The sequence below is a fragment of the Molothrus aeneus genome, chromosome 25 (genome assembly GCF_037042795.1).
Source record: "Molothrus aeneus isolate 106 chromosome 25, BPBGC_Maene_1.0, whole genome shotgun sequence".
Taxonomy (NCBI): Eukaryota; Metazoa; Chordata; class Aves; order Passeriformes; family Icteridae; genus Molothrus; species Molothrus aeneus.
Window position 1 is genome coordinate 5,587,351 of NC_089670.1, and position 59,333 is coordinate 5,646,683.

Below are 59,333 nucleotides of genomic sequence, written 5' to 3' on the forward strand. Positions count from 1 at the left end.
CAAGGAATCGCCCAGAACCTTTGGATGATTCTCCATCAGCCTTGGAGCACACCCCTTTGCACAGTAACTGACTATGAGCTGATACCTTCTAGTATCCTTGAGCACACAAGAGGGTTTACAGCAGAGTTTTCTTAGGGTTTAGATTTTTAGGCTTCTTTTTTTTCTTCTAAGCATTTGTGCTCGCTTTCCCTCTGGCTATATATATACCCCCCTATATTTATATACCCCTTTTTTTTGTGTATATAGCTGGGGTTCACTAGCTCTTTCCCATTCTACTGCTTTTCCCAAGATACATGTTTGTGGCTGGAGGGCAGAAGAAGAATTCAGCCCTTGGCTGGAAGCCCCTGTCATCCCTGTGCTTGCAGCCTGGAGATACCTCAGATTAGCCAGGGATCCTTGTGGAGCCTCTACCATCCCCAGAGTGTTTTGGTTTATCCCAAGAGGACTGTGGTTGAATGTTGTGGGGTTCCAGCTGACGCACCCTGGAGAAGTTGATTTGGGATTATTGCATGTATCAGAGCTGCTTGAGTTGTTGGGGGATTCTCCTCACATCGTCCTGAATCTATTTGGCCCCAGAAGTGCCCCTACAACAGCTGTCCAGAAGAAAAGAGCAGTTCCAAGTTTGCCCTGCTTGACCCAGGGCACCCATTCCTGGGAACCTGGGAGCAGGAACCAGCAAGAGCATGTAGGAGGAAACCTGGTGTGCCCCCTGGGAATAGATTGGGTGATTAAAAGTGTTTTCTGCCCCTGTGTGTGCTCAGCAGCTTGGGCTCAAACAATGTGTGGAGCTGTAAGTAGGACTGACGTCTGCACTGTTTGCGTCTCTTCTCTGACTTAATTTCAACTGCAGGAGTCACAGACTAATGAGGCTTTTGTTTTAGGAAAGGTAAGGTTTCTAGAGGAAGATTTTATCTTTACCAGATCAACAGTAAAAATAGAACCAGGCCTTTGGAGGGTCACTTGGGCTTGGGAAGACTCCCAGGCTGGTGAGGGAAAGGATCGACCCAAGTGGAGATGCTGGATCAGTGCAGCCCTCTGAGGCAGGGGAAGTTGGGCTTTCCCCCATGTTCTACCCAGTTCAGAGAAAGGCTGCTGGCACACAGGAACACTGGTGTCAGACCAGCCAGAAGCACTGGTCCTTGCTGGTTTGGTGATCTGGACTTGGAGGGGAAGGTGGCTGGAAACACGTCAGCCTGGTCTGTAGGGTGGAAAATTGCATCACTCCATTTCAAGTCCCGTGATTTCCATTTATTATTTTTTCCTTGGTGGATGTGCAAACGTCCATAGGAAAAGGCTTGATGGTTTCTTCCACCTCTGCAGTGTTTTTTATGGGAATGATAAACCCTGATGGAACAATAAAGCTTTTATTAGAATGGTTTAAACCCTGATTTCTCAGGATGCAAACAGAGCTCAGCTGTGCCAGTTTGACATGCACCTTCCTGTCCTGGCAGAGGGGGCTTTCTGAGGCTCTGCTTGGATGCTGGGTACAGCAGAGAGGCCTATTTCTACTCCTTCAGCCCAGGACTTGTGCTCTGAAAGCCCCCTCAATCATTTAGTGGTTCGTGGAGAGCTGCAGGCACCCAGAAACCTGAGTCAGGACCACAGGGTCTGGGTGCAGGGCTGTACTCTAAGCCTCAAAGCACACACAGGCTTGAGGATGCAGGACCAGCATCCCTTCAGGGTGCTGGAGATCAAACTGGCCACAGCATTGCATTGATTTCTGTGTCATAGGGCCCTTCAGTTCAGTTACAGTGAAAATCAATAAATAACTTTGCATACAAAAATGTTCATATATTTTTTAAAAAAATCATTATGTATTTTAAAAAAGAAAAAAAAAGAAAAAAGAAAAGAAAAAAGAAAAGAAAAAAGAAAAATCTCTTTATTATCCCCCAGACTGTATTGCCCACATCATCTTTATGATTCTTGAGCCCTGATTCAGGAAAGCTGAGAAAAAAGTGTGCTAGAGCAATCCCATATCAGGGCTAGCCCAGGACCACAGGCACAGCTCTCCCTCCTTGGGAAGAGGAGGCTGCAGTGAAGCTTCCCGGAGAGGAAGGCATGGGCTGGCACAGGGAAGTGTTGAGAGGGCCCATACACATGGGCAATACAGAGAGGAAAGATTAAAATGTTTCCCAAAGCCTTTGGTGGTCACCAGTTTGTTTTTCACATCTCTGCAGGGGAGTGATTTCTGACTGGCCATACGAGGAGGTGAAGTGGTTTCCCTTTCTGTCCTTCCAGGCCTTTGTCAGCCCCTTGCACTCTCCAGCTCTCTGTGTGCAGGGAGGCTCTGACTGCCCAAGGGTGCTGAGAACACTCTGGAGAGTCCATCAGTGGCATGGAGTGAACAGGCTTTACAAGGAAGGTGAGTCTCTGTGTGAACCAAGGGTAATCACCATGATCCCACCCTAGATAACTTCCTTTCTTTTATCTGTTCTCTTTTAAGCTTTAAGAACTTCAGACACACACAGGCACATCCACACACAAGTAGCAAAAATAAAATCTGGACTATGTTTGGATCATCTTCACTGACAGTTCATAAATGCCCCAACACTGCAAGGGGACATGATTCAGGCAGTGTTGGAGACCCCTGAGGACATCTGGGCAGCTCCCAGCCCTGGGGTAGGAAGAAGGTGGATTGCTTGAGGAGGATCTCATCTTCCTTGCAAGGGAGCTCTTTAGGACATGATGTAGACCTCCAGCAAGCTGGCCACGGCATGCATTCGGTAGAAGATGCCAAAGGGCAGGCAAATGTCCACAATGGCCGGCCACATGGAATCACCATAGAAGTTCAGTTCTGTGTCATTGTCAAACTGGGGCCGGGCACCGAACGCTGGCATGATCCAGAGCTGTGGGAGGAAATGGGAGACAGCACTGTGTGAGAAAGGTGTGTGCTACATCAGGGGCCTGCAGTCACAGCTTCCCAGGAAAGGAGCAACCTCCTAGGCCATGGGTTTCGAGAAGAGATGTGCTGCCATGTCTCAAGAAAATCCAGACTTCACCCCCAGATATTTGTCACTTTACATCCTTCTTTGGGGGGTGAAGGGAATGGTTTAATGTAATTTATTAACGTAATCTATCCCACACATCCACTAATACACAATAAAAATACTGAAACCGATTATTCTCTTGCATCCACCTCCTGTGTCTGATACTCTGGTGGTAAGTGATGGGTCTGTTGATGTAGCCTGAAATGTCTTAATTTCAGGGCAGTCACTTTGTTATTTTAGGGGACAAGGGAATCAGAATTCTGCATTTATAAATATAACTAATGTACTTTCTGTACAGCAGAGGCACAGAAAAGACTGCTTTTTCATTGGCCACACCTTTTCCTTCACAGACCCTTCTCCCTTGTGCTTCTAGCCCTCTTCTTCCCCACAAACTCTTCTCCCTGCATGTACTCACTATGATATTGCTCAGCAGCAGGAACATGGAGATCTCCCTCAAGAACTTCCTCCTCCAGTTCATCTTCTTGGGGGCAGTGAGGGACCTGACGAGGTCAGAAGTGTGCATGGCTTCCGTGCTGGATGCCGCACTGGCGGCCAAGGTGCTCCCAGTGTCGGGCACCCGCAGGGACACGGCATTGATGTTCACAAAGGTGAGCCCGTAGAGGTCCTTCTGGTGAGATTCGTGCTTGCAGTCCTCCTTGGGGGGCTGCCGGTGGAGGCCCTCGATGATGAAGACGTTCTGGAAGGTGTGCTGGGCGATCATTAGGAGGGCATAGGTGAGGTTGAGTGCGCTGATAGTGTCCCTTGGCGTGCTGGCCACGATGGCCACAATGGAGTAGTAGGAAATGGCATATTGCCCCAAGGCTGCCCCCATTAGCAGGGCCACGTCCAGGGTCCTGGTGGGGTTCTTGTGCCGGTCCATGTCCCTCTTGTCAAACCGGTAGATGATGGAGCCACCGATGCAGACAAGAGACATCAGGCTCAGACAAACAATGTTGAAGATGTAGTACATGGTGAGTGCTTGGCTCTTCTTGCTGGATTCAGTGCTGGAATTTACCTGCACCTCGTACAGGATGAGGACTCCCAAACCACTCACAAGGATGATGAGGCCCAACATGATGCCTACAAAGAAGGTCCTTCGGAAGAGCTTGAACTTCAGGTGCTGAATGTGGTGGGAGTGGTGGTCTATGAAGCGTCCAACATTCTTCCACATGACATAGACCATGGCAGAGGCAAAGAGACTGTACTCAATGTTAAAGGGGTACAGCCAAAAGTAGCCATTTTTGAAGATCTGGCAGATTTGGCTGTTGCAATTGCATTCTTCAACTGAGCTGCTTCTCATTCCCACTGAAACAAGACAAAACCGGACAGGTGCCATGGTATTAAAATAAGGAACAACACTCCTCCCTGAAGACCTGGATGTTTGGGGTCAGTGAAAATCAAAACAAAGAACAAAAGAATATGTGACCACTTTAAAAACAAGGACACTTCACCATCAGCTTTCTTGTGCCCAGGTTACTTCTTAAAACGTTAACTGTTAGGTTAAATCTTTCTTTTTCCTTCCCTTCTTCAATCCCATCCCATTTGTACAGAGTCTTCCTCCTCTCTGACTCCTCTCTGACAGAGGTTTGGAAATGAACATCCAAACTTGGGTTTTAACAAACCAGCCCTGACAAATGTACCTCCAGCTCTAAACAGACATTCTGAAAAGGGATAAAATCTGACTTGCTGGGGAACAATTTCTACCTGGTGGGATCTCTCCCTGGACCAGATGGCTTCGCAAAGAGGCAGATTACCTTTCAGGAGCCACCTGAAGATTTCCTCTGTCATGTTTTTCTTCAGCTTTGAATGTGCCTTGTGGACAGACTCATCTGTCACTGCTGACATCCACACAGCCAGGTTTGTAGTCAGTGTCAGCATCAAGCCACATCTGCAGGAGGAGGAGAAGATTTGTGACATTAAAGCAGTGGCTCTAGCCCATGTTTCTCCCATCCATGATTTGGGACTGTGGCATCTGCCTGAAGTGGTGCGAGGACTCCAATGGCCCAGGTTAGAAATCTTGATCCTTTCTTTGCTGCCCTTACTCTCTTCCTGTTTTTTTGTCTGTGCTCATGAGAATTAGCAAGGCTTGATTCCTAATGTTGCTTTTGAAAGAGCTTCTCAATAGTGAATAAATTAAAAGATCTGAACTGGTCTCCAGCAGATCCAGTCTTGCAAAAGTGGACAAGATCTCATTATAGCCTGAGGCTTGCCCACTGCATAGTTATCTTCCCCAGGGAAGAAAAAGTCAACTATGAATCATTATTTAATGATAATTATTTATTTAATACTATCTGCTTTGAGTAATGCTTGTATTCTTTAATTGAATCCCAACCCTGATAGATCTACAGGTCATTAACCACAGCTGTTTGAGCTGGGATCTAAGTTTAGCTGGAGATTGAGCAGGTTTCGTTTTGGGCAGCATTAAGGGATTATCCCCTGGTTACATCTTAGCTGTGTGAGAGAGTACAGAATGCCCAGGTCTGCTGGGCCAGTGCGACTCAAGTAGCAGCAGTGCTCACCTGGTAACATTCAGGTGCACGTGGATGCAGTCTTTGGCAGAGACCCACAGGAAATATGTCTGCAGGGAAAAGAAAAGGAGTTGTTATTCCCAGCAAAACAAGAAAGCAAAGGACCCCTCTGAAGGAGGGATCTCCCTGCAGAGCAGAGAGCAAGCTGGAGCCTCTTTTGCTGGGTCCATCTGGGCTCAGCCTAGTTCATGATGCTGGCCCTCTGCTGGATGTTCTTTGCTCCCACTGCCATTGCTCTGCCCATGGCCAATCCTTGTTCTGTCTAAATTGTCCCTCTCTGATCTCTTCCCTCCTTGGCATTGTCCCAGAGCAGGGGGTCCTCTGTGTGGCCCCTCAAACTGCAAGGTAGCCCCTGCCTTGATTGTCCTTCTCCCCCTCTGTTCTTCATGGGCAAGGAGGCCTGGCTGGCTGGGGGCTTTTCAGAGTTTGTGACAAAAATGCCAACAAGTTTAATCACTGCCTTAGAGTGAGTTGAGTTGCCATAGATGGAAGCTGTTGTGGTTGGAGGGAGAAGATGTGGGCTGGGTGGGGGCTGAGTTAAGCCCTTGCATTTGCTGTGGGAGCAGTTGAACTAAATCCAAGAGATCAGAGCTCCTTCCACTGGTGCCTGTGTCTCTCTACCACTCCCCAAGACAGAGCACAACCATCTCACCTGGACCACCACAAATATTGCCTGCACAATGGGGTAGATGATTTTGATTGCAGACAGGCAGCTGTAGAAGCTCGAGTAATATCCTATTTTGAACACATCCATGACAAGGCTGAAAATGGCAAATAGGATCAAGCCTCCTGTTGGAGAACAAAAATATGCGTGGTTGGACAGATGTGTGCACACATGGGCTAATGCAGAAGGATGAGAGGAAGAAGAGGAAATGTTGTCATGAAGAGGCTTTGCTTCTACTGATGTTTTTCCTCTCCCAGCACCCAAATTATCTGGGCAGCAAAAAATCATACAATAATTTTGGCTGGAAGTGATTTTCAATCAGCCTGGTATGCTGGGGCTAACAGCTCTTGCAAAAGCAGCAGAAGAGATCCTGGTGTAAGTTGCCAAGAGCCTTTGTGGATTCAGGGAGACCTGGCAGTGAATCCAGTGCAGGGACCAGGAGCTGACCTGAAGCAGGGCATGATGCCATGCCCCAGTCTATCAGCAGGAAGAGGCTGTGCCCAGATCTTTGCTGCTTCCCTTGTAATAACAGATGCTCCCATTAACTGTCCATCTCTAGCACTAGAGAAGGGCAGGATTTAGGAACTGGAATTTGTATCTCCCCTCCAGCCCCAGCACCTACCTCTCAGCCAGATGGGCCCGGCGTGGGAGTCCTTGCCCAGGATGGCCCCAGGGCACCGGGAGGTGCCAGCGAGGTAGAAGATGATCCAGATGATGACAATCAGCATCATGACTGTCAGCAGGAAGAAGACGTCATAGTCGTGCACGGCGATCTTCTCGAAAGCCCCGCTGCTCACCAGCGTGCAGGCCAGCAGGGCCAAGTGCACAGCCAGCAGGATGGAGAACATGCGGCCACCCTTCTTCCACACTTCCTTGGAGGCAGGAGTGGAGGGGGGCTGGTGGCTGAAAGATGCTATCTGGCTTGAAGCCAGGCCGGCTTTGTCGTCCTTGTGCCCGCAGCCCATGCTGCAGGGGGGGTGTCCGAGCTTGCTGTCCTTCCGCCCAGGCTCCTCGGTCATGGTTCAGCCAAGGCTCTGCCTGAGGGTCAGAGCTGTTAAGAAGAGAGGCCCGTAAGTGAGAGGTGCATTTGGAACAGCCCAGGACACGTGATGAGGAGCACAGGATATTGCAGAGACAGGGACTGCAAGAAGAAGAGTGAGCTCATTTTCAAACTTTCCCTTTCCTGGTTCCCTGACGACTTTTTTTACTTAAGATGCTCTTGCTCAGGAAAATCCCAGGTCAGTTTAATGACGTGTGTTTAATTGGTCACACCACATTTACGTGTTTATTGATGCGAGAATTGGAAAAGCACCAAAAAGCACTCACAGGATAAAATATCCTGGGGCAAACAGCCAGTGTGGTTTAAATTCTAAATGTCAAACACTAAATATTCTGAGAAATTGTTATACTTCCTTGCTGAAGAACAGGCCACCAAAAGGTAAGAAACCCCTGAGAATCTTTGGACTATCACATTGTAATTTGTAGCAGTTTCTGCAGGAAGAGTGTGAACTACTTGAGTTGTCACGCCCTCTAAAGCCCCTTGCCTATGCCAAGTTTGGCATTTCATTCATTCTCAGGGAAAAGCCTGAAATAAAATGAATTAACCATTCAAACAAAGCCATTCCACCAACCTGTTTTGCTGCCTGGGATCCAAATCTCTGCTCCTGCCAGGCTGAGAAGTTTCCCTGTTGCTGCAGCTTGGTCAGTTGAAGAATTTATACCTGTTGAGACGTCTCTGTGATTTATACCATATCTGGAGCTGACAGCAGGGCTTTGTGGGCTTCTCAGAGAAACTCATGTGATCCATTTTGTGCAATAGCTGATTTTGGGGAAGCTGGAAAGAGATGAGGAGATAAGGGTTATTTACCTAGCAAGAGCATGAGTTGACAACACCGGTAAGCATGGCATGGACTGCTCGGTCACAGGGTCATGGCCACCACAGAGCAAGGCCACCCCACCAAATCCATCTCCCTACATGCATGAGGTCTCTTCCCTTGAGAGGAGATGGTTTAGGTGATGAACTTGTCTTTGGTGATGATTTTGTGCTTGGCTTTCTGCTTACTGGAGCAGAATAAACACTGTGCCCCACCCTGTGCTATTCAAATCAGTCGACTCCATGTCTGGAAGGTTCTTGAGGAAAAGGAAGAAATTTGCATTTGTACCTGTTCAGTGCCACAGTAACTTAATCCTTTCTCACCCATGCTGTCATCAACGAGGAAGGTTTAGCACTAGAGAAGGGCAAGATTTGGGGACTGGAATTTGTGGTCTCCTTTGCTGACGCAGTGCCTTTGATTTTTCAGGGTAGGATCACCTTTCTCTGGACCTTAACTCCTCTCCTTCTAAGGAGTAACCATGTCACAAACCACAGGGCAGGTATGATTCAAACGTTTGTCTGGTAAGGGAACAGTTTATGCTCAAGGTCCCTTTCACCCAGCTATGTTTTGTGGGGGAGCTATAGAAGTCCCGTGGCAGTTCTGGGTGGATGGGGACAAGTTTTAGTCCTTGAGATGCCTATTTGGAGATGTCTCTGCTGCTTTCCCCCTTCAGGGCAAGCACAGAGCTGGGGCCATTTGCTCTGTGTTTTCTCAGTCCCATTCCTGCCCGCTTGTGTCCTTCTTGCCCCACTGCAGGACAGCAAACTGAATTGTGTGTGATGGGGAAGGAGAGCTCAGGATGCACCACCCAGCCCAGGGACAGCCCCTGTGTCTCTGCCGTGCTGCCACCAGCTGCACCAGGTCTATCCTGCCTGGCCTCTGCTGAGCCACGGGGATTCCTTTTGGGGTGAGTGGTTGATCTCTTCTCAGTCTGCAGCCTTTCCCAGGGGAAGCCCAGGCCTCCCAGAAGTAAATCCGAGCTGATCATGATGTTTTGCAGAGACCAAAGGTTCAGAGGCCCCTCGGGGTAAACGCGCTGGTTTACCGTGCTTCTTTTGTCCTTCCCAGCCAGCAATAGAGGAAAGAGTGTTCACTGCCTCGGGCAATGCTCCCAGTCCTCCTGGCAGCCACCGTAGGGTGCAACAAATTTAATTAGTAACAATACAAGAATCATTAAATAACGTCAGTAATGAATTGCAGACGTTACTGTGCTGCTTTTTACCCGCAAGGATCCCAGCATCAAAAGCCTCAGTGGCTACTACATCCCATTGCCCAGGGAGGCTGAGCTGGTGCAAATGAACCTGTTGAGGTGAGCAAACCCCGCAGGGAGCAGACTCTGGCTCTGATGCACTTCCAGGTGTCCCCGGGCAGCCGGGGACGCAGATGCTGTGTCAGCCACCCAGGGATTAATCACTGCAGCTTGCGTGGGTGCACCTGGCACTGCTTTAGGGCCACCCTCCTGTCTTGGGGCATTTTTTTCCTTACAAAAATAAGCTGCCTTTCTCATTTACTTCCTCTTTGCTCATTGCCTCCAAGCTCCCCTGATGCTGTCTTACAGTCTTTCCCAATTTTCCACTCTCCTCCCATTTCTCACCCATCTGATGGCTCTGTCCACCCTCTCCAAACCCTGTGCCTGTCCTAGGGCCATGGTGACACACACAGAGTCCTGCCCTGGAGATCTCCATTCCCAGGGTCAGAATATTACAGGTAAAATGAACAAGAGAGTAGCAGGAAATTCCTCCACCACATCAGCATGTCCCAGGGGATACAATCGACCGATTCACCCTTGGGTGTAATGCATTGGGACAGCTTCGTGCTTCGGTCAACACCCAGGCTTGACTCCATCTTTCCGACAGCAGAGGGTGCCCGGGAACCGGGAACGCTGCGCCGGAGACGTTTCCTGGGGCTGGGCAATTCCCCGAGGGTTCGCGCAGCCGGGAATTCTGTGTCAGCATAAAAGACACCAGAGGCCAGACACTGCACCCACTGCACATCGCAGTGAAGTACCGAGTTACACACAGGGTTTTTCAAGTCTCCAGAGAGGGAAAAGAGATGAGAAAGGGAATGTTTCCAGCCCTTACGAGTTTCCTTGATTTATCAGATTCCTGTTGCACAGTTTGTTATGCAGTTCCTTGGGAAGCAGAATTCTGTGGGTATAGGCAGGGGGGTATAGATGGGGGATAGGGATGGTGACTGGGTCTGCTGTTGTCGTCCTAGTGATACTAGGGAGAGATATAAATAAATAAATAAACGTTTGGGTTTTGTTTTGTTTTGTTTTTTGGTTTGTTGTTGTTGTTGTTTGGTTGGGGGTTTTTTGTTTTGTTTTGTTTTTGTTTTTTTGTTTTAAGTGAGAAAAAACTGAGCTGTGAACACCCCTGGTATTACTTTGAAATCAGTCACCAAACTGCTCTCAGCCAACTCCACACAGAGCAGGATTATCCATCCAGGTCCCTGCTCTCACAGTGCTGTGAGTGGAGGCCGTGGGGGTTTGTGCTCCTCTGACCCACTCTTCCTCCTCTGGCTACTGCTGCCCCTTGCTTGAGATGGAGTAGCTATGGAATAAGGGCATATTGGGCAGGATAAACCCAGCAGCCTGTCTGACAGCCTGCTCTGCTCTGGGGACACATAAACCTGGTGAATTGCTGCTCTGTGACCCCGTGCTGAGCCCAACAGAGCGATGCTGCTTAATTGGAGCTTTTAATGTGCCGTGGAGCTGGTGCGTGTTCCAAGGAGCCGCCGGGGCCGGAGGATGCTTAGGACCCAGGGGAAGCGCTGTGGAGCCTGCCTGGCTGGGCTTGGAACCGCTCCTGCCTCCCCGGCCAGGACTTCTCAGGTGTCCCGGTACGCGGAGCTGTGCGAGGCCAGTGGGGCCCTCCCGGCAGCTGCCCCTGCCCCGCGTCCGTGCCCATGCTCCGGGCCCCCTGGGCACCCATGTGCTGGCCCGGGGACGCCTTGGCACCATGAATGACCAGTACCACCGAGCCGCCCGGGACGGCTACCTGGACCTGCTGAAGGAAGCCACCAAGAAGGACCTGAACTCGCCCGATGAGGATGGCATGACCCCGACCCTCTGGGCCGCCTACCACGGCAACCTGGACGCCCTGCGCCTTATTGTCAGCAGAGGGTGAGTGCTGGCCAGGGCACGGGGCTGCTCTGAGGAGCAGAGTAGCTGGGACCCCCTTCTTCCCCCTTCTCTGCTTACAGGTCAGTGTGCCTCACAAAATTATGGCTTCTTTCTATAAGACCCCTACTCCTGTCCTCCCTGCTGTTACTTTTCTTTGTTTGTGGTGCTTTGAATCTAATCCAACACTCCTCATAACTGCTCTGTGTTTTCCCAGCTCCTCTGACCCTTTAAGTGCTCCTGCCCCCAGCCTGCTTGCAGCACCCTGGGTAGGGATGAGTTCACCTTTCCAAGTGCTTTGTAATCTTTTACAGGTCCTGTAAGGATAAACACATTGTGTTGCTGATGTGAAAAAAGCCCTTTTAAGTGAGGAGGTAGAGAAAATTACTGCTCCCTCTGTCCCAAGAATGCTCGCAGAGGGATGTATGCAGTGCCAGCTGGCAGTGGCTGGCACTTGTCTGTTTTACCCAAAGCAAGGTCTCAGTATGTGACCCCTGGGCAGCTTGTTGTATACTTGGAGCCCAGGAAATACAGGTTTTCCAAGAGCAGATTTCTTTAAGCCCAGTCTCCCCCACAGGGCCTGCTCCATACTGGTCTGTGTCTCTGTACCTCACCCTGGGCTGCCAAATCTTAAGAGTTTTTGGCTTCCTAAAGGTGGATATGGTGGAGAGGTGGGAGTGGTATTAAGGGGACTTGTCAGACTGGAGGGGATTTACACCTTGGTGTTGGGGGAACCACACAAGGTTTGTGCTAAAGCAAGACCTGCCATTCCTAGCTCCCTCTGGGGCAGTCTGTGACACTCCAGTTCTTATTAACCCCCCAAAGACATGGCCCAGTGCTTCCTTCTGCTCCAATAGCTCTTCTGAGCACCTCTTTTAAAGCCATCCAAGCTGGAGTGGTTTCTGCCTTGTGTTGAGAGATTGGTGGTGCTGATTTTGATTTTTGTATTTCTAATATTATGGGATGGTACTGAAGTCAGCAGCCTGGATGGACGTCACACCTCCTTGGAAGGGCTTTACTTCTCCATGTTGGGCTTGGTGGGCCTGTCAGTTCCCATGCAGGGATTTGTTGTCCACCCTGGGCTGTGTTAGAGCTCTTGTACCTGACCAGCCACATCTCCACTGCACCTGTTCCTGGGCTTTTGCCATTTCCTGATATTCTGGTTTGCTTGTGCAAAACATTCAGCCAGCTGTGCTCACAGGCAGAGCTCCTCCATCCATTCTTGTCCTTTCACTATAAATAATTTCCTTTCGGATCCTGAACTGAAGGCTGTGTACAGAGTGGCTTTGAGAAATCCTGATGGAGTAGGAGTGTGTTCAGGAAAAGATTATTTCTGAGTGTGGAAGGGAGTGAGCAAGACAGTGCTCCAAGTGGAGCATCCTGAGAGGGTCCTGGGCTGAGAGCCCTGGGATGCTTCCCTGGGTGGGGTTCTGTGACTCCCTGTGTACTTCAGGAAAGACTCTGCTCAGCAAAAACCTGTCCAGAGCTCCTGTCAGGACAGAAATTGCGAGCCAGGGCCAGAGAGACATGGGAGGAATGCTCAGGGGATGAGAGCCTGAAGTTAAAAATTGTTCCAATTACTCTTTGATGGCCAAAAAGTCAACCTGGAAGGCTCAAGTGATGGATGAATGCCCCTCCAGAAAGGCAAAGCCTTTTGGACTGACTTTATAATCTCTTTATATCACTGTACCTCCTCATATTGCTCATCTCCATCACAGGACACCCTGCAGCACCACTGCCTGCCCTGCCAACCCCCATCTAAGCCAGCAGTTTCTGCCTCTCCACAAAGCCCAAGGGCTGCTTTTGTAAACTCACATTGGATTAAAAGGTCCTTGTAGGCTCAAATCGTGTTTGAGTGCAGCTTGGCTGCTGTTTAATTAACAACCTAATATACATTTGTTCCTGACAAGGAAAATAGCCTGGCAAAAGCCCAGTGCCCTTTACATGATGGATGGTGGAGCAAGGTGTGTGGCTGTGGGACTGCAGGATGTGTTTGCATTTGTGCATTCATCTCCATGTTTCAGATCCTTGCCCAGGGCCACAGAGAGACCAGTAAAGTGCTTGGCATGGAGGCAGGCACACCCCTGCTCCTTGGAGCTGGCTTTGGGTCTGCCAAAGGCAGGAAAGCCCCAGCCTGGGGACAAGGGTGCCAGAGAGGTGGAATTGTGCAAGACCCAGGAGAGCCTGAGGGTAGACCCTGTAATTTTCTGCCAGTGCCCAGGATGATGTGCCATGGTATTTAAGCTTTGTTCAGAGATGATACTTAATGCTGTGTTATATATGTTACTATTACACCTGCACTATAACCACTCTGAGGCAAGAGGGAGGACCCCAGAGCATCCCAAAATGTCAGAGAATTGCTCTCTGGCCTCTGCTGCCAAAATATTCCTCCTTTGGTTCAGAGAGCCCTGCACTACGAGGTGGGAGTGTGGGACTATGGGATGGAGCAGTGTCTCGGGGCGTGGAGGCTTTGGGGCTGGACTGGCTCCTTGCAGGGCCTGAGGGGGCTGGTGAGCCTCCATCTGGGTTGCACAGGGATGTCAAAGCACACAGGATGATGGGGAGTCCTGGGACAGCAAGAAACATCAAAATCTCTTTGCCAGTGCTGGGCAGTGGCACCAGTGCCCAAACAAGATGGGACATTGAGTGCTATGAAAGCCCTTTGAGGGTGGCCAGAGGAACCCTGAGAAAGCAGGGCTGTGGGAGGGGGTTCCTGGGAGCCAAAATCATGGCTCTAATGGTTGTGTCAGGCTGATGGACACATGTAGGCTCTATCATCAGTGAAGGAGCCTCATCCACATGTGTTCAGCAGATTGTGGTGTGAGGCTGGAACAAGGAGGGGGAAAGAAATCATTTGGTAGATCCTTGAGGGAAGCTTGTTGCCCCAACCGACATGGAAGGGGTAATGAAATAGGCTTACTGTGCTGCCCCTACCAGCTGGTGATGTGTCTGTGCCTCTGTGCACCCTTTGCAACAGACAGAGAGAGGGTTTGGGATGGAGGGATCAGCAGTGGCTCATCCTTCTTGTTTGCCACACAAAAAGCCTTTTTCTTCCTCCTGGCTGGGCTCCAGTGAGGAAAACAAACTCAATTAACATGATGGCTGGGCAGAGGCAGGCAAGCTGGCATTTAGCATTGCAGCTTTTCAGACACAGTAATTCTTCAGTGTGTTTCATTAGGCACTGCTGTGGCAGTGGCAGGCACCAGTCCAGCTCCAGTTATAGCCAGGTCTGGGGGCCTTGGCTGGGATCAGCCAGGACTTGCTTGCAGTGGACAGCAGGAGAAGTGAGGATGTGTCTGCAGGTCCTCGCTCAGCAGAGCTGGTCCTCATTTTCCCTTCTTACAAAAACAGGGGGCACAGATACTTTGGATGTCAGTGGCAGAGGGGACGGGTGGCTCAGCCATGGTTTGGGGCTGAGGGTGGCTCCTGACATCAGCCAGGCTGCTCGAGGGCATCACATCAGCCCAGCTGGGCAGGGCTGCAGGGGAGGTTGCAGCAAAGGCACGGGAAGGTGATGTGAGGGTGATGTGAGGGTGATGTGCACCCTCTGCACCCACAGGGCTGGAGGCCACGTGGGAGCTGGGGCAGCCTGGCTGTGTTGGTGGGGACCTTCCCAGGGTGACAACCTGCCGGGAAGGCAAAGGAGCAGGGTGGGGCTCTGTTGCAGCTTCGTGGCTTCCGGCACCTGAGCTGGCTGCTGGCAGCGAGGGTGAGCCCTGGGCACGTTGAGGTGCTGAACCAGGAGACATGGCCCTGGACACTGCCCCAGCATGAGCAGCCACCTGGACAGGAACTGCCAGCCTGGCTTTCTGCTGGGACAAGAGGCAGAGAGCCCTGACATGACCCTCATCTACAGCATCTCTGCTGGATTTTTGGGGATTTGAGCCTGGAGGACAATTGAATTCTCAGGCTACCACTATCTGGGGAAAATTTGATGTACAGGACCCAAAGCTCTGCTCTGAGCCCAAAACCTCATCTTTTCTGCTCTTTTCTAGGCTTTGCTTGGGTCATTGCCCTGACTGACTATGCTGAAGGTAGTGAGGGATTGTTTCTCAAGCCATAAATTATTTTTTTCATTCTTCCTTTATCCAAAACCATTTTATGGGAGCAGAGACACTGCACCCATTTGGTTCCTCATCTGAGGGCCCGATACCTCACACACACCCATGAGCCAAGGGTGAGCCAGCCCTTTGCTATCAGAGGAACTTCACACATGTGGCCAGGGAAGAGCATATGTAAGTGCCACTGAATTCCCCAGCTAATTGGAATCCTATGGGAGAAGCAGAGGGCAAAAACCAGCAGGAAGGGAGTGAGCATGCATGTCATGGTGCAAACACAGTGACTCAAGAGATGCACATGTCCACATAAGGGGCCCAATTAACAGTGTTTTAATAATGATTATTACAGGAGTTGACTAAGTGCTCAAAAATGCTTTGAAGTTGAGAAGTGCTGCACTTTACACCTGTTATTAAAATATGTTCCCACTTAGTGGAACCTGCAGTCAGCATCTCCTCATGTGCAGCACCCTGGAGGTGAAGTTTTGCTCAGACAGACACCTGCCAGAGGGAGGGCCTCATGTTTATTATCTGAGTTGAATCAAACGTCTCTACTTTGCAAGTCACCATTCTTCTTTCCTTCTGATGCATTTTTAGCGCCTGAGGCAGACATTTACAGGGCAGAGGGCCTGGGATATCTAATTTTGCTCTAATACTCTTCTTTCTAGACAGTGGAAATGACCAGGAAAAGCTGGTTTTGATGTTCTTTCCCCTCACTCTCTGAGGAAAGTAGACTTTCACATATGAAACCACCAAGAGCTCCCTGATTTGCCCTGTGCACCCTGAACCAGACAGACCTGAGAATAGGCTCCAAAAGGTACTTGATGGATTGAGCATCCACACACTTAGTTTAGGGGGCAAGACTGTTTCCAGTGAGTCCACTGCTTAGTCACTGTCCACATCATGAGTCCACATACACACTGGGACCCTTGGGGTGCCCTGGCTCACCTGCCCACACATGCCAGGCACACAAGTGCCCTTTCAGAGCACACAAAACAAACCAACAGCCCTTCATGCACTGGAGTCTCTCCACCAGTACCAACAGTTCCATGTGGAACAGGTTCACTGGCTCTTTAAATCCAGCTCCATCAATTATTTACTCCTCTCTTGCAATTCATCAAATATTTATCCTCCCCATGCATTTCCCAGCCTGGACATGTCACTACGAGGGTAGAAGCAAGGGCTGGGGAATTACTGCTCCTGGAAACTCGGCATTGCCAGAGTACTATCAGATCCCTTCTCTCCTTTTCTTGGCTTCATGGCTCCTCAACCCTGTGATCTCCTGCCTTCCCCCTCTTCATCACCCATCTTTGAAACCTTTTTCTCCTTCTATAAGAGATGTCAAAGGCTCTGGCTCAAAAGTCCTGAAGGGTTTGTGGGTTTTTTGGCCTTACAGAGTTTCAAACCTATTGATTAACTTGCTGAATTTGCCAATGAGCTCAAGGTTGTACTTACTATGTTTCTGTAAATTTAGTGAAAACTTGTTTATGATGGAGTTTGCTGTTCATGCTCCCACAGAGAAAGCTGAGTGCACCTCATAGCAGCTTTCAGAGAGTGAAGTTAGGAAGTTCATGCTCTGGGTGCAAATAATCTCGTTTAACCTCTGGACAGGCTTTATTGCTTTTCTAAAGCCTAAGGATTGCAAACTTAGCATTACACTGACTGGGCAGTTCCTCTCTGCTGTCTCTGCTGCCCCTTGGACAGTGTTCCAAGCAGGCAGTGGTGTCCCTGTGTGGGGATGAATGTGCTGGATGAGGCTGTTTCTGGGGTTTGGGCATTTGCATAAAGTGATGAAGGTGCAAAGCAGCAGGATAAAGAAGTCCCTCTGTTCCTGTGGTCTCCTGTTCCTTCTCCGGAGAAGTTTTTGGACTCTTTGAAGTCAGACAAGCCATAGCTCAGAGCTCATGGGATTTGGGAGAGGGTTCTGGGCTCTGCTGCTCCCAGTTCTTGTCAACACAGACCCTAAAGCAGTGAGGAGTTAAGTAACCTTTGATGAAGGTCTCAAGTGTGCATTTAAGGAGTTGGACCTGAAGATCCTTGATAGGTCACTTTCAACTCTATGATTTGCCTTCTGCACTCCTTGTGTCACCATGGACTGGAGCTGAGGTTTGTGTGGAGGAGGAACAGTGCTGGGTTCCTCTGGAGCTCACTGAAAGGGTGGTGTGGGAACAGGCAGGAGCTGTGCTGAGCCAGAGCTCTGCCAGAGCCCTGCTGCCCACGAGGACTTGCTCCTGAGGGTGGTGGAGTTGCCCAGCCTTAATAAAAGGCTTTGCCATATCCATGTGCACGGAGGGAGAGTGCTCTGTTGACAGATACTGCTGCTGGCTGCATATCATTAGCACACAGCTCGGGAGAGGGCTGGTGCCAGCAGGGGTGTGAAGTCTCTCTCGTTTCACCTGAGCACAAATACAGAGGAATGTCAGGAGGACAGACTTCCCTTGAATCCCAGGTTTGTGTTTGTTCTGGCACAGGAGGCAGGAGATGCAGGCAAGTGGTTGTGTCCTGCCAGCAGCTTGCTGGGGCAGGGCCTGGCACAGTGTGAATGGAGATGCCACTGGCAGTGTCCAGTTCCTGAGGAGTGCAGAAACCTAATCTGCACTTTCTCTGAAACTGGATTCTCTGGATGTGCTAATACCAGCGTGCTTCCAGCTGTGCTATCGACACCAAGTATGGTACAGCAAAATCTCCCTCAAAACCCCAATGCAAAAGCCAATGACAGCAAAATCACTCTTATCCTCTCTTGCCAACATTCCTCTTTGTGCCACAGATTTCCTCAGGTGCCAAGGAACAGCTGGGTGGGAAGGTATGGCAGCTGGGGGGTTTCAGAACCATTGCTGAGGATGGATGGGATCCCAAGGTGTCCTACCCAGGACGTGGCAGACAAAGAGGCATTTTGGCATACGCCCCCACAGAGTCTGAATGAAGCCAAGTTCTGAAGGCAGACTCTGACTAGAATTTAATGGCATATTTGAGATTTGAAATTTTACAACAAGCTTAAGGTCAGAGGTGGAATTAGACCCTTTATCTCAGTTCTGGGCTATTCAGAACCTGACTTGCCTTTCTCCAGAAGTTGGTTTGATGTGGGAACACATTTTTCTTGAGACCTAAATCCAAGTCACATTGCCACAGCCTTGCATGTGGGACATGTGATTCCATGTCAGTAGTACACCCCTCCAGAAAATCCCTTTAAAATTAAGTTGCAGGAACCTTAGGTGCATAACTTGATATTTCAAGCAAGGAGGCAACAGTTCATGGTGCTGATTTGTCCCTGCACAGCTGGGAATGTCTCAGTGAAGTCTGTTATCAATCCCTGCATGCTAAACAGTTGATTTTCTTGCTGCCTAGGGGTGATCCAGACAAATGTGACATCTGGGGGAACACCCCCCTCCACCTGGCAGCAGCCAACGGCCACCTGAACTGCCTCTCCTTCCTCATCTCCTTTGGGGCCAACATCTGGTGCCTGGACAATGACTATCACACCCCACTGGACATGGCAGCCATGAAGGGGCACATGGAGTGTGTGCGGTACCTGGACTCGATTGCTGCCAAGCAGAGCAACCTCAACCCCAAGCTGGTGAGCAAACTGAAGGACAAGGCCTTTCGGGATGCAGAGAGGAGGATTAAGGACTGTGTGAAGCTGCAGAAGAAGCACCACGAAAGGATGGAGAAACGGTACAGAAAGGAGATGTCAGATAATTCAGATACCATGAGCTTTTCCAGCTATTCCAGCAGCACCTTAAGCAAGAAGTTCCAGCACATGTCTATGGTAACTTCCCTGCCATATTCACAAGCCACCATCCATGGCACAGCCAAGGGAAAGACAAAAATACAAAAGAAATTAGAGAAGAAGAAGCAGGTGGATGGGACATTCAAGATCTACGAGGATGGCAGGAAAAGCGTGCGGTCTCTGTCTGGTCTGCAGCTGGGCAATGATGTCATGTTTGTGAAGCAGGGCACGTACGCCAGCCCGAAGGAGTGGACACGCCGCAATATCCGTGACATGTTCCTCACGGATGAAGACACCGTCTCCCGTGCCATAAGCGACCCAGGTTTGCACATGGACTCGGCCCACTCCGAGGTCAGCACTGACTCCGGACATGACTCCTTGTTCAACCGCCCCGGGCTGGGCACCATGGTGTTCCGGCGCAACTACGTGAGCAGCGGGCTCTTCGGGATCGGCCGTGAGGACGGGGCCGCGCTGGGGGAGGACGGCGCCGACGGGATGGGCGTCAGACTGCGGAGCCGCCTGCAGCGCTCGCCAAGTCTCAACGACAGCATTGGCAGTGCCAACAGCCTGCAGGAGAGGAACGCCGAGGAGCTGCCCTGGGATGAGGTGGAGCTGGGCTTAGATGATGACGATGAACCAGACACCAGCCCCTTGGAAACTTTTCTGGCTTCCCTGCACATGTTTGAATTCATCTCCATCCTGAAGAAGGAAAAGATTGACTTGGAGGCCCTCATGCTGTGTTCAGACCATGACCTGAAGAGCATCAATATCCCTTTGGGCCCCAGGAAAAAGATTGTGGATGCCATCCAGAGGAGACGACAAACACTGGAGAAGCCAGATGTCATTGTAGACACTGAACTGTAAGTGGGAGATGGGGTGCCTGAGGGGTTAAACCCTTCAGCAGGTGCAGATGTGGATAATGTAAGGTCTTTTTTTCAACCTGCTTTGGAAGAGTAGGAGTCCAGGTAACCTCAGCACTTCTGTGTGTGGGCAAATTCCTGCTCATGTGGAAAGGATGAGAGTTTGGAGAGGTGGCAATAGCATTAGTTCATTACTCAACAACCTTAATGTAACTGGGCAGAACGTGAAGCCCTTGTTTTGTTTCATAACCCATTTGAATGCAGACTGCTTTGTGGTCTGATGCTTCTCAGTCCATGTAGCTGAGATTTTTAACCACGCTTAGGCTTGTATTGACTCTTCACCTTTTGAAGACATTAGGAAATCAACCGCAATTCCTGGTGGGACCAGGCTGATGGCAGTGCCAGGTGACTTTGGGAATCCTTCCCCAAATGCTTGAGATCTTACTCAGGCCTCTGAAGATTGCATATGTGGGTTGGAGTTGTTGCTGTTTTATGGTGTTTCCAGGGTTTGGTTGTAGGGTTAAAGGACTGTACCTGTCAGAGAGGAGAAGGGAAGGCCACATGCACTGACACTCCAATTCACTGTGTTGTTTGGGCTTCTCAACCTTCAGATATCTGTGTGCTGCTTTTGCAGCCTTTCAGTGCAGTTTGTTCTTGGATCCTCATGGTGCTGATAGATTTTTCTCTTTTCCTTTGCAGATAGCAGCAGCATCTTTTTTTTTTTTTTTTTTAATGCTCAAGAAACAAACCCAGTTCTAAGTTGCCAGAAAACACAAGCCAGAGACTCCCTTTCTGGGGCAGCTGAAAGCTACAGCCATCCCCACCAGTCCCACAGGACTACTCGCTCACTTTGCTCCCTGTCTGTGCGATGCTCTCGGGTGGTACCTGGCACAGAGGGATGACAGCTGAGAGTGGACCAGGCAGCTCCAACCTGCCAGCCTTCAAGGGACCATGGTCTCCCACTCACTGGAGGAAGGAGTGAGCTGCACAGATGGCTGGGACACTGCTGTCACAGGCTGTGAGACCACACCAAGCCATGAACGGAAGGAGATAACGTGATATTTTTAAAGGGACACAAAATAAATAATTACAACCTATTCTTCCCTGAGCAAGTGGTTGTTTTGGGGTTTGGGCTTGAGGAGCAGAGGGTTTAGGAATTCTGCTCTCTCTTCTGGTTCTCCTTTGGTGAGAAGCATCATCCTGTCTGGTGCTATATTTTTGGAAGGGAGTTCTGATGGCCATGGTCTCAGTCTGAGATGTGCCAGCCATGACTTTAGCCAGCTGGTGCCCAACAGGTCTGTGAGTCTGGTCAGTGCTGTCTTGAGGGCAAAATCAAGAATGAAGATGTTGCTTCGGACATGTTGGTAGTTGCCTTCCAGTGGTCAAATGGTTATTTCACAGACCAATGTTTCTGTCCCATCTCTCCAGAGCACTGAGCTGTGTCAGCAGTTTGTGTGCAAAGGACCTTGTCTCTGAAATCCAGCAATCTCCCAGTACTGAGCAGAGCACCAGGCTGCTGCCCAGAGCCTCTTCTGAGCATCCCTGATGCATCAGTGCTCCAAGCACAGCTCTGAACCACAGTGTCAGGTGTTTCCACAGACCTATCCCACTCACCAGTGCACTCCCAGCCCTGCTGTGCTATTTTACATGTGATCTATGAATGGCTCCTGGGTTGCAGGAGTTTCTGTGGTGCGGCAGCAGGATGGGCAGTGACATATCCTACTGAGGGAGAGTCAGCAGCCTGTGACATGGGGTATTGGCAAAGTGCCTGTTCAGGCTGTGATGCAGACTGTCAGATCAGAAAAATGCTGCACACGTTACTGGCATTGCTTATCCACTTCATCTCAGGGATGCAAATGATAAGGAATGACTTGTGTGTGCTCATCCCAGGCCAGGCTGGGATTTGGACCACACTTAGTCCCTTTAGAACTGCAGAGGCCGTGGTTATGCTGGTTGGAAGATGGGGATTTGTTTGGTGTGAAGCAGCTGTGTTGCTCCCTGTCTGTGCTTGCCCTGGGTGTGTGGGTGTAGGGGAGGAAAATTACTCTTTGCAAGTTAGAAATACTCAGGTGTTTCTCTGCCCTGCTGCTCCCCAATGCCTGAATCCCCACCAGTAGAGTGTGGGGTCCCAGCCTCAAGCCACTGCACACAGAGATGCTCTGGCATCCCCTAAACACCATCACTGCACTGAGGGTCTGAGATCTTTCTGCACAGATGTAAACTGGTTCCATTTTTCTAAAGCATTTTTTAGGACCTAACAGTGCATTTATATGTGGAATTACAAGTTCTGAATAACTCTTGGCTCAATGTACAGGCAAAAGGGTGAGCAATCAGATGTGCTGAGTCAGTGAGTTCTCCAAGAAGGCTGCACTACCCCGGCCCCAGCACTGTTTTCTTTGGTCCCTTCCCAAAGCCCAGGGCTGGTGGCCCAGCAGGGAGAGCGATGGCTTGGCTGATGTCACAGCTCCCTCTGCCGGGACCAGGTCTGGGAGAGCATGATAGGGCCCACAGCCCGCTGGGATCCACTGCTGCCCGCAGGACCTGCACCCTCGGGACAGTTTTCACATGAGGCTGTGATCACTAAATTCACCCTGTTCCTCATGCACATGTGAACCTCATCCAAGCCCTCTGCCCCTTCTCTGGGTAACTGCCAGCGCATCAGCTGCCCACCATGAACCAGTCTCCAGCCCCAGTTTCCCTGGGGATGGATTGTGCCTTTGGGTCTGTGCAGGGTGCAGGAGGGGAGTGATTTGCCATGGCTCACTCCATTACCACTCCCATGCAATGGGAACCAGTTTATCTGAGCAGATGACAAAGAGAAGTGGATCTATTGGCTTGGCACCCACTGGAGACTTTAGCAGGCCAGGCACTGGGATAGGGAGGGTATTTCAGAGGTCTAGGCACCTGGGGTGTGCACACTCCCTGACTTTTGCTGTTTTGCTTCGGAGCACCCAACCAGTTGCTGATGTTGAGCTGATGTGGGCAGAGATCCTTTCTCCCAACTTGTCTTTCCTTCAAAGAGCCAGTGAAAGGTTTGGTGACATGACAGTACCTAAGTGCCATGGGACATGTCCTTGCATAGCTAAGACCAAGCCCAGAAATGCCACTTGGGATCACCAAGCCCTGAGATCAATGTGGTCACCTCCATGACACAAGGAGAGAGCAAAACTGTGCTGTGACATCAATGCAGTGTGGCAGAGCCCAAGAGATGGGCTCTGTGGGATGAGGAGGATGGTCTGTGGACATGGGGGGGCTGTCATTGGCCCCAAAATCTCCAGAACAAGCACCTGCATTTGGATCTCATGCGTGTTCTTTGTCTCAAGGTTGGGTCCATGGTTTCCAGCCAAGTTTGTCCCACAAGGTGTGGGGCCACAGCCCTTGCAGGACACAACATCCAAAGCCCTGGCCAAAGAGATGTTTCCTGCATTCCAAGCCCCCCATCCAGCTGGGTTGCACCATCACACTGGGCTCATGATGGAGCATGAGATGGGAACGTGGCTGTCCCCAGGTTCTCAGAGCTCAACTGCCCTATGGCTGCTCTGCCCATCAGAGCTTCCACGGGGAACCTCACGGTGCTCATTACACTCCATGACCGAGAATAACAAGCTCCTTTTGGAGAGGGCGCTTGTGAAAGCAGGGTGGAGGCCAGGGCTGGCACACCCTGGAGAACACCCTTAAATACCCTCCCAAACAGAAACCCAGCCAGGCAGCAGGTTTCCCCGACCCACTGCTGCCAAGGAGCAAACACTGTCCCTGCCTGTGGCACCAGAGCAGTCAGACACAGGGCAGGTCCTGCAGTGGATGGCAGCAAGTCCCCATAAGGGAACCAGTGATCCTGGGGATGGTTGTCCTGTAACACCCCAAGCCACAAACCCCAAACCACCCTGTGTCTGTGTTAAATGGGGCTTCCCAGCAAAACCAGTCCCCTGGGTTTAGCTTGGACACATGTTTCCTTGTCCCTGACAGTGTTGGAGGTGGTGTGTAGGGAGTGGAGAAAGGCCAATGGGCCATGCCCGTGGCCCAGGCATGGCATGGACACTTCATCCTTGAACTGGACAGCCACAGCTCCTCCACTGAAGGACCATTGCTCACGAAAGTGATGCTGATTCCCAGGCCCTGCCTTTATCCCCAGGCAGCTGCTGCAAGGGGAGTTATGTTTGCACTCATTAGCACTCAGACCCACACCAGGGTCTGGAGTGGAGATAGAGCAGGGGAGGTTTTTGGGCAAGACTGAGCTCATACAGTGGTGTTGTTGGAGATGTGGGCTTGCAGGCAGCATTGCAGCATTTCTGCTTGGCTGCTGGGTCTGGCCTGTGGGGACATGGCTGCTTCTCCAGGCTTCTGGCAGCACCTGGTTATGGCTGCTGCCCTCGGATGGCACATGTGCTCGGCCTCGCCATGTGGGACTGCTATGGGAATTGAGAAAGGACATCAACCACAGGATACCAGGTAGAACCCACAGGACACCAGACAGCTCCTACAGGCAGAGAGGCCCAGGGGGAGGCATTTTACTTGGGCTGGAGCATCTTGCCCTCAGCCCTGCCCAGTGCTCCTCTTCCCCAGGCTCACCCGGAGTTGGTGACAGCCATGGTGTCCACACCGGAGGGTGACTCTGGGGTCTAGGGCCTGCCAGGCCAGCATGGGCCATTTCACCCCACTTGCTTAACTATTTCCTGCCCATCCCACCAGGGATTCACTTCCTGGCCCAGCAGCTGAGTAATGCATGGCTACAGGAAGGTGCATGGCCAGGACAGAGGCAAGGGGATTGTTGCAGAGCACCTCCTGCATGCTCTGGATTTGCTGAGCCTTGCATGGTGATCTCTGGCAGCCCAGCACAGGGATGGATTTGGCACTGATATGGCCTGGGTTGGATGCAGCACCTCACAGGGGCCTTGCAACTGCTCTTGGGAGTCTCCATGGCTATTCCCAAAACCAAAGTGCCCCAAAAGGCAGGATTATGGACACAGCTCAGCATGTCTTCCCAGTGACAGTTGCTGAGTGAACTGGGAAAGTGGGAGAAGCTGAGGGACATTTTATTTAAATTCTGACTTAAGAATTTACAGAATTTATTCTGAATTCAGAATTAACAGGGAAAGTAATTTTCTACATTTGCAGTTCATAATTTTTCTACTTAATGCAATTTATAAGTACTAGCAAAATATCAAGCAATACCATGGATTCTGACACCAGTTTTTTCAGGGCTGGTGTGAACTCCCTGGTACCCATTGTCCTTGTACCCATCATCCTGGCTTGCTCCCAAGAAGGAGCACAGAGCCACACTTGCAGATAGCACTGAGCATCCCAGGCGGGAGCCAGGGCAGAGAAAGGTGTGAGGCATCACCCACCAGAGTGCCCTGGGCCCACTCTGGATCCATCCCAATGGGCACTGACAGTACTGCTGGGAGAAAGTATGCTTGGAGCACAGACACCACCTGAGCATTCCAGCTGATCACCCAGGACATCACCCCAGCTGCTGAACATGCCTGGCCCTCTGTGACACCCAGGCTCTGGCACAGCCCTGAAACCAGCACTGAGGATGGGCTCACAGAAACACTGCTCCAGGGAAACTGAAACTGGGGAACTATTTTAGGAAGACTTGACTTGAGCCCAGTGATGGAGCTGGCTCTGTGCCACTCCACGTGCTGGGGTGAGAACTCTGAGCAGTCAGGCACAGCCCCAGCACCACAACATCCTCTGTGTGAACAAAGGGTCAGTTCAGCAGGGACACGTGGGTCCCAGGGGTGATGGCAGGTGGGGAACCCTCAGAAGCTGAGACAACACCAGCAGTGACTCCTGAGCAGTGCTGGTAGCTGTGACCATGCTGTACCTGGGGCAAACACCTGCACTGCAGGACTGATGCTCTGGATGGCCTATACATGCTGCTCTGCACACTCTGCTGGGGGCAAAGGCACTGAGGGGGCTGTGGGACCCTTGGCTGGTGTGGGGCCAGGCCAATGACTGTCTCTGCATGTACTGTGGCACTGCCTGCCCAGGCACCAGGGATCCCTGCTCACAGAACCTGAGCTCCAGGGTGGCTCTGAGGGCTGTGGTGACCCCAGCTTTCATCATTATCCCTCACTTTCTTGGAGTGACAGAGATAACCTTCCTGCTGCTCCTGATCTCCAAGCTTTAACATTTCAGACTGTACTTTAACAACAACTATATCTTCCTGTTGCAGGACACCAAGCTCTAACACATCAGCACTCTACACAGCCAACCGAGGCACCCAGCCCAGAAAGTCCAGGTGGGACCAGGAGCAGCCATCACCAAAGGAGACACCTGGGTGAAGGCTGGGCCACCCAGTTCCCCATGGAACTGCACTGGCTGGAGCAGCAAGGGCAGGGCTGCCAGGGTGGCATCCAGCCCAGAAACCACCTAAACCCAGACAGTAAGCAAGCATGGATGGAATTTCCAAGGGTCCCATCTCCTCTCTGTTGAGGCTGCAGCCACCGCTGCCTGGGCAGAGGCAGCAGCAGGCTCAGCACGACGCTGCTCTGGTCCAAGGACGGGCTCTGCCCTCGCAGGAGGCGCCAGCGACAGATCTGTCTGCCACAACATCCCTTTGTTCCCATCCATTATCTCTACCCCAGGAAACAGCAAAACTGAGCAGGCATGACCATGTCCAAGCAGAGCCTGGGACTGTCACCAATGCTCACCCCCCCCAGGACACTGCCCTGGGCTCTCTGGCTGTTTTGGAAATGCATCCATGTCTGGGATGGCTGGACTTGACACATCCCCATCCCTGGAGCACAGTGCCATCAGCTGTGGGCAGTGCTGGTGACCATTGTAGAGGAATGTGCAGGAATTTCAGAATGCCAAAAGGCCTGAACAGGGCAGAAGGCGGATTCTGGAAGACAGCCTGGTGCTGCCTTTTATGTCTGAAAACCCATAGCCTGGTACTTCTCCACAGCCACAAACAACCCCTGAGTGTGGCACTGAGGCTCGGCTGACCCGGGGTGGCTGCAGCTCACAGCACCAGAGTCAGATGGGGATGCCACCCCCAAACCTTTCTACATCCCTGGCGCTGCAGACCTCCCATACCAACACCCCTTATTTCAGCACCTTGACCCCACCAGTGTTGTGGAGTAGACTTCCCGGGGCAGGGGGATCCCCTGGGGTCCCACGAGGCCAGGGAAAGCTGAGCAGCACGGCTGCCCACTTGGAGAGGGACGGGGAGCTGCACAGGGCATCCATGACCCCATCGGAGCCGCTACCTGCGGAGGAGCAGGGAGCCCAGCCCTCGGCCCCGCTCAATAACCGAGCTAACGAGAGCCGCTGTCAACAACTCCGCAGCTCCCCAGCCGGCGCAGGAAGGACGCCTGCTCCAGGGATCCGGGAGGAGAAACCTGTTTCACTGACCTTGCTCCATCACCGCCTTCTGGCTGCGCCGTGGGCGTTTGGGGCTGCGGCGGGGGGCGAGCGGCCCCTCAGGGGCACGGCGAGGAGGAGGAGGAGGAGGAGGAGGAGGAGGAGGAGCGGGGCTGGGGCCGCATCGCCGGCGGGCCGGGGCGCGGGGACCGCGTCGGGCGGGAGGAGGGCGACCCCCGCTCCGTCGGTGCCGGAGCTCGGCGCTGCTCGCCTGCCTGCGGAGCCTCGCTCCACCCCTCACCGCTAATAAAGGCTCCGCCGGTCCCTCCTTTGCCACTGACTCACGAGCTGACCCAGCCCAGTCCCCGAACTGCCCCGCACTTCCATTTTCCGACCTACAAAGCCCAGCTCATCCCCGCCACTCTCGTGCTGCTTTACATAACAGCGCCCGGCTCCGAACCCAACCCTGCGGCATCGGGACGCTCTCAAGGGATGCCCGAGGGGCGGTGTCCGGGCTCGGTGGGTGCTCGGTGGCGGTGTTCGAGCTCGGCCACCCCTGCCCAGGGAAGTGGGCCCGGCTGTGATTTCATGGGTGCTGCACAGCCCTCGAGGGCACTCGCTGACACGCACCGACAGCATCTCCCCAGGGGCTTTGCTCGCGTTTCGGGGGCTGGGAAGGGGAGGTGAACAGCAGGTGCTGTTCTTGGCATGGTGTCCCGCCTGCTTTAGTGCCAGAGAATGCCTTCACCCCACTGTCCTGGTGCTTTGGCACCCCTCCAGCACCCTGAAACCCGGACAGTCGGGTTTGGAAAGCAGGCCAGAGATGGCTGAGGAGGTGGAGGCTTTATGGGCACCTGTCAGACTGTGATGGGATGTGCTGGACTCATCTCCACTGCTGGTCAGGGATCAGCTCTGACCACATCCTGCCCCTTCTCCTCTCCTCTCACCTGGGAAAAGCAAAAAAGCAAGCTTTTTTTTTTCCCTTTTTTTTCCCCTTTTCTTTTTTTTTCCTTTCTGCCCCCACCCCCCAGTTGCTTTCACAAACAATGACAAGTGCTGCTTTGTGTTCCCCAAAAGGTCCTGAGGTGGAGGATGAGCATCCTTGAGTGACAGTGAGGATCAGGTGACAGCACGTGCTAGCATCCCTGAGGGAGGGCTGCAGGATGGAGGGCCCCAGGGTACTCAGAAGATGCAGGGATCCCCAGGGAGTGGGACCCCGGAGCTTTGTGTCCCAGGACTGGAGGCAGTGCCGGGCCAGGATATGCTGGGACAGGAGCTGGCCCAGCACTGCCTGATGTAAGAGGTAATACAATGCCGGGCAGGCAGGGAGCTGGGAGCAACATCGGCGTGTCTGTGACCAGAGCCCTGCTCCGGCTCCAGAACAACACCTACGGGAACAGGGACAGCCCTGCCTGTGCTGGGCATCCCTCACAAAACCCGGGGAGGCAGTGAGGGCTCCCTGGCCCTCCCCAGAAGGCATTTTGGAGGTGCCAAGGTAGGATCCCCGGTGCCAGAGGAGCACCGTGGCTCCTCCCAGCCGGCACCAGGTGAGAGATCAGCCCCCGGTATTCGAGGCAGCAGCTGAAGGTGTTACTCACCTGGCCCGGGGCTGCTCTGCTCGGCCGGGCAGGGATGCCACGTGCTCACACCGCCTTTCCCAAGGGAAGATCAGCCAGTGCAGCCTGGGTGGCTTTCCATGCCAGGGGTATGAGCAGGTCCCCAGCCCGCCCCAGGATCCCACAGACACCAGGGGCTGGAGGAGGTGACATGGAATAGGTGTCTTCTTCTCTGAAGGGTACCACAACCTCGCTTTCTCACCACCCCAGGGACAGGTGATGCCAAGGACTGTGCCAGCCCTGACAGCAAGATAAGACTGTGATGGGGCTGAAGGCTAAAAGAATTACCTTTTTACACTGTTCCTTCCCAAAATTATGATGTATGTAAAGAAGGGGTGGGAGCTGGCAGACCTGACTCTCTCTCCTCAGATGTCCTCCCCACCCTGGATCCCCACCAGCCCTGCCACCAGAAGAGCCTTCCCAAGGGACTGAGGGCAATCTGCCCTGCACTCCCATGGGACAGGGAATGGGCACGGGAACCCACTCAAAACATCACTGTGGGCTTGTCTTTTGGAAAGGTTAATTTTGTTGCCCAGAGGACTTTTTACTATGGGAAAGGGAGACCTACTGCTAGGGGAAAGCAGAGCTTATAGGGCTATTTTTTCTATGGTTGACAGAAAGTTTTCTCCCACTGGAGCAGATGGAGTGCATTCCTAGGTGACAAGTTGTCCTGTGGGATTGGGAAAAGCCATCAATCCATGCTCAGGCTGAACCTGAGATTTCCCATGAACTTCAAGGAGGCTGGTTCCACCTCTTTTTCCAACAAAACATGAGTCTTAGTCACCTTTCTTCCAGCGAATTTCCCAGTTTTCTGAGGATATCACCTTTGCCACGTGCTAGAAAGAAACATCCTTCTTGGAAGCGGGCTCAGGCTGGGCAGCAGGGCTATTCCCAGAACTGCCTCTGGCCTCTCTTGGTAAATTTTGCTATCAGCTCCCTGCCTGCCTCCAGCTGGCCATGGCCCAGCCAGGGATGTGACTACAAGATGCCTTCTGTGTTTTCCAGTGGATCCAGCTGCCCTTGGGCCTCCTGGGCTGGCAGGTGCCAGGATGGTGCTGGGCACCTTGTGAGCCCTGTGTGTGTTTCAGAGGAACCCTCTGGGCTGTGCCAAGGGCCCCGTGACGCTCATGGTGCCACCGTAGGCACTGCAGGAGGCCAGCCTTATCTTGCCTTGTGCCAAGCTTGGCTCATTGTTGATTGTTCTCTTCCCAATAGGGAAGAAAGGTAAAAACAAACCCTACTTTTGCTGCAGAAGTGCTCTCTAAGTCACCATTCCTGATGTGTCACTGTCCAGGTCTGACACTTCTGGGGCAGCAAGGACCCTCTGGAGCCACATGGCCATCTGATGGACCAGAAGAGCCCTTGCAGGATGAAGTGATGGCTTTAGGACTGAGCTCTTGTTCATTTTGCACCCTGCCTCATCCCTGTAGTCCTGCTCTCCCTAAGTCCTCCAGCACAGCAACTCCCAGAACCAGAGGATGGAAAACCCTGGAAATCTGGTGAGGATGCTGAGGATGGCTTGGAGGCCCTCTGGTCCCCATGGCTGGCAGAGCAGCTCTACCAGCCACAACAGCCTCTACACCCACAGTTTAGCCCTAACCTGGTTTCTATTCCCTACTTTTTCTTTTTTTTTTTTTTTTTTTTTTTTGTGGGCCTCCTCCCTCTTTTGCTGTGCCCCACTTTGCCCTCCCTCCAGTGAGCTCTGGCTGCTGCTGACCCTGATCCCAGCAAGACCTGGCTGAAGTCAGTAATAAAATGCACCAGTGAGGTAGGTTGCTTAGGTCAGGGTGGCTCCTGCTTCCCCAGGCTGGGATTAAGGAGCAGCACATTGGATTTACCTGCAATGGCTTACAGTGGGAGGGGAAAAGCAGGAGGAATGGGGCCAGGGAGACTTTTCTTTCATGGGAAAACCAGCTGGAGGATTAGCAGCTTTCCTGGTGCTTGTGTTTTCTTAGTGGGCTGAAGAATGCTGTTTTTAAGGCACTGGGGATGGAAGGCAGCTTCTTCACCCAGTGCTGCTGGCAGGACTGGGTTTGAAGCCATGTGCCAGCCAGAGCTGCCCCACAACCTCCTCAGGGCTCCTCCAGATATTCCCTTGGTCGACTGGGATCCAGAGCACCACTTCTCCAAAGGTATCATTAGAAGAATCGTGTTTTTCCAAGCTAACTGGTTGTATGGGTCTGGCTGTGCTGATGAAATAGCTGCCAGGTAGCATGTGAGTTATCCCTCTGGATGGCAGGGAGCATTGGGCACTCGCTTGGAAGAAGAAACAAAAACTGCCCTTGGTGAGTGCCTAGTTCAGCAGGGCTCTGGTGGGCTGCCTGTGCCAACTGGGAAGGATGTAATGGACAAAGTGGACACACTGGGTGCTGGCTGGATGTCTCCCTAGGCCTGGCAGCAGGATGGAGCTGAGACAGACCCTCTCCTCATCCCCTCAGCTCAACTATAATCTCTCTGCAGCAGCCAAAAGTGGGAAATAGGTTACAGCCACGCGAGACCGGCGAGGTGGGGATGCATTCTTGGAGTCCAGCTGGATTTGGGCAGCCCTTTGGCTCCCAACCAACTTTCCAGCCTGCAGGAGTGACGCAGCACTCTGGATTGCCAGCCCGGGCGGGCGTTCGCTCCCTTCCAGCGCTGCCTCCCGGGCACGGCGGTTACATCACGGCCTGGCTGCCCTCACCTGCCCTGCGGCCGGAGCAGCGTGGGACCGGGCACCTGCCTGGGCACCAGGGCACCTAATTGCTGTTTGCACCCAGGCTGGCACCACCCTGCCATGCTGGGGAGAAGCATGGGCACATGCCCAGAGGAGGGCAGTGCCCATCTCAGGTGCAAGGGCTGCATCATGCAATCTCTCCTCTTGCCAGTTAAAGCTGTACTTGGGCTTCTTAATGAGCAGGGAGCTTTCTGTCTTGCAGGAATTCCTGGTTTCCATGAATTTAAGGTATGCTGATACTACAAAGAACAGGAACAGAGTAAAGACACAGCTACTGGTCAGTACCCACCTTAGCTCTGGTTTCTTAAACTGGGCAAATGCAACAGCCCCAGCAGAGCCTGTTCAAAAACACCTGGGGGAGAAAGGAAGAGGCGCTCGGCCTTGAGCCCTGCACTCCCTCCCCGCTCCTTTCCCTTCTGGCATGTGAAGCCAGCAGTGGAAGCTGGCAGGGAGAACTGTCCCCCAAAAGCAGCTGCAGGTAGTAACACTCAGCCACCCTGGCAAACCACCCTTGCTCAGTCACAGATCAGCCCAAGGTGGCAAGTGATGGCTAATGCCATCCTGGGGTCCACATCCTCTTTCTGCACACTGAGGAGGCTGGAAATGTCCCTCTTTCCTCGAGAGGGCAGAGGATGGAGCCTGGAGTTACGCTGCCTGCACTGAGTGGTAAAAATGCTGTGTGGGTGTCTGATAGGGAACTGCTGGCCCGGGTGCCTGCCTGCGGGGACTTGTGTGTGGCCAGCCCCAGTGGCTCTGGTTGGGACCAGAAGGGCACCTGGGAACTGGGAAGGCTGGGGTTGGGTAGTGCCATGTTTACAAGGAGAAACATATTTAATTTTTGAGGACTGAAAGTGTAGGGTTGTGTCCAGGAGCATAATTCCAATCACTGGCTGCTGACTGGAACTGGAGCCATGGCTGGTTCCCTCCTCAGGGCTGATCCTTGCCAGGACAGGACCCCACAGAACTTCAGCATTACAGAAGACCTGGCAGGCTGGCAGGAGAGAAGACTCAGCCATCCCTTGGTGACACTGTTAGTGGCAGGCTCAGCATTATGGCAGTGGAGAGGGAGGGAGCCCCTGGCATCTCCACTGTGCACCTGCGTTGGGTAACACCCGGCCAGGCGGTGACGCCAGGGACACGGGTGGGGGCAAGCAGTTTCGGTCGGGGCAAGAGCAGAGGCATCCAAACCAATGATTACCTTGGCCCTGAGCTGCTAAGTGGAGGAAGTCTGTGATTAGTTGACACCTCCAGCCAGGCTTTGGATTTTAAACTGGGCTGGAGCAGGGGTGGATGACAACTGCTTTATTCACTGCTGATACAGTGAATAAAGCAGTTGTGAATAAAACTACAGTGAATAAAGCAGTGATAAAACTGAAAACACAGCCTAGGTATGGTATCAGGATATGCTGGTGATGGATAAGCAGTGAGCCCCAGAGGCTTTGGGGGTGCTCATGGGGAAAGGTGGGTTTTGGTGCTGTGGCTTTGAGCCCTGGGCTGCGATGTCCAAGGGCTCAGGGCAGGACTTTGTGTTGGGTTTGGTTTTCATGTGCTTTGAATAAACCTCCCTTCACCAGCCACTGCTGTGAGTCTCATGCAGCCTTGGGAAGTAAAGAAATTACTTCCCAAGGGTAAGCTTATCCCTGAGCTTTGGGATTCTTGTATTTGCAGGTGACTACTAGAAAGGGAAGAGGGGAGGTGGTTGTGTTTGGACATGTAGCACAGCTGATACCAGGCCTGCGTTCAACTCCATGCAGGGAAGAATCTCCCACTCTGTCAGTCTGTCCCAAGGGTCTGTCCCCACTCTGCAAATGCAGCGTTATTCATGGTCTATCCCTGCAGCACAGCAGCACTCTGGCCTAGCCAGGACACAGAGGACCATTGTCCCAACCCCAGAGCCAGGAGGATTCAGGCTCTACAATGCCATGTGGCCCCCAAAGCTTGCCAGAGTGAGGAGTTAGGTTGATGTCTCCATACCTAGCTGCTCCTGGCAGGTAAATCCCAGGTGTTCTCACCCCGGGTGAACATCACAGGTTTAGCAGAGCAATTCCCCACCTACAACCCCTCCAGCACCCATCTTAGGGTCAAATGGACGAGAAAAATATAGCAGCAATGAAAAAGATGGTGAGAATGACACTGAGGGTGTGGAGCCTCCAACCCCTTTCTGTTTGTCCTTTGTGGGGTTTTGCCATTCAGCTACTTCCATGCGGAGGTGTCGGGGCAGTGCAGGGCAGCACTGGACCAACACAGAGCCTGGATAAGACCAGCACAGAGCCTGGATAAGACCAAGCATTGTCCACAATGCCTCCCCCGCAGTCGGTGCATGACCCAGGGCTCTGCCTTCCCCGTCTCGCCGTCGTCCGGCCTGTGCCATGCAAACAGATCAGCCAGATTAACCAGACGGGATCCAGCCTCTTCCCGGAGCTGTTCAGCACGAGGGGGAAGTGTTCTGGGGCCTGAAGTGGCCATTTGGGCCGTGCAAACAGTGAGATATCCTGGAAAGGGTATTTATTTAAGGTTAAAAGCATGACCTTGCCAAGGCTCACAGGGCTGGGAGGATGTGGACTGAAAAACAGCCCTTGATAGACCTGGCATCTCAGCCCCCGCCAGCTCCGTCCCAGCCTGGCACCACCAGAGCTCTCAGAGAGGCTGCGGCTGCACCCAAGGTCTTGATCCCCAGGAGAGGACTAAGCTACCCATGGGATGGGGCTCAGTAGCTTTTTCCCCCCAGCATCCAAGGTTTTGGTCCCTGGAAGGAGACTTTGCATCCCATGGGCGAGGGCTTGGTGGCTGTGCCAGCTCTGGTGTCCACTGACAGCTTCTTTCCCTGGCACAAAAATCAGGCTGGGTCTCACGTTTTGGAAGCCCAGGAGCTCAGGACTAAGTGTCCCTTGGGAGCCCACCAGCTCAGTCCCCTGCACTTTGGCCATACGACAGGCTGAGCAGGCGCTGCACAGAGCTGTGACTCCCCCTGGTGCCTGCCCCGTGGTCCCGAGCTCGTCCTTCTCTCTTTCCTCATTCCCCTGCTGGCCTCGGGGCATCACCTTGGATGGGTGAGCGGGGAGCAGAGATAAACTCGTACCTGGGCAGCAGCTGTGGGAGCTGGGATGTGCCAAACACCCGTGTGCCAGGGCCCGAATTTGGGGAGGGAGCTGCTTTCGGGGTGATGGAGGCAGAGCTGTGCCTGCAGATGGAGCTCCGCGCTCGGCCGCTGGGAGCAGGGAAAGGGGTGGAGCGAGTTGATGAGGCCGGAGAATTCCTCCTTCTTGAGGACCCCACAGTTCTCCCAGACCCCAAAAGACAAAGAGAGGCAGTGCTTAAGGTCTCCCTGCTGGGCAGGGGATGGTGGTAATTAATCCCTGATTAAGTTAATTGCCCAAAAGCGTTTGGTCTGAAAGAGGTGGGAGGAAGTGCTGCCCAAAACCAGGTATTATAAAAGTGAATCTCTGCAGATGGATGTAGGGGAAGGGGAGGTGTTGGTTTTGGGAGTGTCTGGCTGAGGCAACCAGGGGATCTGGTGGTGTCCCACTGCCAGCGCCTGCAGCCTGAGCCTTCCTCCCCCAGGGAGGAGGAGGAGGAGGTGTGCAAGGTGGACTGTAGGGAGGGAAGGGCTGCTGATGGAGCTCAACCTCCTCACCCTGGGGTGCAAATAGTGCAGCCTTTCCAGACTCCTGGATTTGGGCTGGAAGCTGCACTTCTGGGACTGCAGCAGGTGCTGTCCCACGGGCTGGGGGGACCCTGGGAGGGCTCAGAAGGAAGCACTTTCAGCTGCTGGCTCCTGGTGTCTCAACATGTGTGTCCTTGTGCCAAGCTAAAATGACCCGTTTTCTCCTCTTTGGGGAGCAGGGACACGGGAGGAGCTTGCTGGGAGCCAGATTTGGCCTTTCTAGGGGCGGAGTGGGTCAGATGAGGACAGTGGCAGGGTCTGATTCCCATGGCTCCCTCGGGATTGCAGATACCTGGGGAAGCAGTGAGGGCTGCCTGTGGGACTCTCGTGGTGCCCAGGGCAAGGGACAGCAGCTGCTGGCCCCAGCTCGCTGCTTCAGGGATTACGTTGATCCGCTCCAACTGCCCTGCTGTGTGCTGAAGGATTTCCGAGTCTTACACATGTTTTCCCTGCTAAATTGGAGGTGTTTGTGTCCACAGTGCAAGGGCCAGGTCAGTGTTTGCTTTGATCCCTAGGATTCAGCTGGGTCAGGGGAATTGTGTGACTTGGCCTGTGTGTGGTGGGAAATCAGATGTTTAAAAGTTTCTTTTGGAAATGGAGCTCTGTAAGGCAGCAGATTTAGCGCTACCACCCTGAACCTGCTGACTGTCCTTATGGCTCTGCAGGCTCTTCTTACAGTGTCTGGTCTGTTGTCAACATTGTGACTCCCATCTTGGCTGTACCTCTTTTGAATTCAGCACTTTTCCTCAGAAATCAAATTTCAGCCTCTCCCATGTAGTTTTCAGCCCACAATTTGTTCTCCTCTCCCAGGTGGTCTCTGGTCCTAGTGGCACCACAGAACTGAGTGATGCCATGCACCTGCCTCTCCCTGTGTCAGCTGCAGTGGGATCCTCATGGATCATGTTGGTCTTGGATGTGTGGGTGATCCCCACTCCCTGCTCCTCCTCAGCTGCCCCCACATAACCAGTTCTGCCCCGTTGTGCAATGGCAGTTCCAGCACAACTCACCCTGGCCCCTGCCAAGCAGCACCCTCGGAGCAGGGCTGTCACTCTCCTGCCACTGTCCCTTGTGGTGACATCCCAGGTGTGACAGTGCAGGTCTGTGTCTCTCAGGAGCGGCCCCACCCGATGCCCCTTTGGGCCTGACACCTGCCTCCCCTGGCCTGGCAGCACCTGTGGGTGCTCTCCCAGCTGTGGGCAGGTGGCAAAAGCCATTCTGCCCATCAGAGTGAATCCCTGGCTGGGCTTCACACACCACCTGATTCCTCAGTGCCCCTGGCTCTGGAAATGGTCTTTCCTAATGCATGCTCTTACAGTGGAAATGAAACCTCAGCAGGTCTCTGATGCACTCTCAGCTCCACCCCTTTTGCAGCAGCTTGCATTTTTTTTAATTGTTATTAATTTTTTTTCCAGAGGATGATGACAATTCCCTGGGGCTTGGTGTAACTTGGGTGTGAGGTTTGCTTCCTTGCAAATCACAGCAGTGATGTGATGTTACTGGAGGTGCTGAGCCCATCCCAGTTTGGGGCTCTGATATCCAATGATGGGTGTAGCAAACCAGCCTTATTTGTTGCAAATCCATATGGATTTGATGAATGTCAATGTTCATTAAGGTTCTGGTGGATCAGTTCAGCTGATTTGAGGTTTGGCAAGGAGAAATAACAAAGCAAGAAGAAATCCAGTGCCACAGCGAGGAACAATGTGATTTTAGCTTTCCTTCATAAAGAAATAGGGCTTTGGAAGTCCTGGTCTGTTCAGGGGCATCCTCCAAGCTTTTGGATGCCAGTGTCTGGGTGATGAGTCAGGAGGCAGTGATGGAAAATGGGGGAAATTCATACAGAATCAGGTCGGAAGAGAAGAGAGACCCTGCGGGGGTCAGAGCTGGGTGCCAGAGCTGCGAGGGAGATTTGGGGCGGCCTGGTCCCTGGGGGTGTCCCCGGCAGAGCGGAGGTGCTGCAGGCTCCGCGGCAGCAGCAGTTCGGGCAGGCGGGCACAGCAGCCCCTCCTTCCTGCAGCCTGCTCCTCGCTGTGGAAAAGGCCGATTTTCTCCCCAAAACGGCTCCCACGTGGGACATGCAACGTTTGCTCCCTCTCCCTGGCAAAAGCGAAACCCTATCCCTGTCCTCAGTGCTCCGCTTGGGTTTCTCAGGGCTGTTCCTGGCACTTGGCTCCTTCGCCTCCCATGATTTCCATCGCCTCTCTCCATCTTTTTTCCACTCCTTCCCTCCTCTGCTGCCGTCGCTTCCCTCGTCCCTCCCTGCTGCCCCGGCCGCTCCCCTAAATGGGCCACGGGGGCGGATTATCGGCACCGCTCATCTGCATCCGCCCTCCTCCCAGTCCTGCCCTGCTCCTCCTCCTCCTGCCGATCGCAGCAGCTCCGCTGGAGCGCGGCCGCCCTGGAGCGGCAGCGCCGGGAGAGCCGCCGGGCCGGGGCTGCCGTGAGTAGGGGGCTCTGGTGGCTGCACTGTCCCTGTGCTGGGAGGCTGGGTGGCTCTCCGGCCGTCTCCGCTGGCTGGTTCTCCTTGGATTGTTTATTTTCTTCCATCCCTGTCCTTCCCGTGTCCTTCGGCGGCAGCAGGAGCCGGCAAGCCCGTCCGCGGTAGCGCGGGGTGCTGGGGTTGGTCCCCCTGGGGGTGACACCTGCGTGGCCTCTGCTCAGCAGGGAGATGCCGCTGGAGGATGGGGACCCGCTGAGCCCGGGGGGGCGGCAGGTCAACGGAGAAGTCAGCGGTGTCCCCCCGCTCCCGGGGATGGGGGAGCCCTCGCTCCGGGGCACGACGGCGCCTGGTGGCAGCAGGACAGACGTGATGGCAGAGGGCTGGGAGCTGGGGCCAGCACTGGGTGATGGGGATGTGACCCCCGGGGGAGCCCCACAGCGAGCACAGCAGCCCGAGGAAGCCCTGATGACCGAGCTTTCGGAGCTGGTGCAGAAGGTGGTGAAGAGCAGCAGCTGGTGGGAACGGCACGGCACGGACATCAGCATCCTTGCCTGCAGCTTCCTCCTGCTCCCAGCAGGTAACCTGGCTCAGGCCCCCAAACCATGGCCAGAGGGTCCTCAGGTGTCCCACTGCCTCCTCATGACTGCTTTGTGCTGGGAGCCTGTTGGCACCTACTGAGGTTGTAACAAAGCCATAATAACTCCTTCACCCCGTGACTTGGTGCACTCTGACCCCACAGCAGATGACAGTGACACCCAGGGTACAGCCTGGGCTGAAGGGACAGTGGTACCTGGGGTGCAGCCTGGGCTGAGGGGACAGTGGTACCTGGGGTACAGCCTGGGCTGAGGGGATGGTGCCCAGGCAGATGTACACAGGGCAGGACAGTGGGTGATGTGTCCCACCATGGGACATGGTGGTTTTGGTGGCAATGGCCCTGGCTGTGGTGGGTGCAAGGGAAAACAGTTGAGTGTGGGTCTCTGGTGGCATGGCTGGAAAGCTGGGACCTTCTCTTGCTGTTGAACTCCTGGGGATGCTGAGATCCTGGCAGAGTAATGGCACCAGTGAAATCCCACATCCCAGAGCTGTGGGGTGGGATCAGGTGCCTGCAGCACTCCTTGCCATCGAGGCTGGAAGTGGCCAAATCTTCAGCACAAGGGTGAGTGTGGCTGATCCAGTCATAAGGACGATGAGGAGGCAAACTCTGACTTGCATGGTTTAAATACATGTAACTATGGCTGAAGAACAGGTTTAGGGCCGTGGCTGGCGTGTTTGGGTGTAGCAACACCTCCAGCCTGGCTCAGAGGGCTGCAGGACATGAGCATGGCCCAGCTCCTGCCCGGCTGGTTTCTCCACAGGGTTCCTGTGCCTGCGGTCGGCCCAGGCCATCCCTTTCCTGGCGGGTGTCCTCACCCTTGGCGTGGTGCATCACACCCTGACCGTCAAGGGCAGCCACCTGGCCAGCCACAATGCCTTGACTGAGTCCAAGTCCTGGAGCAAAGTGTGGGCTATCTTCTTCATTGAGGTGAGTGGGGCAGCCCCCAAAAACACCCCATCAGCACCTTGTGGTGGTGGGAAATGTTTGGAATGGCGGGAAAGGTTTTCAGTGCTTAACTCTTAAAAGTCCATTTCCAGACTGGTTTGGGGTCTGTGGGGTGCAGAGCATGTCCCCATGGTGCTTCATTATGGTTCCAGAGCATCTCCCCAGGTTCTTCCCACACGAGCCCAAGCCAGGCAGTGCCCAACCCTGGCAACTTCTCTCTCTTCTCTCCCAGCTCTGCTCCGCTTTCACAGTTGAGCAGGCCACCTACAACCATGTGAAGATCCACCATGGCTACACCAACGTCATTGGCCTGGGGGACTCCAGCACGTGGAAACTTCCTTTCCTGAACCGCTACGTTTACATGTTCATCGCTCCTCTCGCAGTGCCCATCCTAACCCCTCTGGTTGCACTTGGTACGTGTCCCACGTGCCTTGGGACAGGGTGCTGGGTGTGGGAAGCTTGTAACTGCCCAGGTCTCACCCCAGCCAAGGGTTCTGCTTTGTTTGGAGGCATCACATTAACTACACCAGTCCCTGGTGGGACACGGCAGGAAGGGCAGGAGATGCTGCACTTGCCCTGGGGACCACATCTTCTGCATCTATTTTCTGCTGATGCTGAGAAAACACTTCACCTTTTCCTGGGCTGGATGTTGAAATCTCTGGCAAGAGCCATCATGAGCCTGCAGCACCCCAAATCCATTCTCCTTTAACTCAGATCTGTGGCCATAATGGGGCTCAGTCTCACACTCAGGTTGATCAGAGCATCACACGGGGTGTTTGGTGGCCGTGTATGGGGTGGAGGTTTGGGCCAATGCAGGGGCCAGACACAGAGAGCTTGGGCAGGAAAGGTGGTGGCTCCAGGGAAATAATGGTGCCAGAAAACAATCAGGGAGAAGAGCCCAGAAAGCAGTAAGAGGCTGGGGAAGCAAAGCTCCCCAGGCTGCATGACCCAGCTGTAGGCAGTGCCAAATGCACGGCCAATGACTTGGCAAAGTGTAAGAAACAAAGGAGCGTCCAAATCCCCTGAGTGATGCTGCACAGCTGGACCTGCTGCTCTGGGGAGTCTCTCAGACCCACACCCCAGCAGTTTTATAGGGTTTGGGCCAACCTGGAGGAGGGGGAAAGTGAGTTCATGGGCTGGGCTGGGCTGTGGGGTTATTGGCACAGCCTGACTGCTGGAGCAGCAGTGGTGGTGGGGAAACATCAACACCTCTCCCATGCGCTGCCTCCTCTTCCTTGTGCAGATTTACTGAGGAACGTGGAGTGGAAGGCAGCTCTCCGGACCCTCTGCTGCATGTTTCTGGGGTTTTACTGCCATTACTGGCTCCTGCTCCACGTCTCGGGCTTCCAGTCGCCGTGGTCTGCCCTGCTCTGCATGCTGGTCACCCGCTCCCTCCTGGCCCATCCCTACATCCATGTCAACATCTTCCAGGTAGAGACCTGAAGCTTCAAGGTATCCCAACAGTGCTGGAGACAGGCGAGCCACCACCCAGTGCCCTGATGCTTCTGGCTGGAGCTTGTGTCACCTTAAGGCATGTGGGTTCAGTTGTCACCTCCCTTGTACTGATGTTGTCACCAGGAGGATCAGGCTGGTGGTGGCTGTGTGGAAAGTGGTGGCCCTTGGAAAATGTCAGGGCAGATGAGTGCAAAGGGTGTGAGGATGATGTCCTCTATGGTGACTGGGAGGGCTGATGTGTTTCAGGTGGTGTTATGGGCCCTGGGGTGGGGAGAGGCTGGTGGCTCTAAGTGTGGATGTGTTGGGGGAGCAGAGCCTGGGAGCTCCTTGGTGGCTCCATGGACAAACACAAGATGGGGTGACTTTAGGGACAAACTCAGCTCTTGGGCTGACAGAGAGACCCCAAAATGTGGCTCGTTGTGCCCACACACAGGCAGAGCTGCCATTGGCTCTGCTGGGATGGGACTGGGGAGGTGGCAGGTGCCACAGGGTGCCCACCCTGCCTCTCCCACAGCACATTGGCCTCCCCATGTTCGCCGCCGACCGCAAACCCAAGCGGATCCACCTCATGAGCCTGGGTGTCCTCAACCTGCCCCGCAACCCCCTCCTGGACTGGTCCTTCGGCCACTCGCTCATCAGCTGCCACGTGGAGCATCACCTCTTCCCCAGCCTCTCTGACAACATGTGCCTGAAGGTGAGATGACTCCACAGGGTGACTGGGAGGTGACATGGGGACGAGAAATCTTCCCACCCCCTCCTGCCCCCACTGCCAGACATGTCTGTGCTGCTCCTTCTCATGTTGGAAACTGCTTTGCAACAGTCCCTAACCCATCTCCTGCCATCCGAGTCCTGTTCTCCTGGGTTTCTGCTCCTTCTCCTGGTCCCAATTCCAGCCTGCAGCAGCCTTCCAGCAGTCCAGGATCCTCCCAGTGATTCCATTGGGAAAGTATCCCAGCACCGCACAGTGCAGTTTTTGGCTCAGGCAACATCCAGGCAAACCTCCTATCACTCTGGTCATGCCCTTACTTGCTGCTCTGAGGTGTGGGGTGTGTTCAAAACGTGGGCTCTGAGCACTGCCCCAGCTGGAGGGGATCCCAAGGCAGGTCCATACAGCGCCCTTCAGCACAGGATCACCACAGCAATGCTGTGCCCCTGTTTTCAGTGTCCTTTGCTTGAGCTCAGGGGGCTGGCAGGACCCACCTCCCCCAAAGAGGTGTCACAGGGATGGAGGCAATTAAGCCTGTAGCAGCCTCCCAGTCCCATCAACAAGCTGGCTGTGTGGGCCAATAATGATGGGTGTGAACGATGAGCATTCGTGGCTAGTTCTCATAAGAAGCCTCATTAGGGCATCTCTGCTAATTTGGAGCCCTCCAAAGGCGATTTGCCAGGGTGAACTCCCTGTGATGCTGCAACTGGAAACCACCTTCCTCTTAATATTCACAGCAAAGATACTACAGCTGGTGCTGCCTGCTCCAGCCCAGCTTTGGGCATGTGGGATGGCTTTTCTGGGCACGTTTCAGGCACCTTGTACAAACACAGGGCACCCTGCACAGCAGTGACGTTACCTTTGCCTTTGCAGATCAAACCCATCGTCTCCCAGTACCTGAAGCAGAAGAAGCTGCCCTACAACGAGGACACCTACAGCTCCAGGCTCTGGCTCTTCCTCCAGAGATACGAGGAGCTGATGGTCCATGCTCCCCCCATAACGGAGCTGGTGGGCATCCAGTGAGGACCCTGGGGGCTGCAGCACTCGGGGGGCTGTTTCCACAGGGATATTCAGAGGGATTGTTTTAGCAGGACCGACACCTCCATGAAGTCACCATGTAGGAAACATCCCTCCCTGAAGTCTTGCTTTTGGCTAGAAAATGAATGGTGCACAGAGCCATTGCAGGGGGAGAGCCTGGTGGGGCAACACCAGGGACAGAAAAATTGGGGTTCCCCACAGTTATCCCCAGCCAGGGCTTACTTCTATTCACTCTGCTTTCACACCTGGGGAGAGGAAACCACCCCATCCGTGGGGGATGCGTCACCACGTCCAGGACAACCAGAAGTGAGAAGCACCAGGATCTGCAGGATGGAGCTGCAGCTGTTTGGTTGGGGTCTCAGGGAAGGGGTGGATGTGGGGAGGGGGCTGTGACACTGCTGCTTGTGCTTTGCCTGACTTTGGGCTAAATCAGTCCCTCCTAGGAACAAAGATTTGTTTCAAAGATAAGTTCAGCCTTAACACTTTGGGGTGGATTTCCTTTATCATTGGTTTTTTTTGCTGGAGGAAGTCTGACTGGTATCCTGTGGTGCCCAGGGTAGAAATGGGGGAAAGACCCTCACCCCATGGGGCTGTCTGTGTTGGGGTGCCAGAGGCGGCCCCAGCCCTGGTCATTGCTATGGCAAGGATTTATCAAGGGGATCATCTGCCAGAGGCAGGCAGGTGTCAGGGCTTGGGAGGCTTTCCCTGCTTAGGGAGGGTGAACTCTGCCCCCTGTGCTGCTGCCAGGGCTGGGATGCTCACGTGGGCAGCTCAAGCCACCTATGGGAAGCTGTGTCTGCCTTTACCAGGGTGCTCTGCTGCCCCAGACCTGCAGGACCGATGACAAAGTCAAGCCCAGGGTCACGGTGGGGAGCTGGCAGCAGGAAAGGCAGATGGCCAAACTGGGAGCAGTGTGGCTCTGCTCTCAGCCTGGGGTTTTGCTCTTCGATTTGAGCTGTCCTCCCATCCAGGCTGCACCCCTGCAGTGCCACATTGTGGATTTATGAGGCTTCACAGGCAAATGTGCCCCAAGGCTCAAGGATGCTCTGCCCTGGCCCTGGCCCGTGGCAGGGTGATTGCTGCAGAGGGCAATCCATAGTGTTTTACTTGGCTTCTCCTCCAACAAGTCCAGGAGCCTCCTGAGATGCACAGGAGAAGTGTCCCTGTGGTGTGAGGCTAGAGCTGGGATGGCCATGGCATCCCTGTGCAGAGGATCCAGACTCAGGACAAGGAAGAGGGGCCTTGGATCCATCCAGTGTGACCCCTTTGGCATCAGAAATGTTGAATTATTGATTTATGCTGGGCTGGGGTCCAGGGGCTGCTGATGCACTGATCTGGTGGCATTGCCACCTCTCTCCAGGCCCATGTGGGTCATTGATCCAGGGCATCGTGAAACACCCAAAGGGCAAATCCCACAAATCCCATCCTCTGAGCAGGGCTTAGGCTGGGGCTGTAGGTGGGGGAGCAGCTGGAGGAGCATGGCCAGAGCAAATGGCCTGAATGCTCTGGGGGGTCTAAGACCCACCCCAGAGCCCTCCCACCACCACCTCTGCCTTCCCCAGTTCATCTCTCAATTGAGCATCAGAGATAAGTTAAGATAAATGTGACAAATTATTGACATTCCCAGCTCCAGCAAGGGGGTGAGGGAGCATTAGAAGTGTTTTTGATTCAGGCAGGGTAATCTTAACCTCACATGTTCCTGTGTGTGGGCACAAAATGCTCTTTTGCCCTCTCCTGCTGCAAAGAGATCAAGCCCCAAAATGTTCCCAGGCATTGGTCAGAGCAACAGCTCTTTTCCAGCTGGATTTTATGGATGTTGTTTAAAGCAATGCCAGCTGAAGGCAAGTGTTTGCAGGTCCCTCAGCCAGCAGGAGACAGTCTGTGATTTGGGAAATAGATGGATTATTCCCTGCCAGAACTGGTGAATACAGAAGTTAATGGGGGGAAGGGAGAATTCTGGGAAAAAAGGAGAAATCTGACTGTGCTTGGAACCCTCCAAATTTAAACCTACTGCTTTTGTGGATGACCTCTGTGGTGATATTTGGAGCCTTCAGCCTTGTCCCTCTGGGGAGGGGCTCAATGATTGCTGTGCTGACCTGAGGATGAGGGTTTGGAGCTGTTGGAATTCCTGGTCCTGGCCACAGCCCCCCTGAAGGAGCGGGTGCAGAAGGAGGCACAGAGCCAGCTGCTGTTTCCAGCGTGCCTTTGCAGAAAGCCATCAACTCATTTCCAAAACCAGGAGAGAAAGTGTGTGAATTTTATGATCCATATTACAACCAGCTCCTGGCTGTAAACTCCTCATGGTCTTAATTGCATTTAAAAAGCCCCGTCAAGCACTTGCCTGCATGCTCTGGCATCTGACCAACTTTTAAATGTCTGCTCGGCCCCCTGAGATGATTTTTCTGTCTGGTGTGTTGTGCACTGGCTGAACAAGATGGGATGTAGTGCTCCTGCATGGAGGTGAGAGCACCAGCATTTGAAATGCGCTGAGTGATGGCGATGAAGGAGGAAATAAAGCAGAGACCGTAGGGATGCTGGGACAGGAGTTCTGTCAGCATCATTTATCCACTCTCTCTGGCGTTAATGTTTTACTCTTTACTGAAGGACGCTGGGTTTTTCTCCTGGCACGAGCAGGATCACTGTGCAGCGCACGGTTAAAATCAGTCTGAGGTTCGCTTTCCCCGGCCGACCTCGGCAGCTGGTCGCTGTTTGGGCGGCAAAGGGGCGCAAGCAACCAGCAGCATCAGCGATGATGATGCTGCGAGAGCGCGCCGGCTACCGCGGACGTCTCACCATAGAGAGCGGCGGTGCGAGCGGCCGCCAGGCGGCTCTTCCTTCCCCGCCTCTCTATGGTAACAGGGTGCTTCCGGTCCGCCGCGGTGGGAATGGCGGGGCTGGGCGGTGACGGGAGGCGGGGCTATGCTAAGCAAGGCGCTGTACCTCCTCCCGATTGGTCAGTGAGGAGGAGGGGCGGGACCTGGTCGTGAGGGGCGGGGCCCGGCGGCGGCAGCGGAACGCGGCCCGGGGAACGCGTGCCTGGGGGGAGCGGGCCCGGAGCGGGGCAGCCGGGGCCGAGGGAACCGCAGGAACCGCAGGAACCTCGCCCCGCAGGGCCCTGCTCCACCCCTGGGGCTGAGGGAACCGCGCCCCGCAGGCCCTGCTCCACCCCTGGGGCTGAGGGAACCGCGCCCCGCAGGGCCCTGCTCCACCCCCTGGGGCTGTGAGAGGCGCGGGGCTCCCGGGACCCCGGTGCTCGGGCTCGGAGTCTCGGTTCTGGGCTGTGCAGCCGTTCACACCCGCCGGCTCCGGCCCGGTCCTAAGCGCCAAGGCCGCTGTCCCTGAGCTCCCGGTGCGGTGCAGAACCCCGGCCCCGCTCTGCTCCGCTACGGCCATGGCCGGCGCGGGGGTCCGAGCCCCGCTGGGTGGGTGCCGGGCTCCGGGGAGGGGCCGTGCCGCCCCTGGCGGGTGCCAGCTCGGGTGGCTTCACGCCCTGCCTGTCGTTCTCCCCTGCAGGTCTGCGGCGGTGGCTGTCCTCGGCTGCCCCGGCGCCCCGGGTCTGCGTGGTGGGCAGCGGCCCCGCCGGCTTCTACACGGCTCAGCACATCCTCAAGGTACCGCGATGGGATCTGCCCGCGGGGGAGGCATCTCTGCCCTGCCTGCCTCTCAGCGGTTCTGGGGTGGTTTTGTGGGCTCCTGGCCCTGCTCCAGCCAGGTTGGTGTTGTTGGGAGGCTGCCTGGGGCTGCCCAGACCCCACCAAGTCCTTCTGGGCCTGGTTGGTTGCGGTCGGTACCACTGCTTTCATCCTTGCCTTGCCCCTGGGTCGTCCATTCAGGACTTAGGTTGATTGCTGTGAGTTCATCCCAAATGACTTTTCTAGAATCAAATAATCAGCAGGAATCTGCCTTGCTCAAAGCTGTTGTCACCCTGCAGGAATGACATTAACTGTGTGTTTGAAGTGGCTGTGTGGGACCTGCTCTCCTCCCTCCTCCCCCAGCAGAATTAAGACTCATGGGTGATGCTTTACCTTGAGTCTGCAAATTTCAGTGCTCTGGGCAGTCAGGTCTGTTGGGAAATGAGACCTGAACACAGAATTGGGCTACTGGCACCCTCCAGAGATACAGCAGCTTAACCCCATCATTAAACCATGCTGTGCTGTCTCTGGAATGTGTTGGAAAATAGCTGTTACTAAGCCTCAGGGATGAATTTCAGGGCTGCTTAATCTCGGAAGAGGCTGACTCAAAATACAAGATAACAAAAACCTTGCAGCCAAGGGTCTGTCTAAGGCTCTGACCCTGAGATGACTCAGCCGAGGCCATCTCAGGGCATGGGCATCTCTGTTGGGGACTGGGAGATGTCTGGCAAGTCCCCAGCACCCAGGGTGCTGTACTGGCTGCTTCCCAGCTGGCATGTGGGCTCTCTGATCAGCCCTCCAGGTACTGGATACCCACCAGGGTAGTGTGGAAAAGGAGCTCAGGACTGGGTAGGGAGATGGAGCCCCACAAGATGGACTTGATGGTGGTTGGGGCCACTCTGTGCTACATCTTGTGGTCTGAGCTGGCAGTAACAGGTGCAGCATCATCCTGCTCATGGAAAAGTCTGGAAGAGGCTGTGTCTGGCTTGCTGCAGCCCATCCTCCTGCCCTGTACTCCCCCAGCTGCAGATGAGTGTTGCTAGGCTGCTGTGACCTTTCTGTCCTCATCCTGGCTGTGACTTTCTCCTCCTGCAGCACCATGGTGGGGCCCTGGTGGACATCTACGAGAAGCTGCCCGTTCCCTTCGGGCTCGTCCGTTTTGGAGTGGCCCCAGACCACCCTGAGGTGAAGGTTGGTGCTGGCTCCCTGCCCTTGCCTGTGTGGTTGAGTGTGGTGACAGTGGTGGGTGCAGCTGAGGTGGTCACTGTCCTTCCTGGTGCCCCAGGCTCTCTGTGACATGGAGCTGTCAGGCCAGAGAGGTCCAGGTCTCCTCCTTGTCCATGCTAAGGCCAAGGATAGGTGACATGGGACACCTGGCATAAGGGCTCAGGAGAGCGGGCCACAACCAGGGGCTTGTGATGGGAAGTGCTGCTCCTGCTGCTGGTCAGCCTGGCCCAGAGCAAGGCCAAGGAGCAGAGATGGGTTTCTGTGTCTCTGGGCACATTGCTGCTGCTGTTTGCTCCTCAAGCAGTACCCATTCTGGGAACACACAGATCTCCTCATGGGGGCCGTGGAGTTGGGCTGTAGGGGCTCTCCTGGGCAAGGAAAAGTTAAACCAAGGATTTCCCAGCCATTTTCCTTTGCCTGGCAGTGAGTGGTACCCAGGAGTATCTGCTATATCTGAGCTGGAGTGGAGGTGGTTGGAAGGGTAAGACACAGGAGATCCAGAAATGGGAGATCCAGACACAGCAATATCTTGCAGTGGATTCCTCTAATCCCTGGAGATCCAAAGACCAAAATGCCTGGATGCCTTTGTGTGAGAGGGGAGGAATGGACGTGCTGCAGACACTGCCCCAGCTGTTGTGGTGGTGTCTGTCTGTCCCCAGGCTGAGTCCATCTGGGGCTGCAGGGCTGGGAGTGGTGGTTTTGCTGTGTAGCCCTGATCACTCAGAAGAAAAAGGCCTGGATGCCATCATGCCCTGCATCCTCTCTCGAGGAAGGGGCTTTCAGGAAGAGTTGAGATGAGATGCCAGTAGAGGGGACCAGGTGGGCTCTGCAAACCTCACTTTTGGGAAGGAGTTTTCCCCCGCAGTGGGGTTTATTCTGAGGGGCTGAATGTACTAGGAAGGTCCTGTCCTCCCTAGGTGGGTGCAAAATATGGATTTTCCTTTCACAAAGGGTGGTGGAGAGAGTGCCAAGTCACACCTGTGCTTATCTCCCTGTGAGTTATCTCTGGCTGTTGGTAGATAAGAGTCTCAGAAGAACTTGATTGGGATGAGGCGGTGAAGATCTCAAGGCTGGAGGGGACAGGCGCAGGGATCTCCTATCAGCAGCAGCCTTGGCCCTGGCTGTGGCTGTAGCTGTGGCTCTGTGCTCTCTGCAGAACGTGACCAACACCTTCACACAGACGGCGCGCTCGGGGCGCTGCGGCTTCTACGGGAACGTCACCGTGGGAAGGGACGTGACAGTGCCGGAGCTGCAGCAGGCGTATCACGCCGTGGTACTGGTGGGTACCAAAACCTTAGTGCCCCACGAGTCCTGGGAAAGGTCTGCAGGGTTATTCTCTACTAGCATCTTGGGAAGAGTGTTTGGGTGAGGTGTTTCTGGGTGCCTTGTTACCATGGAAAACTCTTCCCAGCCTTGGGACAGCTCAGATGCTCCCAGGTTTGTCCAAAGCCCTTGCAGGGGGCATGTGCTGGAGCATGGCATCAAGTGCAGGTCTCTGAAAGTTCTCCCTGTGCTAGCCAGTGCTTATTTTAGCCTGCCATGGATTTGTCCTTGCTGATCAGTCCTCAGCTTGTCATGCTCTGCCTTGGACCAAGGATGTAGAATTTGGCTCTGGAGCCCAGGATGATGAGGTAGATGAAGCCCCTGTGCCTGGACTGTGTTTAGCCCTTACACTGAGTAGCTCAGCCTTTGGGAGGGGATATCACAGCTGTGCAGTGACCCTGGCAGCAGCTGGAAGGGGAGATTTGTGTTTTGGTGTCAAATCCTGCACATAGTGACATCTCTGACTGTGCCTGCTGCCTCCTCAGAGTTATGGTGCTGAAGACAACCGGGTCCTGGGGATCCCAGGGGAGAACCTCCCTGGTGTTTACTCAGCCCGAGCCTTTGTGGGCTGGTACAACGGGCTGCCCGAGAACCAGGATGTGAGTATGGCCCTGTGCTCCCCTGCCCTTCCTCCCGTCCTTCTTTCCATCCCAATACAGGCATTCAGCTCCAGATTAAGTCCTGAAAGGCCTGCAATTGGAAAAGATTAGCAGAAGCCATGTTAAATCCTTCTTAGATGGTAGAAATGTGAACAATTTGCACATCAGTGAGAGTGGATTAGCTGGCTGTCCACGTTGGCAGCACATTTTGGCAGGGCCAGATGGGAGCCTGTAGGGGTGATGCTCTGCTTCCTGAGGAGGCTTTTTGGCCAAAACAGCTCCTGCTCCCAGGAGGGCAGGAAAGGTAGGAGGGGGGATCATCTGGGGTGCCTGGAGCAGCTGTGTTGCCGTGTCTGCTTGGGGAGGAGGCTGGTGTGGAGTTTCCCAAGCTGCACCACCTCTTTTTGGGGCAGAGCAGGGTAGAAGGGAATTTGGGTGGTAGGAGCGTGTCTAAAGGGCTGGACATTGTGGAGGCCATATGGATTCATCACAGCTGAGTCTCTCCCCACAGCTAAAGCCTGACCTGAGCTGTGAGACAGCGCTGATTCTGGGTCATGGCAATGTGGCACTGGACATTGCCCGCATCCTGCTGTCCCCACTGCAGCTCCTCAGGGTGAGTGATGGCTGCTCTGCCCCATGAGGGCAGCCCACGCCCTAGATTCCCTCCCTGCTGGGTGGCTGCTGGCTCCCACCCATCTCAGATAAAACCTCAAACTCCTCTGTCTTGGGGTGTTTCCCTGGGGAAGGCTGCTGCCTGTCGGGTGCACCCATGGATTCACAGTCTGTAGGGAGTGATCCAAGGCTGTGGCCATGACTTGGGTGATGCTGCAGAGGCCTCTGGATTGCTCTGCTGGCATCCAAAAAGTTGGAAATTGAGCATTATCTATGAGAAGCAAAAGAGGAGCCACTTTCTCTTCTTCTGCCACCAAACCAGAAACTTCTGTTGGGGTTTATCTTTTTCTGCTGGAGCTGAGGGCAGCAGCCTGGTTTCAGCTGGTGGCACTGGGCAGACTGGTGGACCTCATCCCTATAGACAGCTGGGAGCTGGTGTGCACCAGCTGCTCCATACAGCTGTTGCCCCAGATGTTGGCAGGAAAGGCTTTCCCTCTGGGAGAAACGCCACGAGGTTTGTTACAGCTGTGCAGCACCTTCCTATATTAATATCTAAATTAAATTATAAAAGCCCCCAAACTTGGGGGCACTGCCAAGCAGTGACTTAAACCAGCTTGGGAGCAGTGCTGCAAAAGACATGGCACTGGTATGAGTGCCAGGGTGGGCAGGTAGTTCCTGACAGGAATATTGATCTGGAATGGTTTATCCTGGTGACCTTGTGTCTCTCCCATCGTGTTTTCTCTGGAAAAGATCTTGCAGTCTAGATAAGCAGACAAGATTGAAACAGGATTTTAAGCAGACATAATTGAAACCAGCACAGGATTTCTGTGAGGTGCCAATGCCAGGCTGAGGCCTGGCCGTGCTTGTGCTTGTGCTGGAGCTGCCTGGGGCAGGCAGGTGGTGATTTGAGCTGTGGTTTGCAGCAGGTTTCATCCAGAGGCTGTATATCCTGAGCTGGGAATTTCCCCAGCAGCATCTGCAGGCACCTCAGAATGGAGCTCACTGAAGGCTTTGCTCCGTTAGCCCCAAGGTGAACCTGCTGGGTGGATCCCCCGAGGCAGTCACGGGGTGCTGGCTCGTTACCTCTGGTGCATTATGGCCTCGGAAAGAACATTCAGTGATGAGGGACCAGCTGTGCAAATAGCTCTGTGCAAAGGGAGATGACTTCTTTCCCGTCCTCGCCTGGGCTCTCTGCATGCACAGCCAGCTTTTCTGCTGATTTTTCACCTTCAGAGGCTGTGCCTTCCTCCCAGCTCCCTCCAGATCTGCCCTCATCCCACACTGCTGTCTCTGTTTTGCAGAAGACAGACATCACTGACAGCTCCCTGGCAGCTCTTGCCTGCAGCAAGGTGAAGCGTGTCTGGCTGGTTGGGAGGAGGGGACCTCTCCAAGTCGCTTTCACCATCAAGGTGAGGCTGGAGGTGCTGCTCTTTCCCAGAGTTGAGCCCCAAACTGCCTGTCCCTGGTTGGGAGAGGTGGTTTGGGGCTGAGTGTGGATCCCAGGCATCCTCCTTCCTGCACCCATTTCCTGGCTCCTAGGGGTTTGGGGCTGTCCTCTCTCTGCTGGAGGTTACATTTTCCGGCCCACAATTCCCAGGAGCTGCGGGAGATGATAAACCTGCCTGGTGCCAGAGCTGTCCTGGACCCTGCTGACTTCAAAGGCCTCGAAAGTGCTGTCAAAGGTGAGGGACGTGTGCCATGCTTCTCCAGACAGGGACTCACCTTGGCAGGTGAGCAACCAAGAGTGATCTGCAGGTGCCCAGAGTGTACATCAGAGAAAGTCTTGTCCTGTACTTAATGCCTGGCTCATGAAGCCTGTTACCATGGTGTGTCATGTCCTCAGAGTGCCAGGAGGCACCAAGACAAGGGAACATTGTGTATCTCTGTTTGTGCTGCCACTTAGTGCTTACACTCTTGAGTGATGAGGGCAGGAGGCTCAGGAGGGCTGAGGAAACCTTGCAGGGGAGATCCCAAGGCTGTTGATTTAAGAGCTTCCTGAAGACCTGAAAAGAAAACACTGAGTTCAAGGGTGTCCAGAGACCTGCTCTTCTCCACGGGCTGCTGCCTCCAAGCACCAGCAAGACAGGAAATTGCAGACTTTGATTTGTGTGTCCCACTGGCCTCAAGCCTCAGGAGGTCCCCTGGTCACTTTTGACTTGCAGTTTGTCATCTCAAAGGTGTCAGGCTCCCACCAACATGACAGACTCACATACTGACACTGCCCTGACATGGCCTTGGCCCAGTGCTGTGTCTCAAGGGGCTTTTGCTGATTCCTGTTGTGAAGATTTCTCTCTTTTCCTAGATGCTTCCAGACCCAGGAAGCGACTGACTGAGCTGATGATCAAAACAGCCCTGGAGAAGCCAGTGGAGATGCAGGCAGCAGCAGCAGGGGCAGCAGCCCCCCGGGAGTGGGGGCTGAAGTTCCAGCGCAGCCCCCAGGAAGTGCTGCCCAGTGCTGATGGGAGGAGGGCGAGGGGCGTCCGCATGGCCCTGACCCGCCTGGAGGTACCGGGGGGCTGGTGACCCTGGGGGGCTGAGGTGGAGCAGGACACATCCATCCCTTGGGAATCTCCCCAAAGGCACTTCTCTGTTTCCTGTCTGTCAGGAGTGGCCTCTGGCAGGCTCTTAGGGAATCTGGTACCTAAAGCTTCTGGTACCACACAGAGTTTTCCAAAGGGAGCTCTTTCCCTGATGCTGCTGCAGAATGGCCTTTAGCAAATGCCCAGGGGTCAAAGGTCCCAAAGGAGACTGGAGGGGGCTGTTGCTCTGCAGTGGTGACTGTGGTGGTCAGCAGCCTTTCCTCCCTCTCTCAGGGCTCAGGTGACTCTGCCAAAGCCATTCCCACTGGAGATGTGGAGGAGCTGGAGTGTGGGCTGGTGCTCAGCAGCATTGGCTACCGGAGCCTGCCGCTGGACCCGGCCGTGCCCTTTGACAGCCAGCGCGGGGTCATCCCCAACAGTTCGGGCAGAGTGGAGGGTGTCCCAGGTCTGTAGCCACAGGGATTTGCATGGGACACGCTGAGCACAGCTGCTGGGCTGGGGGCTTTGGGGTGGGAAGTTCATTCACCAAGGGCATGGGTATTGCACACCTTGGAGAATGGGAACTGAGGGCATGAGCTGCCTCTATCAGGGGTTAAGAGCTGGCCAGTCTCCATCTTTCTAGGGTTGTCTGGTTTAGCACAGGGGTTTTACTGCGTCCTGTTACTAAAATGACACAGCCCATGCAGCTGCTTTGTGCTGATCTGTAGGTACACAAACTCCTGCCACAGCACTGTTTGTCTGTTCACATCACCAAGGTGGGGAAGAGGGCAAGGACTTGGAGCCAGAAGGGTCCAAGGCCACATGCTGACTTGAGCCTGGCTGCTCCATGTGCCCCTGCAGGTCTGTATTGCAGCGGGTGGGTGAAGAGAGGACCCACAGGCGTGATCATCACCACCATGAACGACAGCTTTGACACTGCCCAGTCTCTGCTGGAGGATCTCCAGGGGGGTGTGCTGGATATATCCCCTTCCAGAGAAGGCTTTGGGCTTGTGGAGAGCATCCTGCACAGCCGAGGTCAGTGCGAGGGTTGGTAGCAGCCAGCAGGAAGGATCAACGCAGCCAAACTCCTTCTGGATCTGTGAGGGAGCAGAGTCCAAACCATGGGAATGGATTATTCTGCTGTTTTGATGTTCCAAAGCCCAGGGAGAACAGGGCTTGAATTCTCTCAAATATCTGTGTCATTGCTAAGGTTAATGACCACTTTCTGGGAAGGGCCAATAAAAGCAGCACAGACCTTGGGTAAAATGTCAGTGTCAGCTGCCGAGACAGTGAGCTATTGCTGTTGAGTGGTTTTCCTAGTAATCCTTCCAAGCAAGTTAGGGGAAAGATTAAAATGCCCAGGAGAGTAATTTGCTGTAGCTGTGTTTAAAGACATTCAATTAAAGTGTGTGTGTGTGTTTTGCCTCTTAAACTGTCTGAGGTTTAACAGTGAACTCGAAGCATTTTGTCCCCTGAGGTGGTTTGTGCTCGCTGTTGTTACGGCTCACAAAGGTCTGACTGATCCGAGCCGACTGGAACCTGCCACCCCTCTCCTTCTGGCGTTAGGAATTATTTCTCTTTTGCGAGACTGAGCTCTGACACCATGTCGGAAAAGGGCAGCTTTGCTGCCACATCAGGGCCCTGCCAATGGTGAGGTGAGGCTGAACTTGTTCTTACTTGGTTAAGTTCTCTCTCCTGTCTCTCACTATCACCTCAGGGGTCCGTCCCGTTTCCTTCTCGGACTGGGAGAAGATTGATGCTGCTGAAGTGGCGAGAGGCAAAGCTGCTGGCAAACCCCGGGAGAAGATCGTGGATCCTGTGGAGATGCTGCGGATCATTGGTCACTAAGGCAGCAGTGGTGGGACCATGGCACTGCCCCAGTGGTACCATCCTGGGGCAACACCAGTGGGTCATGAGCAGAGCCTGGAGCACAGGGCTTCTGTCTGGGGCTGGTGGTGGCTCTGGAGGGGTGTGTGACACTGGGGCCTCTCTGGTAATAATGAACTCTGGGTTCCCAAAGTCTCAAGACCTGAGGCTGTTGGCTGGCCCCACATCCCTGCAACCAGCTACCATTCCTGGGGGTGATTCTTGTCTGTCTTTGAAGCATTAATGAATCATGCAGTGCAGGTGAAGGGAGGTGTGTGTGCACCTGGGGAACTCCTGACCAGCCACTCTCTCAGAGCAAGTCACATGGAGAGGTTTCCCTGTGTCTTGCTGCCTCCCCTTGAAGCCACAAGCCAAATGGGTTTGTTGCCTTGTCATTCATGCCAGAGCAGGCATCTTTTAATAATGATTTTTTTTTAAAAATAAACCCTTCCAGGGAAGCCAAAATGGACCTACAACTTGAGTCTGGGTTCTTTGTCTGCCACTGCCTTGACCTCGGAGCAACCCCCAAAGTGCTGCAGCTCCTGCAATGTCCCAAGGCAAGGCAGCTCTGGGTGCTCTCCACTTGTGAGCTCTACACAAGTAGAAAAGGGCATTAATTTGCTTTCTCCTTCCCACAGTTAATTTGCCTTCTGCTTCCCACAGTCTGTCCTACGGGGTAGATTGGGATAACAAGCATGTAATTGCCTTGTTCAGGATCATGAGGGAACCTGTGTCCATTGGTACCTGCCAGTGCTGACTGGTGCAAGCAGTGCCTTGAGCTCTTTCTCTCCTTTCACTGGTGGGGTTGTTGTTTTTTTTTTTTTTTTTGGTCTGTGTGTTTTGAAGCTTATTAAATGCTTCTCTTAGCCCAGATTGCCTACGGTGACGGTGTCAGGTTTTAAGCCAGATTACAAGCCGTGAGCTGTAATCTCCTTTTATCCCTGGCGCAGGGGCAGCGTCAGCGGGGCCCCTTCCCTGGCTGTCCCCAACCCCCCCGTGCTCCTGCCAGAGCACTGCAGGATTGCAACCCCTCCTTCCTGGCCTGTGGAAATTGTGACAGTGGCAGTGGCTCTATGATGGAGGCAGAGGAGTGATCGAGCCAGGGCAACCTCCACCTCAGCCCAGCCCTCTCATGGCAGAGGACTTGCCCACAGGGCCCTGTTCTCTCACCTCATCTCTGACTCAACTCAAGGAAGGGAGATCTCTGACTTCTCCCTATTTTTCCCTTTTTCTCTCCCATACTTTTCTATTTAAATCTCATTTGAAAGCTCATTAAGAAACTCAGGAAATGTGATAATGGGAACTCGTACTCAAACGAGCAATAAAGCTTTTGTGGAACAGCTGTTTGTGTGATGTGGCTCTCCTTACGTCTCGTGGCTGATGCAGTCCTAATGCTGAACTCTCGAGCAGGAGATTACATCAGTGCTGGGTTCCGAAGTGAATCAGAGCTTTGGGAAGGGGGAGGGAGGCGAGGGGGGCTGCACCTACCACAGGGAGCAGCAGTTCAGCTTGGCAGCCTAGCCAGGAATGTGACAGGCAAGGGGTTGTTGTGGCTGCATCAAATCTTAAGGTTTTGGGAAGAGAGGAGACAGATCCTCCCCAGGATTTTCTTCCACATTGCCTTGAATGTTGATGCCAGGGTGCATTTGTAGCGGTGGAAAAGGCCACTGTGCTCATGCTGAGCCTGGCACGTGGCTGTTCCCAAACTGAGGATGCTTCAGGGTAGTTTTTGGGCTGTGGTAACAGATTAACAGGAGTGTCTGTCCTTGATGAGCTCAGTGACTTTGCTCAACCCTGAACTTGGCCAAGGCCCTGGGGTTAATGCTGGTCTGTGGGAAAACCATGGGATGATGAAGGTCAGTGAAGGGCAGGGACAGGGGACTGAGCCTCATGGGCAGAGGGAGGATGGCTACAATCATGTAAATTTTTATTCAATGCTTCCAGCTCCCTTTCCTCTTCTGCCTACGAGCCCAAGCCCCAGCCCTGTGTCCAGGTTTCTTCTGCCTCTCCATCGCTGTCGCCGCCCTCCATCCTCCTCAGGGCACGGGGATGCATCCCGCTCCGGAAGGTCCTTGTCCCCGCTCCGGGAAGGTCCCTGTCCCCGCCGCCGCGTCGTTAGGTGGCGCTGGGAGCCCGCACCGGGGAGCGGAGGGGATGGGGGGGACCTGGCACCCCCGGGCCAGGGCTCCCCGGGCAGCCTGGGGCACCCCTGCAGGCTCCCGCTCGCATTCGGGCTCTGCTTTTAGGCATGAGTAACCTTGTGTTTGCCCCTGGTGTGTCCCCACCGCGGAGGTGCAAGAGGGCAGCCTGGCCAGGCAGCCGTCCCCTCACCCTCTGCTCTCCTGAGCTGCCACAGCAGCAGCTCCAAGGCCATTTTCTGATGTAGGTGAGGAGCTGGAAAGGCGATGCTGTGAGTGACACCCGTCTGCTTTTGGAAAGAGGCCTGAAACACTGGAAGTCGTCGCTGCCAGCTCTGCATGTGGATTGCCCTGCTTGGATGAATTATGGCTCAGCTTAGCTTTAATGAGGCTGCACAAAGCTGCTGGAGGTCAGCATGTGGTAAGCGATGGCCTGGAGAGTGGCTGGACACGGCTCCCTGCTCTTACTTCCCTCCCTGTCTCCTGTGTCCTTCTCTGCAAGGCAGCCAGGCTGGCTGTGGGGCCGAGCTTGTCACACTGTGGGGTGGTGGCATGGTTCCATTTGGGTCTTTGCAACTTCCTCTTGCAGCTTTGCACTGCCCTGCCTCAGTTTCCCTGTCTGAAGATGTCCAGGCAAGATCTTCAGGCTCGTGGGCTGCCTGTGGGCTCCTGTCTTGGAGTAGCAGGTCTGGCACATCCCAGAAGCTCCTGTTGATGCTTCATTTTCCAGCCACTCCCAGAAGACAAGTGCAGATCTCTCACTGCCTTTGCTAGTTGACTGCCTGCTGAAGTTGCCCTCTTCCAATGAGTATTTAGAGCCCACAAAGCAGGAGGTTTCCTGCACTCTGGAATAAGGGAAAAACCAGCTGGAGTTGGATCTCTGGCCTGGCACTGAGGAGCTGTGTTGATATTTAAAAGCCAGCTCACGCGACCAGAAGAATGGTTGAAAAGGCTTTTCCCCAGCGTGTCTAATACTCGATTTTCCAGCCCCATGCCCGTGGCGCAGGGGCGGCGGCCAGCCCAGCGCCGGCCCCTCGCCGCAGGAATCGCTGAACTGCGGCACCCGGAGCCCGGCGAGCCCGTCTGCGCCGGGGCCTCGCCGGGAACAGATGGCTCCGGAGAGTGCTGACTTCAGCGCCTTGGCTGAGCACAGCTCCGGCCCTGCCTTAACCCACCCTCACTTGCTCTCCCGGGCACATCCCTCATGCGCTCTTCCCCTCCAGATCCATCCCCAGCCCTGGGCGGGGATGGAGAACACGTTGGCATAGCAGGCTCTGGGGTCATTGGAGTGGGATACCAGCCCATTGTGCCCAGGAAGCCACTTCACTCAAGGGACAACATCATCCCTTCTCCCAGAGGACCCCAAGCACGTCCTTGACTCCAGACCCACCACAGGCTTCATGGTTTTCCTGCCCAGTCTTACAGATCCAGCCTTGCTTTGCTTGTTGTTGAAGGGTTGTGCAGGGTCACGTAGTGGTGCTGCAAGTCCAGATGTTTTCCTTCTGCTTAGGATGAATGACTTTGGAAATTGGGACTGCATGAGCCCATTTCTCAAGGTCAAGAGAGGAGCAGAGGTGTAGGAGATGCAAACTCCAAGCAGCTGTTTCCAGGAGTTATTTAGGGATACGACAGCGGCAGATAAAGTTGTTGGCGGGTGATGGCTGGTTACACCCCAGAAACTGATTTCCTTCCTTCCTGGGAAATTTCCATTTCCAACAGCTTTGTCTGCCTCATCCCCAACCTCTGGGGCAGCCCTGCAGGCACGTGCCACCCCAGGGGGAGGAATTAACCCTGCAGGGATAAAACCATCCATGTTTATTTTTGCTCCCTTAATTACTGTGAGGGTAGGACATGGTGGCAGCAGAGCTGTGCCAGATTGGAGCTGCACCAGACCTGTGCCAGGCACACACCATGCATAGCACCATCCCCGTGCCTTCTGTCCCACCTTTCTCCTTGCTCCACTCTCTGCCTTGATTGCTTTTATGGCTGCTGGGATCCAAGATATCAGCCAGTTCTGTGTGATTATTTAAGCAGTGGAGCCCTGAATTCTCTGGGGGATGGAGCAGACAGGGGAGATGGGGAAGGAGGGGTGGCCGTGTCAGCTCAAGGTGGCACAGCGTGGGGGAAAGATGATCTACACCTGTGTTTTACATCTGAAGTGAGACCCAACAGGAGAGGGACAGGAATAGGAGCACCTGGGCTCAGACCTTCTTAAGTTTTGGCCGGAGTTCTTGGGAAGGAGAAGTTGGCAGCCAACAGGAAGGACTGAGATGGATGCAGGACCAGGATGAGTGCAGGGCAGGGAATGGGTGTAGGTCCATGGCCAAATCCCATGTGTCACAAGTGTCACCTGCAAGACTCAGCTCTGGCAGAGGGACCTGTGGGCTCTGATGTCAGATGCCATTAGTGGGGTGCAATTGCTTGTGGGGACAGCCCGAGAGGGCTGTGTCACCCAAATGCCCCCCTATATTTGCAGGGGCATCTCTGGCTTTGTGCTGGCAGTGCACAGATGCAGGTCCTCTCCTTCCCCAAGTACTGGTCTAGGATGCACATGGATTAGAAACCTTACACTGACTCTCCCAGGAACAGGAGGCTGATGCTGGGGTTTGCCTCACAGAGCTGGAGATACCAAAGCCTTGGTGTGCTGCTCTCCTGGCTGGGGTGGGTGCTTTGAGTGAGTCTGGGGTGCAGGTTTATGCTGGAGGTGGGGGTTCCCAGGAGCTCTGCAAGGCTGGAGTTCTGGGGGAACCAGAATGGAGGGGGCTGGGGCAGGATGCAGGGCTTTACTCAAGTTTAGGGTGCGAGATGCCAGTGGGGCTGCAGTGGGCTCTGAGGAGTCTGCATGGAGCCCAGGGCACTTCTTTGACTGGTGTTGGCCTAGATGGGCCAGTGCAAACCTGGGCAAACATCAGATTCCCAACATGAGCCTTCCACACTCTCCTTGCTCCCCTGGCCTGGCTGCCAGCGAGCTCTTCCCTGCAGGAGGTGGCTGCACACCAGGAGCTGTCAGAGCACCATGCCTTGCATTTATCAACCTGCTTACAGAGCCTCCTGCAAGAGGAGATGCCAGGGAAAGGTAACGAGGCGATGGAGAAGCTGGCTGAGCTCCCTTTTGCTGGGACTG

General features: G+C 54.0%; 4 protein-coding genes across 6 annotated transcripts; 3 read left to right on the forward strand and 1 right to left on the reverse strand.

The window, feature by feature from the left end:
- Window positions 1-2,485: 2,485 nt before the first annotated feature.
- On the reverse strand, window positions 2,486-7,198 carry OTOP2 (otopetrin 2). Its single transcript, XM_066565719.1, has 6 exons — window positions 6,802-7,198; window positions 6,168-6,304; window positions 5,507-5,565; window positions 4,742-4,875; window positions 3,403-4,292; window positions 2,486-2,846 (listed from the first exon to the last, which is right to left on the reverse strand). The coding sequence occupies exons 1-6, from the start codon at window positions 7,196-7,198 to the stop codon at window positions 2,676-2,678; spliced, it is 1,788 nt and encodes a 595-aa protein (XP_066421816.1). The 3' UTR covers window positions 2,486-2,675.
- A 3,722-nt stretch (window positions 7,199-10,920) lies between these two features.
- On the forward strand, window positions 10,921-19,820 carry USH1G (USH1 protein network component sans). The gene is made up of 2 exons (XM_066565730.1): window positions 10,921-11,177; window positions 18,575-19,820. The coding sequence occupies exons 1-2, from the start codon at window positions 11,014-11,016 to the stop codon at window positions 19,818-19,820; spliced, it is 1,410 nt and encodes a 469-aa protein (XP_066421827.1). The 5' UTR covers window positions 10,921-11,013.
- A 17,690-nt stretch (window positions 19,821-37,510) lies between these two features.
- On the forward strand, window positions 37,511-44,864 carry FADS6 (fatty acid desaturase 6). Its single transcript, XM_066565603.1, has 6 exons — window positions 37,511-38,131; window positions 38,910-39,076; window positions 39,327-39,507; window positions 40,338-40,525; window positions 41,064-41,243; window positions 42,129-44,864. Exons 1-6 carry the CDS (start codon window positions 37,783-37,785, stop codon window positions 42,276-42,278), a joined length of 1,215 nt encoding a protein of 404 aa, XP_066421700.1. The 5' UTR covers window positions 37,511-37,782; the 3' UTR covers window positions 42,279-44,864.
- A 515-nt stretch (window positions 44,865-45,379) lies between these two features.
- FDXR (ferredoxin reductase) lies at window positions 45,380-54,540 on the forward strand. 3 transcript variants are annotated; one of them, XM_066565723.1, is made up of 12 exons: window positions 45,380-45,715; window positions 45,807-45,904; window positions 47,021-47,116; window positions 48,309-48,431; window positions 48,961-49,074; window positions 49,586-49,687; window positions 50,988-51,095; window positions 51,284-51,368; window positions 51,989-52,191; window positions 52,500-52,671; window positions 53,067-53,240; window positions 53,923-54,540. In XM_066565723.1, exons 1-12 carry the CDS (start codon window positions 45,685-45,687, stop codon window positions 54,051-54,053), a joined length of 1,437 nt encoding a protein of 478 aa, XP_066421820.1. In that variant the 5' UTR covers window positions 45,380-45,684; the 3' UTR covers window positions 54,054-54,540. The 3 variants fall into 3 exon arrangements, with proteins under 3 accessions (XP_066421820.1, XP_066421821.1, XP_066421822.1); XM_066565724.1 differs by lacking the exon at window positions 49,586-49,687; XM_066565725.1 differs by lacking the exons at window positions 48,961-49,074; window positions 49,586-49,687.
- The last annotated feature ends 4,793 nt before the right edge of the window (window positions 54,541-59,333 follow it).

Excerpts from the sequence above, each read along its gene's own strand:
- OTOP2 (XM_066565719.1), bottom strand. The coding sequence starts at position 7,198 with ATGACCGAGGAGCCTGGGCGGAAGGACAGCAAGCTCGGACACCCCCCC. Across the intron at positions 5,566-6,167 it reads CAATATTTGTGGTGGTCCAG|ACATATTTCCTGTGGGTCTC; the intron begins GTGAGATGGTTG and ends TTTTCCCTGCAG. Across the intron at positions 4,876-5,506 it reads GTGCACCTGAATGTTACCAG|ATGTGGCTTGATGCTGACAC; the intron begins GTGAGCACTGCT and ends CTCCTCCTGCAG.
- USH1G (XM_066565730.1), top strand. The coding sequence starts at position 11,014 with ATGAATGACCAGTACCACCGAGCCGCCCGGGACGGCTACCTGGACCTG. Across the intron at positions 11,178-18,574 it reads CGCCTTATTGTCAGCAGAGG|GGGTGATCCAGACAAATGTG; the intron begins GTGAGTGCTGGC and ends CTTGCTGCCTAG.
- FADS6 (XM_066565603.1), top strand. The coding sequence starts at position 37,783 with ATGCCGCTGGAGGATGGGGACCCGCTGAGCCCGGGGGGGCGGCAGGTC. Across the intron at positions 39,508-40,337 it reads AACCCCTCTGGTTGCACTTG|ATTTACTGAGGAACGTGGAG; the intron begins GTACGTGTCCCA and ends TTCCTTGTGCAG. Across the intron at positions 41,244-42,128 it reads CTGACAACATGTGCCTGAAG|ATCAAACCCATCGTCTCCCA; the intron begins GTGAGATGACTC and ends TTGCCTTTGCAG.
- FDXR (XM_066565723.1), top strand. The coding sequence starts at position 45,685 with ATGGCCGGCGCGGGGGTCCGAGCCCCGCTGG. Across the intron at positions 47,117-48,308 it reads CAGACCACCCTGAGGTGAAG|AACGTGACCAACACCTTCAC; the intron begins GTTGGTGCTGGC and ends TGCTCTCTGCAG. Across the intron at positions 51,369-51,988 it reads CCTCGAAAGTGCTGTCAAAG|ATGCTTCCAGACCCAGGAAG; the intron begins GTGAGGGACGTG and ends CTCTTTTCCTAG.